Source organism: Prunus avium, chromosome 5 (genome assembly GCF_965620075.1).
Source record: "Prunus avium chromosome 5, drPruAviu1.hap1.1, whole genome shotgun sequence".
NCBI classification, from domain to species: Eukaryota; Viridiplantae; Streptophyta; class Magnoliopsida; order Rosales; family Rosaceae; genus Prunus; species Prunus avium.
The window spans coordinates 19,383,321-19,455,409 of NC_142288.1; the positions used below are offsets into that span (position 1 = coordinate 19,383,321).

Genomic DNA, 72,089 nt, shown 5'->3' on the forward strand with positions numbered 1-72,089 from the left:
AACGTGATTTGAAAAAGCCCATTTTAGGTACATTAGTTGTACAAGGAACATTCTTTCATGTGGAAAACGAGGATGATCTGATGAGTTTGCAGCTACCCGTTATTTCAGAAGCCGCAGCAGAACAAAAATTATTTGTGGTAGGGGCGTGCAACGACTTAGTTTTGTGCTGCCCAAGCAAAATTGATCACCGTGAATATTACATTTGCAATCCATACACCAAGAAATGGGTTGCGCTTCCTCCCCCTCCTCGAATCCATTATTTCGTATCCATAGGGTTCATTTGTGATCCCTACTGCAACTACAACTCATCCTCCTCCTTTGATGATGATGTTTGCATTAATGCTGAATATAGGTGGAGGGTTGTGCGATTACGTCCAGAGTTCTATGTGGACATCTTCTTTTCTGAGACCGGTGAATGGAGAGAGTCCGCTAATGTGGTATGCGGCTCACGAAAGTATTTTGATATCGTAACTTCAGGCGTTGCTTGCAATGGGAAGTTGTATTTTGCCGGTACCGATTGCGTTACATCCTCCTATGTTCTGGAGTTGGATCCCTTCCAAGGTATCAGTAATATCAGTACTGATGGCGATCATATTATTGTTGACAAATGTCGGTTCAGTCTGGCACCTCTTGATATGTCGTCTGAATTGCGGCCACATGGCATGTCGATGTATCTGGTTCTTGGTGCATGTCGAGGGCATTTGCAGGTGAGCGAGTTTGTGATTGGTCATCATTTGAGTGTCTGGGAGTTGGATACAGGCGATGATAATTTGAAATGGCGTTTGGTGGTCGACCAAGTTCCCTTCTCCCAGATGGATTCTTCCAATTCTGAAGATCCTTTCATGCCTCTAGATCAGTGGGGAAAAACTGCGATAGGTTTCCATCCGAATATTGAGGCCATCTACGTAGATGCTGGGAAAATTATCAAGTGCAACTTTGGTGCAAGAATGTTAGAGTTAGTTCCAGAGATTCGAAGTCGGGGCTTGGATTGGAATCGCTTTTACATCCACCCAATTGTGCTCCCATGGTGGCCCACACCCGTTCCTAGCCTCTAAACTACTCTACTATAGCGAAAAGTGTGTAGAGCTCTAGCTCTGACTCTAGCTTTGATGCATGACCACCTTCTTCCATTCTCTGGTTACTGGCTCCTTTGGCTTTTGCTTTGGCTTGTGTTTTCCCTTGATTGATGTGTTCGTATTGGTGCTTCGAGGGTTTCGATTTTGGTGTAGTGGGTGATTATCGTGTGACTATCTTTGTATTTGTGTGCTTGTGTTTTGTGATGGTTTTTTTGTTTTGTTTTATTTGCCGATTTGTATGTTTTGGTTTTTTTTTTTTTAAGTTTGTTTTTTGTGTTTTTTTTTGGTTGTATCTTGCATATATTTTTTTGTTGAGATACTGAAGGATTCCTTCATTGGTGTTTATGATATTTGGTAGTCAATGTCTCCATAGTCTGTATTGTTTATATGGGTGAGTGAATTTTGGGGAGAGCACATCTTCCTGCGAAAATAAGATGAAAATGTCTGATTTTTTTTACATACGCGTAACAAAAGTAGTTTAGAAAAAAATATCTATAAAAATAATGTAATGTGTTATATTTTAGGTTGTAAGATAATTCTAATGGGTAAGATTACAGGTAAATAACTTTTAAATGCTTGCGCTACACTATATATATAGTACTTATATTTGGAATGCCCCTTGCCCTCCCTCTCCCTGGCTTATTGATGGCATTATGGAGGATTGGTCCCAAGTTAGTTGATTGTTTTTCTTAGTTGTTTGACTCTTATGTTTTGTCAATAGCACGGGTGATACTATTTCCAACACAGGGGTTTTGTTCCAGGTGATTTTCAGATAGGCTTCACTACAAGAAAAACAGGTATTAGTGGCCACCCACTTGGTCACAGAAACTACCCTTTCAGAATTTCTCTATTTCATGTAGTCATAGCATAGACCACCATCATGTTATTTACACATTTCATAAATTATAACTTCAAAAAATTTCAATGTAAGAAGATTGTAAGGGTCAAATGAAGCTTACATTTTCATATCTAATACGACTAAAGGCCTTTGTCCTAGCACAATGTGTGATCTTCAATTTCTTTCTATTTTCCTTATTTTGTGCACTACTTTTTTGTAAAAATAAGTATTAAAAGTAATGAGGAGCAATAGATGTATAACTAAACTGAAGTATTAAAAGTAATGAATACCATTAGGAGTGTATAACTAAGCTGAGCTGAGATTAGCCGTTGGAGCTAAAAGTCAGAGTTTTGAATTTTATTTTATATGTTCTAATTTCTGGTTGTAATGAGAGCCGTTGGATCATAGTCCAAGTGGCCTAGGATATAATTGTCAGATTAAGACAAGTGTAATCATCTCATAGGGTGATAGGATCAAAGGCTAGGATTTAATCCTTGTAAAGCAGATTAGAGAAGCTTCTTACTTCTCTCTTCTCATACGAATATAGATGAATAGTGAAATACAATGAATAGTTATCTCTAGCTTTCTTTTCAGAGCAACGTTCTCTTCTACATTTGTTTGCTGTGATTTCTTCCTTCCTCCCTAATATCCAAAATATTCAAAACTAATTACTGAAACTATGAATTCTGACCAAGGAATGAAATGTCGATATTATCGCCGATATTTCGGCGATAATATCGTTATTTTTGGCTGCCGATATTTTCTTAACATCCCAGTTATATTTCATCAGAGTATCGAAATTATCGTTGATAATATCGCCGAAATTTCGAGTTCGATATTTTCGTGCAAATTCAACCTGAAATGGTCAAAATATTGTGATATTATCGAAATTATTGATAATATCAGTGTTTTCGCGAGTGGCACGTTTAGCACGGGGAAGGCGTGAGGAGGCGTTGCAAGGCGTTGAAAAAATGAAAACACGCTCTGTTCCCTTTTTTTTTTTTTTCCTTCTCTTTATTGTAATAAACCTAAGGCAATAATTAATATCTTCTTGCCTATTCTATCTCCAGCCGACTGTAGCTTTTCTACTTACCCTTTTTTTTTTCTTCCCTAAATTAATATATTAACACATGGAATTATATATATATTGTATAGTACGACCCTAATTTCTAACATTATTAGATAATCTCCATCAATTTCAAGAATTCTCTTAATCTTTTTTCATTAATGACTACATATTTTCTACACTCACAGTGTTTGCCAGCTTGCTGTATCATCAACTTAAATCAGTTAAATCCATCATGCAATGCATTTCCTTCCAATTTTTTATGATAAACTAATAGATAATTGACTAAATAAACATCTTGCAAAGTTTCAATAAAAATTTCCAAGTTTTTCTTATAATTTCTGTGGTTTTTATTCAATTTTTATCGATATCGATAATATCCCGATATTTCCATCGAAATTTCCGTGTTTTTGTCCTACCGATATTTCCGATATCACTGATATTTTAGACCTTGATTCTGACATATATAATGCCTCGGACGAAACTGTCTAACCAGGGAAGAGAGCACTGAGACAGAAAAATATCAGTGACCAAAACTTTTCTCAAAATGGAATCACTAAATGAATGAAGGCAAGTGATGGTACAAATTTTGCCAGATACATACAAATACAGCACATTTGGGATGAACGATGTTGATGAAATCCTACTTTCTGACCCAAAAAACAAAAAAAACGATGTTGAAATCTGCTTCCCCTCTAGCATTAACTCTTTTCAATATCAGTCAACACCAATATAAACATGAAATACGAATATGCTAGCATCACGCGTAACCCTTTCGCACATTTCAAAACTTGACAGTCCCAGCACATGTAAAAACAGAAGGAAAAGACACATTCTTACAACACACAATCATTCAATGCGAGCAAACACACGATACCTAAAATAAATACATAAAATATTTATTTGGAAAGAAGCTAATTTGATTAAGACCCAAGTAATGTGCTCACTGCTGCATCATGTATCTCCTGCCTTCTAGAAAAAAATCAGTAGGCGGCCAGCAGATAAGCTTGGACACATCCACAGCTGTTTCCTTTTATGTTACAAATAGACTGCTAGAAAAGTAATGAGGAGCAATATAGACTACTGGAAAAGTTCCAGAAAAGTAACACTGCTAGAAAAGTAATATATGTTTTCATCAAAATATCTTAATAAAACTTTATAGCTAACTGATTCCACATCCATGAGTATAACCATTCCATTTGCATATAAATGGTCCTCAACTTGATGTGGAGATCTATAAAGTAGAGGTTGTTGCATCTATTACATGGACATAACATTTCAGTGATTCCTGGTTTCATGTGCTCAATTGCGAAATTAATGAACTCTTTCACCCCATGATTATACTATGTTTTTCCCCTAGTGTGCATATGAATCCAACTCTTATCCATCTCTAATCAAACCCAAAATAGAAAGAAAAAAAGAAAGTAGTGGTGATTAGTCTAAATTTGGGTTTCATGGTCTTACATGTAGATGTATGAAACTAGCCTAAAGCAAACAAAATTGGTAAGACAATAATGTGCATTATCCCTTTTTTTAAAAACAATACAGGTCATGGTTTCCAAGTTTCCACACCAGGGCAAACCAAAGGCTAATAACTAAGAACAATGTTAGAGCCTGCCCCAAGAAGCGAACTAATTAAGTTTGAAATGGTTGTTAATCTGTCAATACTAATCAGTAACCACTAATAGAGTCCCCAATAGCATTTCATATTACAATCAAGTAGAACACAATGCAATAGGAATAGCTTGGGTATTGAAACAGAGCGTGTTTTGAATGCTCTGTATCTCTAGTTTTGTATTTTGGATCATTGATTGTTGTATTTTGTGTTATGAAAACAGTCCAGTTGTGGGATGGGCACCCATTAGTGCTGCAAGGTTGAATAGCTTGGTTAACCAAGCAAAGACTGCAAGGGTTGAAGATGACAAGGAAGATGGGAAAAAATCTAACGACACTTCTAAGAAGAAAATTAACATGGGTAATAAGACAACTGCTAAAGAGAAAGGGTGTCACGGATTTGTGAAGGTGAACATGGATGGAATTCCTATAGGGAGGAAAGTGCATATGAATGCTCACTCTTGCTATGAGACTTTAGCTCAAACACGGAGGACATGTTTTTCAGCCCCACTACAGCTATTGGTTAGTTCTCTTTCTTTGCCTTTGGTACCTTTGGCACAATCGAAATGAGGACTTTAACTCAAAAGAATGGAGGCTCTTTGTTTTGGTTCATGTTATGATCATCAATTGGTCAGTTTTGATGCACTGTGTATGTGATGTTACTACTATTGTATGACAACAGTTTTGTGCTCATGTCAGGTGGAGACAAGGAACAAACAACAAAACCCTCTAAGCTTCTGGATGGATCCTCTGAGTTTGTACTCACTTATGAAGATAAAGAAGGAGATTGGATGCTTGAGGAGATGTTCCTTGGGGGTATGCTTCTACCTCTAATAATGAGTTTTGTTTAAAAGAAAAAGGGATGGTGAACCTAAAAAATAAAGAGAGCAATGTGCTTAGTAACATCTAATTTGACAATCCCAGAGTTTCCTTTTTCTGTTACTTTCTAGTAAATAATGCTGACAGTATGTTTACTATTTCTATGGTATATAGGATGTTTCATGAGCTCAGTGAAAGGGCTTCGTATCATGAGGACCTCTGAGGCTAATGGACTTGGTATGCATTTAAAATCTTCAAGCCTATATATAGCTTTCGGATCTCAGTTTGTTAGTTTATCATATTCGTACGAGATTATGGGGACCAAGTAGAAAATCTACAAACCCCAATAGCATTTCAGATTACAATCGAGTAGAACACAACGCAATAGTTTGGTCTGGATATTTTGTTGTTATTGAAGCCCATGCCATAATTTGGCCCAATAGAGATTGGGCAGAAATCAGGCCCAAACATATACGGTCAAATTTTTCCTCACAAGAGTAGTGAAAATCGAATTCTTTCCTTGTTCGAAATCTATGATAAGGGCCCAAAAATCATGAAATATGATTCCGCAAATTCAAGTTAAAAACAAAAAAAAATTCAAATACTGCATAAGAACATATATTATATATGTAAATATTTGTAGATGGGCTTATTATTTATGGTCTGCAGGTGCAACAACAGAGTTTTGCTTGGTTAACTTGGCCACTAACATTGACCGCGCTGGGCTCTATTGATGCCACTAAGTGAGAACCTTATATGAGGAATTAATCTCAGCCACCAAGTTGATCTGAACGGCCAGAGACAAAGAAACAAGCTTACAATAGAAACGGGTACGCTACACTTCCCCTTTTGTCCACGTGTCTTGGCGCGCCTTTTCCAATCCCGCCTTTCTTCATTCCAATCGCGCCTTTCTTCTTCTTAATTCATTTTTTTCAGACTCTCTCTTTTTACTCCCAAACAGATTCTCCTCTTAATACCATCCCATATTTTCTTTAGTTAGAATCGATATCTTTCTCTTGAACTCTCGAACTCTCTATTATGCCCTATCTGTTTCCCTCCTCTCCAACTCCATCTCTGTCTTGGTATCTCTTTCATTTTTATACAGTCCTTATACAAATAAAACCTCATTTCTCTCTTACTTCCCTTTCTTCTTCTCTCTCTACCCAACAAATTTCTAGGTCTGAAACGGGTGGATGATGGGTTTATAGTTTAAGGTACAGATCTGTTGAAATTTATTTATTAATCCATTTTTGGGACTTTTTATGGGATCCTTACAAATCAATGGTGTTCATGGTGGATTTGGGTTAATTTGGGGCTCTAAGCGTCCAGATCTATACAGGGAAGTGGAAATAGTCTTTTCTACTTTAATCACTTTATATTATGTTAAAAAAAATTCCAGTTTTTTTTCTCCTTTGTTGCTTGATTTGTGCATTTTGACATTACTTTGCAGGCTTGGTGTTTGCTTCTAAATGACAAAGTTATATTTAGGATGCAATGGCCATAATATGCAGATCTTTAGGTCAATGGTATGGTAATTCTGATTATTTGACATCTATTCAATATGTTGGCTTTCTCGGTTCTAGTTTTGTTTGCTAAAATATAAATTGGCGTCGGTTGCTTTGTGTCTTGTGTTTTCAAGTTTCTTTTTTGTTATAATTTTCTAGTTGAATTTGTTGGTGGGTAGGCATTATGATTCTGCGTGGAGTTGAATTTTTTTTTAAATTTATGTTTCTCTGCTATGCATTAGTTGAACTTTCATGCATTTTTCAACTGGTTCAGCTCTGCTTTACTACACATTTGCTGTGCCATTAGGTCTGTGATATGGAGGTTGAGATTGACTTGTTGCTTTGCTTTTCATGCCTTTTGGGTCTGTTTTCTTTTATTTTGTTATGAGCTTCATTGGTAAATTTTTTTGTGGTTGTCTAGTTTCATCTACCTTCAACATGTTAAGCATAGTAACTCTATATATAAGGTTTGCTGTTGTTTAAATGTTTTTTTCCTTTTTCCAAAATTTGGCTTTTTTTTTTTGCTATTGTTTGTGGTAATTTGTTAATGTGTAGATTCACAGATGTTGCTTCTTCCTGGTTAATGTACACTGTAGATCCCTCCAGTTTTGTAGCTGATGCTTTGCTTATTCTACTTCTCGTCTTTCTCAAACTTCCAAGGACCTCTCTCTGTTTGCTTTAACCCTCATTGTCCTCATGCTTTCGCCATCTAGTGGTGTGAGTGTTAGGCATCTTTTTAGTTATTTAGTGGGGCTTGGAAAACAATTAATAAGTACCATTAGAAGTAGAACATATAATAGAAAAATGAAGATCTAAACTGTGAGTATGAGATGATTTGGGATGCATACGGATCAATGCATCTTGTCAAGAAAGCATTTGCATACCCTGTTTATGTGCTACATTTGCATACCTTGTTTCTATTTATATGCTGTCGTGTGAATGCGAGCATTGTAAGTTTTATGGGTAGCCTTTCTAGTGATTAGCATTTTTGGAGTATTGTGTCCATTTCACAAGTGAGTTCTTATGTTAGGATGGTGAAAATGACCTACCTACTGGTCCTCTCTCTCCCCTGTTTTCTTTCTCTACACACACACATACACACACACATATATATATATTGATATAATGAGTTTATCGTGTCTTGGCACCATTTCTTAAATACATCTTTGTTTCGTTGTTCAGACTTTAGTTTTAAATTTTGGCTAAATAAGATCATGAATCGTAGCTTGGTTCTGCATATTCTGCATTGCTGAATTTGTATGTCTTTATGTTGCTATTGTCTTTCATGTTGTTTTACTTGTTTGGAAGTTTGATTAATATAATGTACTTTTCTTTTCTTTTTCTTTTTTTTGCAGGCAAGTTATCCAATTTCAAACATGCCATTTAGTTTAGCTACCTTTGATGCATGTGCTCACAGAGATTTAAAAGTTCATTATGTGTTTTTGAGTTCACAAACTTCACCTTCTTTTCTTTCTTTTTTTTTTGCTTAAACGTGTTTCATAAACGCATCAAAGGAATTCACTAGAGCTTCAGCATTGATTGATTTACTATTCACTAAAGCTTCGTAAATATTATTTTTATTTTTTGACTAAGAAGTCTTCATTAGTATTTTTGTAAAAAATTTCAAATGAACTTAAAATATGTTTCGTGAACGCTTCAAAAGGATTCACTAGAGCTTCAACATCGCCTGATTTACTGTTCACTAAGGTTTTGTAAATATTATTTTTATTTTTTGACTCACAAGTCTTCGTTAGTATTTTTATGAATTTTTTCAGATAAACTTCAAATATGTTTCGTAAACGCTTCAAAAGGGTTCACTAGAGATTCAACATCGCTTGATTTACTGTTCACTAAAGCTTCGTAAATATTATTTTTATTTTTTGACTCATAAGTCTTCATTAGTATTTTTATGAAAATTTTCAAATAAACTCAAAATATGTTTCGTAACGCTTCAGAAGGATTCACTAGAGCTTCAACATCGTTTGATTTACTGTTCACTAAAGTTTCATAAATATTATTTTTATTTTTTTGACTCAGAAGTCTTCATCAATTTTTTGATGAATCTTTTCATATAAACTTAAAGATGAAGAAAATGTCACAAGGAGGTTCTGGTATTTTGTGTGTGTATTTCTCTTCATTTTTTTAATGTATTTATTATGATTTTTGAAACTTAAAGCATTGAAAAATAGTAATAAATGGAAGAAATAGACAAGTGGCACCACCTTAATGGTGCGTCATCAGTGCTTCTGATGGGCGGCATTCTTGTGTAGCACAACTCATTTGAGTTTCATTTTTGTGTGTTGACAAAATGGTTCAGAATTTTTTCATTAGAAGATTACAATCAATCAAGGATGTTGAGAACTGCGTTGACAATATATGCATGTTGTGGTCTGCAGAAAATCAATTTATGCATGATATTTAACATATGAACCCGCGACTAGCTAATTGCTTGGGGAACGTGTTGGTGGATCAGCTGTGAGATAAGCATGGTTCCGTCCAATGTGACCAACATACCCGATATGAGAAATGGACAAAATGCAGCAATAGAGAACATAGAAACTCCGGTTTTGTTGATTTCTGTTTGTGCAAAGCGAGTATTGACTTCTTTGCTCCTAAGAAGTAGGAAAGTAGACAAGAAGGAAGAAGAACACAACATCACTGGAAATAGCAATAAAAGCTTCAAAAGGATTCACTAGAGCTTCAACATTGCATGATTTACTATTCACTAAAGCTTCATAAATATATTTATGTATTTATTCTATTTAATGAGTTATTATGATTTTGGAAGTTAAACCATTAAAGTTTCATTTTGTTGTGTTAACCTTCAAAAATTCACTATGATGTGTGAAAATAAAATTTGACTTTGGGAAGTTTGAAGTAATAATTGGAGGAAGAGTTTGAAGTAAAATAAAATTCAACATAGTATTATTGTTAGTATAGAAGCAAACTTGGACTTTGACAAATTCTTTGAATTTTTTATATGTCAACATTATATTTTAAAGCTTAAAAGATGAAATAAATGTGACAAGGAGTTCATGGGATTTTTTTGGTGAATTTTACTGAATTTATTATGATTTTTTGAAGTTAAAAGCATTGAAAGATAGTAATAAATGGAAGAGAATGACACATGGCAACGCCTCATGGATGCGTCGTCAGAGTTTCTGATATTATTACATTATCTTTGACTATGATGTGTGAACATAAAATTTGACTTTGAAATTTGAAGGAATAATTGGAGTAAGAGTTGAAGTAATACAGTGGGCGCGCCCCACAACAGTTGTCATATTGTCCATCTCTCAATTTAATACATTTTTTCTATGATTTAAATTCTAAAATTCATAATAAATACATTACAAATTCCTAAAAATATGCCGAAAATTCATACGAACTCTTTGTGAAATTCTCTTCAACATAAAGCTTCAAACAATCTTATTTTGAGTTTTTTTTAATTTATGGAATCTTATTTTGAGTTATAAATATTCAAAGTGACAACAAAAACTCAAATTAATTGATGTACAAACAAAAACACAAGTTAATCAATATACCACAACTTGACATAAATAGCATTGCATTTTCATTATGGCATTTTCACACATTGCATAAATAAAAACTATGACATAAATAACATTATATTATCATTATGACATTTTCACACATTCATTAAAAAAAAAAACTTTCACATGTGTTGTAAAATATAAGGCTTTGACGTTGTCGGAAATTATAGAGTATTTCCGAGGGCAATAAGTGGTTGTCATAATTATTTGCTCTCATTAAAAGTTTAATGCTACACTTTTCACAATTTTTTTTTATTTACTAAATCTAAGGGGGTGTATCCAATTCTAACTTTTAAAGACTTTTTCTAAGTGAGTGACTTTCCTAGAGTTGACAAATTCTTAATGACTTTTACATACTTTATAAAGTTAAAGTGACAAACTTTCATATACTTTTGTCATAGAGTTTTATAGACTTATTTTTATATTTATTTTACGAATAGCATTTATCTTTTAATATGTTGAATTAACTAGTCGGCATACATGGAACAAAAAACTAGAAAAAAAAAACAATTGGATACAATGACGTAAAAGCAAAGAATAGTTCTCCTTAACATTAGAAAATGATATAAAAATGACAAAGTGTTATAAATCCATACATTATGGGTTTATAGGTTATGGATGCCCACAATAATATCCATCATTATATATGTGTAACCTACCAATGTATTTGTAACCTATCAATTATGGGTGGTAGGTGATTCAGGTCTCTCTACCCCTATAAATAGTGGCACCAAATATGAATGAATAACAAGTTGATTTGAGCAAATTATACTGTCTCTTTCTTCCTCTTATTTCTCCCTACAAATTCCCTAGTTTTACAACACAAAGTACAATTATAGTTTTAAAAGTCATTAACATTTTGGATACCTCAAAACTTTTAAATACTCTTTAAAACTCCCAATTGAATACAACTAAACTTTTAAAGACTATTTAAAAGTCACAATTGAATACCTTCAGACTTTTAAACACATTAAAAGTCATTAAAAGTGTTATATGTCTTTTTATTAACAAAGGGTTTCAAAGTTTGGCTCTGTTTTAACAGTGGAGATTCAACAACAAAGAGTTAGTTTGTGTTATATAAGGTCATATAATATGTCACAACATGAAAATATAACATTACTTTATATATAGATATCAATTTCACATAGTATAGTTTGTTTTTGTATAAAGATTTATATATATATATATATATATATATATCAGTTTTACGTAGTATAGTATAGTTTTGTTTGGAATATCAAATTGACAATCAAATTACACAATTTAATTATGTAGTAATCCCTTACCATTCAAGAAAATATAATAACCTCTAAAATTTGTTTAATTATTAAAAATTAAAATGTAATTTTATAAAAATACACGTCATAAATGTGCATCATAGATATTGATTTTGAGAAATTAAAAAAAGATATCATAGATAGTGATTTCTCCCAATGTTTTCCCCGCGCTTCTTTTTCACGGAAATTCTAATTTCGTGCTTTATTCCCTCTAGTAGAACCATATCGCGCTCTCGTCTTAACAAAAGTTTCGCGCTTCTCTCTCAGCCCCAAATCGAAACAACACTCCCTTTTCCTCCTTCAGAACCAAACCCTAAAACTCCCACACCCACTCTCCATCTGCCTCTCTCTCACTTTAGCTCTCTCTTGTTCTATCTCTTTTGGCCTCTCTTCATCCTTCACTAGAAGATTAGCCAGCAATCTCATCACTCCATCTCATCAGCTTTGTCTGTCTCTCTCTCTCTCTGATCTACCTCTCCATTTCCTCATCTATCTCTCTCTCTCTCTCTCGATATGGCTACATGGTCTCCAAGAAGAAGTATTATTGCTTTGTAAGTATCCATTTTAAGAACTCAATCTCTTATTTCGTATTTGGGTTTCGAGTTTTGGGTTCAAAAGTTTGGATCTTGGTGTGTTTTGGTTCTGAATTTGTGATTTTTTCTGGCTTATTAGATTTTTACTCAAGTGATGGTGATCATGGCAGAGAATAGAATGAGTACTTGCTCTTTATTAATTATTGAATTTTAAGTAGTTTATGGGTGTTTCTATTTTGTAAGTTCTGTAAATTCCCAAACTTTATTTTGGCCTTTTCGGGTTCACACTGATGGTAAGGAGTTCTCACCAATTATTGGGTGTTTTTTGTTGATGTTGGGACATCTGAGATTAGTAACCACTTTCAGAAATTAATATAATTTAATTGTTCAATTTTATTCCAACTCATTGTTTCATTTGCTTGTGATATGTTGCTAGCTAAAATTTGGCTTTGTTTTTTCATGTTTCTGTTGATTAACTCTCATCATATTTGCTTTCTTGGATACACTGAAGTAAAGGTACTGCCTCTCATCTTGTTTCCCAATCCTAGACTAATTTTCTAAGATAAATGTCATATACGACAAAGGGTAATTGTTAATTTGTTAGAACAAAGTAATGGTTATCATATACATGTCATTAATTTTCTGCTCTTCTTTCTGTTTGCAGATGAAGATGCTGGATGGTATGATGGTCAGGTACATAGGTTTTTAGCTTGCCTTTTGGTTTGGCAGAGATGACCAATGTTTATGTTACATCATCTGTTTCAATGCTCACAACTCTTTCAGCATATTTCCTTGCCTTAAAAGTTTGAAGTTTTTTCTTTTCAATGCAATTTCCTTCTCTTTGGTAGAATCAGAAAGCTTGCTTTCTAACTAATTCTTTTTGCTTGTAAATAAGTATACGACATGGTAGTAAAGGTTGGAAATTCCATTCGAAGTTGGCCTGGAGGATATATCATCATCTGTTCTCATTCGAAGTTGGCCTGGAGGATATGAAAGAACTTGATATTATAATGAATAGTTGTTATTGAACTTGTTGATTTACAATGATGCATCCGCATGGGATATATAGACACAACAAATATAGAAAGTTACATTGGATGCATTAGTTGACTATTATATGTTAACTAGTGGCATCTAGAGAATCATTATGTCTGGGAATCATTATGTCTTCTATCAGGATATTCCATTCGAAGTTGAAATTTATTGTAACTATCACCAAAATATGTTTTGTAAATGCTTCAAAAGGATTCACTAGAGCTTCAACATTGCATGATTTACTTTTCACTAAAGCTTCATAAATATTATAATATTTGTTGACTAAGAAGTCTTAGATGTAGAAAGTGTTACAAGAAGTCTGTAGAAACTTTTGTATGTATTTTCTGCTCTTTTTCTCAAAGTCAAGTTTGTTTCTATACTAACAACAATTCTATGTTGAATGATCGCTTGAAGTTTTTTTTTCAGGAAGAGGAAAGGTTTAGTGCTGCTTGGATTTGCTATGGGTTCATTTTGATATTCTTGTTTTGGGTCTTTGATTGAACTCTCATATTCATATTGTTGAAGTCTGTTGTCCAATAATTGGGTTTCATTTCAAATTCTTAGCTTGGGTGGTTAATTCTTGTTTTTATATTCAAGAGCCGCAACATCCTAGTGAACATTTACTCAATTGAAAAAAGAATTGAGAGATTATTGACAATTTATGCACCGGTTATTGACAAATTATTGACAGGTTCTTGATATATTATTGATAGCATTGATAAGCATCCTAAAAGGTATCCAAGCCCTTTTTTTTTATGGCTTGCATTTACAAGCACTGGTTGACACCTCAAGTCGTTGCAAGGAACTTGTAATTTTTTTGTATATTAGAGAAATGACTCAAGTCGGAATCCCAATGCTACAACATCATTTGTCTGTTGCCAAAATATGTTTCGTAAATGTTTCAAAAGCATTCACTAGAGCTTCAACGTAGCATGATTTACTGTTCATTAAAGCTTCATAAATATTATTATTATTTCACAAAGACTGGTTTTTGTTTTCACATTGATTCACTATGGCATCAACTTATGTTTATGTCGATTTTAGAGTAAGGAACCCTTCAATATTGTAGAGAACTAGAAACCAACACCAGCAAACTCACAGACAAACAAGCCAAACAACACAGCAAGCACGCAGATTCTCAATGCTCAAGCAGCAAAATATTCTCACATAGACACAGAGGAAAAATAGAAGGAAGAAGACTGAAGCTAAAAGCTTTGTTCAATAGTTAAAACAGCAACAGCCCCAAAATACAAGTAGAGGCCACGCCTCTTTTAGAGAGCAGAAACAATAAAACATCCTATAGACAAGAGAGCACTCTACGGAAAGCATGTCTCGTATAGTAATACAAAAGTATCTCCTTGAGCCAATGAACAAAGTATACCACCCAACAGCATGCTCTCATGCTTTTACAAAAATGGATAAAGTAGCTTTGGATTCCTTTGGCTTGGTTTAACTTTCAACAAATATCATACATGAACCAATTGCTTAGGTGTCACAAATGATTCCCAAAACATTCCGAAATGGTGCAAATAGGTAACAACAACTACTCAAACACTTGGTCCATGCATTAAATCAAACTCTTTCATAAATGACTCTATTATACTTGGTTGAGCACCTTCATCATTCTGTGTGCTCTTGAGTATGCTGCATATTCTCAGGAACTGGAGCAGAAACATCTACATCAGAAGATGAAGAGCTGCAAGAAAGCCAAAAAATCCATAAAACAATATCGAAAACTTGTTAAAGGCGTACATCTTCAACTATAATATACGATATATTTGCTTACGGGCTTGCAAGTCTTGGACATCTCCGTCTATCATGATCAATCTTCATACACACAGTGCACCGACGTTTACGTCGTTCTGCTTCCTTCTCATGCCGTCCTTTAACTCTTTTTGAACAACCTTTTGATTTTACTTGGTGTGGATCTTTGATTCTTACTTGGGGTGAACTAGTTCCCCCTTCTTCATTGGATTCTTCAACATGAGCTCCTGAAGATGCCAAGCTAATCAGCTTACCACGAATTCCATCAAATGTTTTTTGGAGCAGCTCAGAACCTTCAGCGGACAACAACGCAGAATCAATCAAATTGGCTGCAACTTTGCACATGGTCGATCTCTTAACCAAAATACAACGATCAACGCAATCTTTAACTTCTTTGCCATCCTTCTCAAAAACTACACCGGACTTCACACTTTTCATCCATCTTTTCAATATGTACTTCTCTGGCAAATACTGAACCTGCTTCATTCTTAAAAATGATATGATGTGTCGGCATGGAATACCACGAAATTCGAATCCTTGGCAACTGCAGTAAGCTTGATCAGCATCTTTATCATGCACAAGCTCCTTTATACGTGTAACCCCCGGCTCTACCCTCTCATTTACTTTGTACTTGCAGTGAGTATCATCTTCCTTTACAAGTTCTAAGAAGCATAAAAGGCTTTGGAAATCCTCGCGCTCAAACATTTCAAAAATTCCCTTTGTGTAAATGTCTGCCATTTGATGTTGCATTGGTGTGAGAAATGGAGTTGGAGGTTTTTCATGTTGATCAACATGATTAGCCAATAACTCCTTGTGCCTCTGTGATGCAAGAGCTCTTTCAAAACGTACTAAAAATTCCATCAATGTGTTTTTCCTGTTAATATATTTTTTGAAAAATGAATGATAGCTTTCAGCTCGTTGACTACTTGACATCCCAGCGGAAAACACATGTTTTACATATGATGGAACCCAATTCTCCCGCAAGGCATGAATTGAGCTAAGCCACAGATGGTCTTTCAGACCATTCTTTGTGATAACTTCGTCCCATTTCGCATCAAATTCTTCTTTGCTGTCCATATCCCATATGCAATTGCACAGTTCCGAAAAGCTTTTTCTAATCCCGGGTTTCTCGGTGAACTTATTCATTATATGCCATATGCAATATCTATGGAACGTTGTCGGGAGACTTGCCGCAATCGCCTTTGCCATGGCTGCATCTTGATCAGTAATGATCATTTTCGGTGCACCACATGGCATGGCTTTCTTAAATTGCTCAAACAATCAAACAAATGATTCTGTGGTTTCACTGGTTAGGAATGCACAAGCAAACAATATTGTCTGTCGATGGTTATTAACACCTAACAAAGGGGCAAAGACCATACCTAAGCGGTTGGTGTTGAATGTCGTATCAAATACCACCACGTCTCCAAAAAACCCATAAGCACGTCTTGACCTTCCATCTGCCCAGAAAACATTACCCATCCTTCCTTCCGAATCTACCTCCATCTTGAAATAAAATGATTCATTTTTTTCTTGCTCAAGCAAAAAAAGCTCCTTAAGCAGCTCTGCATCATGGCCAGTCACCTCCTCTCGCATGTCCCTTTGGTAATTATACATATCTTTCCTTAAAAACCCAATATTTTCCAATCCCCCTGCTAGCACCTCAAGAAGGCTTACTTGTTGATGTACAGGGATATTAACTTTGGAAAGATGTGCATTATACACCTTTGTAGACTCTGTAACTTTACGGTGAGATCTCAACAAATGGACTTTATCTTGTGTTGTCATTTCATGGTTGTGTTCCTCCCTGAAGGTTTGAACAATGTATTTATTCTTTTCATATGGCTTCAAAACCACAAGTTTAGCCATGCAACTAGTTCGAGCACATCCTCGCCTTCTTTTCTTACAACTAACCTTGATCTCCATATGCCCTTGTTTGCAACAGACAAATTCTTTCCTTACTACCTCCCCTGTCACTCTGGAAGTTTTGGTTGTATAACACCGAACTCCAAATCCTGCTTTTTGTGCATATAAATTATACATTTTGAACACATCCTCAAGAGAATCAAATTCAAGTCCCACTTGTGGTTTGAACTCCGCACTTACTTTCGGTGTCACCTCGGTTTCAGACTCCATTTCACAATTCTTGCAATTTAACCCTGAATATCACATCACTATCATAATAATATTGGAACATGCTTTTAATGAGCATTCAAATATATATATACATATATATATATATAGACTCTGAAACATTATTCTCCACATAGGAAGCCATTGTGAGCCTCTAGTGAAACATTACAAAACCTACATCCAAACTAGCGTAACTCATGCCCATATACTTGGTCAAACATTTTCCACCAATACTCAAATTCACTAATACAGAATATCACTTACCTCATAATTTCGAGCTTCCAAATTTGTACAAATATGAGAATGTCGCTGATTTAGAGCTCGACGCCAACGCCAAAAGTTTTCGACCTTCCTCTCCTCAAGGATTCGAACTCAATGCCAGTTTCAAATTTGATCAAAGATTTTAAAACCAAGAGTATAGAACCAGAGGCGAGTGCTCGCTTTGTAGTCTCAAATCCTCAAGTAATCGAACTCAAGGCCACTTTCGAGCGTGCTCAAGGATGTCAACACCACGAGTATAGAACAAGATGCGTTGCGCTCAACAGTTTTGCGGTCACCGGATGGGTCCTCAAGGCTTGACGAATGCTCACACCATAATTACCAAACCAGAAATATGAAAAGAGAAAAACGAATTATAGGATTAAATGTGCTCTTCAAGATAATAGCTTGTTTTGTATGGTCTGAATAACCAAACCAGAAAAATGAAATGAAAAAAAAAACGAATAACAGGGAGGGAGGACAAGGAAGAAGAGATATTGTGGTCTTCTTGAAAGAGAATATCCAGAAGAAAAAAAAACATATACTGTGGTCTTCAAGAAAGAGACAGATGTTTTGGAGGGAGGGAGGAGAGAACACGCGCAAGTTGAGGGCAAGTTCCAGTGCAATTGTTTTAATTACAATTGCTTTTTCAGGAAGCCGTTGGATTTTATCCAACGGTGTTCTCATATTAGGTCCTCACTTAAAGATACTTGCTAGAGAACGACCCAACATTTGTTGGAAAAAATGGCTCACCTAAAGGATACAAAGGTTTTGGCGCTCAAAGGATGATTTTGAATCTGTCTAAAAGCGACCGGTCGCAGGACATTTGCGACCGGTCGTTTTGAAGCAGATTTGAAGTCTGGAGCAAAACTGAAGAGCGACCGGTCGCTAGTTCTTTGCGACCGGTCGCAGGAAGCACGAGCGACCGGTCGCGTGGCATTTGCGACCGGTCGTTTAGAAGCAGATTCAAGGTCTGGAGGAAAAACCAAAAGCGACCAGTCGTGCTGTGACGATTTCTTACGTGTTTTCAACTGTTTTTTCGATGGCTATCGCTTTCCACAAGATTTCAAAGGCTTAGTGGGTTACTTCTGAGTTAAATGAACGTTGACTACCTGCTGGATAGTTGGGAAAGCACTCATGGCTAATTGGTTATCTTATTTCAAAGAGATCACTCTCCATTTTCTGGTGTAAGTGGGAGGTGGCTGAGTTGGATTCTATTTACCTACTTGATCTGACATTTAGTCTAAGTGGTGACTAAAGGGAAGAACGTGGAGGACAAGCTGATATCTTATCTCTTGTCTATTGGCTTGTGTAGGAAATGGGGTGAAGTAAGATAACACAAGAGGAGAAAACAAGTTGAATAATTGTAAGTGGAAGAAGCTGGAATTCAGAGTTGAGAGAGTTAGAGTTTTCAGTTTTGTCAAAAAAAACCAAGGGGAGAGCAAGAGAGTTCTCTAAGTGTATCAAGGTGTTGAGCAAGGGTGTGAGAGAAAAAGATTGTGAGGGTAGTGTTCTAAGGGGGTTTCCTTTTGTAAACCAAAGTTGTAACCTATCTTCATTAGTGAAATTTCTCAAGGTGATCACCAAAGAGGATGTAGGCAATTTGCTGAACCTCTATAAACACTTGTGTCATTGTGCTTGGTTAAATTTCTGTGTGTGTGTGTGTAAGACTCATCCATCATTGAGTTCTTTGTCTAAAGTCCATCAACAACAAGATCTTTAAGGGCAGTGAGTTAGTCATTAATTCACAACAAGTGGTATCAGAGCTGTGTTTGGCAGCTGGAGCTAGTTCTTCTCTTGGAGTGCTAGTGTGTTGAAGATGGCAAGTGACATGGAAGCTGAGAGTGGTAGCAGTTCACAGCATCTGAAGCAACCACAGGCAGCAAGCATGAAGGTGGAGTTAAAGCCTTTCACAGGGAAGGAGAACTTCACTCTTTGGCAACGAAGGATGAAGTCAGCTCTTACACAACAACAGCTCCATGTTGTGTTGGTTGGCAAGGAGAAGAAGCCAGCAAGCATGACGGATGATGAGTGGGGAGTTCTTGACGAGTTAGCCAGAGGAGCCATCGAAAATTATCTCTCCGATGAGGTGCTCATCAACGTGATAAAGGATACAGCGAAGCAAACATGGGAGAAGCTCGAAGAGATGTTTGCAGGGAAATCGTTGTCCAACAAACTCTTCCTCAAGGAAGAACTCCTGAATCTTAAGATGGAGGAGGGAGGAAATCTAATGGAACATCTAAGTAGTTTCAATAGATGTGTTGCTGACTTGCAGAGAATGGATGTGAATTATAGTCCGGACGATAAGGCTCTTATGTTGTTGACATCCTTACCTTCGTCCTATAAACACTTTCGAACCACTCTTATGTTCGGAAAGGTTACTCTTGATTTTGAGCCTGTGGTGCAAGACATCATGACACACCATAGGATGACTCAACGTTCGGGAGAAAATTCTCAAGGCGAAGGTCTAGTTGCAAAGACCGGAGAGAGAGGCCGTTCAAAGAAGCGTGAAGGCAAGAAAGGCAATAGAGGAAGGTCCAAATCCAAGGCAAAGGAAGGTTGTTTCGAGTGTGGGTGAAAGGAGCATTGGAAAAAGAATTGCCCTATATGGAAGGAGAAGAAGAACAAAGGGAAGAATGCAGCAAACACAGCTGAGGATGTCACAGAAAGTGATGGTGAGCTTTTGTGTGTTAATAGCAATGTTAAAACAAATGCATTGGCTAATTCTTCAAGATGTTCCTCTTCCGATTGGATTTTGGATTCCGGATGCTCATATCATATGTGCTCAAACAAGGAGTGGTTTGACACGTATGAGAAAGAAGATAGCAGTGAAGTGATGATGGGGGATGGCTCAATGTGTAGAGTCAAAGGCACCGGTACAATCAAGGTGAAGATGCATGATGGGGCTGTTAGGACACTTGGAATGGTGAGGCACATTCCAAAGTTGCGTAAGAATCTCATTTCCCTTGGAACTCTTGATAAGAATGGTTACTCATTCAAAACAAATGGAGGGAAACTCATAGTCTCAAAAGGTTCACTTGTGATTATGAAGGGAGAGATTCAACCTAACTGTCTATATAGGCTGTGTGGTACAACAATCATAGGTGGAGCAGCTGTATCTACAAGCAAGGACTCGGAAGATGAAACTCAGCTTTGGCATTTGAGGCTAGGGCATATGAGTGAGAGGGGCATGCAGGAACTACACAACAGAAAATTGTTGAAAAGTGTTCAAAGTTGCAAGCTGGAGTTCTACAGATTTTGTACCATGGGAAAGCAATCTAAGATAGCTTTCAAGCAGCGAAACAAAGAGGAAGAAAGCACAGTTGTGCTAGATTATATTCACACGGATGTATGGGGGCCATCACCGGTTAAATCGAAGGGTGGAGCTCGCTATTTCGTGACTTTCTTGGATGATTTTTCAAGGAAGGTTTGGGTCTACTTCATGAAGGAGAAATCTGAGGTCTTCATCAAATTCAAAGAGTGGAAGGCAGAAGTAGAGAACCTAACCGGAAGAAAGATCAAGATCCTAAAGAGTGACAATGGTGGTGAATATAAGGACAGCAAGTTCCTTGAGTTTTGCAAAAGTGAAGGCATTAAAAGGCACTTTACCGTGAAGAAGACACCCCAACAAAATGGAGCTGCGGAGAGGATGAACCGAACTCTCATGGAGCGTGAGAGATGTATGAGAATTCATGCAGGGTTGCCCGAATATTTTTGGGCAGAAACAGTTAACCACGCTGCCTATTTGGTTAACCGATCGCCTTCAAGAAATCTTGAGTTCAAATGTGCAGAGGAGGTATGGTCTAATAAGTCAATCGATTATTCGAATCTTAAGGTGTTTGGGTGCAGTGCATATGCACTTATTCCTAGTGATGAAAGATCCAAGTTGAAGCCAAAGTCTCTTGAATGTATTTTCATCGGATTTGAGAGTGGTGTGAAGGGCTACAAGCTGTGGGATCCAGTGAACCACAAGAAGATACTCAGCAGAAATGTTGTGTTTGATGAGAAGACCATACCTATGAACAAAGTCAAGAATTCAGAGGCAAAGGAGGATGTTGTTGAGAAAGAAACAACCATTGAAGTTCCACTCAAGAAGGTGTCAAGAATGACTTCACGGAAACAGCCAACTGAAGACGTTCAGGAGGAGGTGGAGTCTGACATTGAAGAGGAAGAAGCTGGGCAGCATCAACAACACACTCAAGAAGAAGAAGAAGAGGCTCAAGAACAGGTGGAGCCATCATCTATAGCTCGGTCCAGGCCCAAGAGAACCATCAAACCACCTCAAAGGTTTGGATGGGAGATGGATGCAGTTCACTATGCCCTAAATGCTAGTGAAGAAGAACCAACCACGTTCCAAGAAGCTGTTGAGAACAAGGAACGGGAAAGTTGGATGGAAGCTATGATGCAAGAGATGGAATCTCTACACCAAAACTCAGTTTGGGAGTTAGTTCCTAAACCCAAAGGTCGCAAGGTTATTGGCTGCAAATGGGTGTTTAGGAAGAAAGAAGAAATGCATGAGAAAGGTGCCACCTTATTCAAAGCTCGGTTGGTGGCAAAAGGATTCTTGCAAAAGGAGGGAGTTGATTATGATGAAATCTTCTCTCCGGTGGTGAAACATACTTCTATACGACTACTACTCTCCATAGTAGCACAAGAGGACATGGAGGTGGAGCAAATGGATGTGAAGACTGCTTTCCTTCATGGGGAATTGGAGGAAGACATCTACATGAGCCAACCTCAAGGGTTCATTGAATCAGGGAAGGAAAATTTGGTTTGCAGGTTGAAGAAGTCTTTATATGGGCTGAAGCAATCTCCAAGACAGTGGAACAAATGCTTTGATTCTTACATGATGAAGATTGGGTATAGAAGATGTGAATTTGATTGTTGTGTTTACTCTCATGCATTCAAGGATGGTAACTTCATCCTTCTGCTTCTTTATGTTGATGACATGCTAATTGCATGTAAAGACATGTCAAAAATCCAGAATTTGAAGACATTGCTTGGAAGGGAGTTTGACATGAAGGATCTTGGTGCTGCACAAAAGATCCTAGGAATGGAGATAAGGAGAGACAGAAATGAAGGCAAATTGTGGCTGTCACAAGGCAAGTACATTTCCAAGGTACTTGAAAGGTTCAATATGATGGATTGCAAACCGGTGTCTACTCCTTTGGCGGAGCATTTTAAGTTAAGTGCAAAAGAATGTCCTTCTACGAATGTGGAGAATGAGGAAATGAGTAAAGTTCCATATGCAAGCTTGGTAGGGTGTCTCATGTATGCAATGGTGTGTACACGCCCCGACTTAGCCCAAGCCGTTAGTGTGGTATCAAGGTATATGGCGAATCCTGGAAGGCAACATTGGAGAGCAGCAAAATGGATTCTCAGGTACTTGAAGGGCACCAAAAGGCTTGGGATATTGTTTGAAAGACAACAAGGAAAGGCATGTGTGTCGGGGTATGTAGATTCTGATTATGCAGGAGATTTAGACAAGAGGAGATCCACCACAGGATATGTCTTCACTTGTGGTGGAGGACCGATTAGTTGGAGAGCAGTGTTACAATCGGTTAGTGCCTTGTCTACTACGGAAGCGGAGTATATGGCTTTAACGGAAGCTTCAAAAGAAGCAGTATGGCTGAAGAGATTGGCAAAGGAATTCGGGATAGCTCAAGACTTGGTGGTGATTCAAAGTGACAGTCAATGTGCTATATGTTTAGTGAAGAATCAAGTGTTCCATGGAAGGTCCAAACACATTGATGTGAGATACCACCGGATAAGGGATTGGGTGAATGATGGAGACATCACTATAATGAAGGTTCATACAAAGGAGAACGCTTCAGATTGTCTAACAAAGCCAGTCACAACAGCAAAGTTCAAGCATTGTTTGAGCTTGCTCAATCTTGTTACATGCTAAAGATTGAGGTGGAGTTCTTGAGAGTTATCAGGACGATTCTCAAGACATTACAGATGTCCTGGAAGGCAATAATGTCCAAAATGAGTATTAGGCTCGCCATGGTGGAGATTGTTGGAAAAATGGCTCACCTAAAGATACAAGTGTGTTTTGGCGCTAAAAGGATGGTTTTGAATCTGTCTAAAAGCGACCGGTCGCAGGACATTTGCGACCGGTCGTTTTGAAGTAGATTCGAAGTCTGGAGCAAAGTCATAGAGCGACCGGTCGCTAGTTCTTTGCGACCGGTCGCAGGAAGCACAAGCGACCGGTCGCGTAGCATTTGCGACCGGTCGTTTAGAAGCATATTCAAAGTCTGGATGGAAAACCTCTGGCGATCGGTCGCCAGGAACTGGCGACCAGTCGTCCCAGTCGTGCTGTGACGTTTCCTTACGTGTTTTCAACTGTGTTTTCGATGGCTATCGCTTTCCACAAGATTTCAGAGGCTTAGTGGGTCACTTCTGAGTTAGGGAGAAGGTTGACTACCTGCTGGATAGTTGGGAGAGCACTCATGGCTAATTGGTTATCTTATTTTGAATAATCTTCTCTCCATTTTCTGGTTTAATGGAGGTGGCTGAGTGGGATTCTAATTACCTACTTGATCTGACATTTAGTCTATGTGGTGACTAAAGGAAGGAACGTGGAGGACAAGCTGATATCTTATCTCTTGTCCATTGGCTTGTGTAGGTAATGGGGTGAAGTAAGATAACACAAGAGGAGAAAACAAGTTGTGTAATTGTAAGTGGTAAAAGCTGGAATTCTATGTTGAGAGAGTTAGAGTTTTCAGTTTTGTCAAGATAGCCAAAGGGGAGAGCAAGAGAGTTCTCTAAGTGTATCAAGGTGTTGAGCAAGGGTGTGAGAGAAAAAGATTGTGAGGGTAGTGTTCTAAGGGGGTTTCCTTTGTAAACCAAAGTTGTAACATATCTTCATTAGTGAAATTTCTCAAGGTGATCACCAAAGAGGATGTAGGCAATTTGCTGAACCTCTATAAACACTTGTGTCATTTGTGCTTGGTTAATTTCTCTGTGTGTGTGTAAGACTCATCCATCATTGAGTTCTTTGTCCAAAGTCCATCAACAACAAGATCTTAAAAGGGCAGTGAGTTAGTCATTAATTCACAACAGACTTTTGTTTTATAAATGGATTTTATGTTATTAAAGTTTCAATATTTGATCTTGAAGGATTTATTTATGGCTATTACTTTCCGAGCAGGAATAATGAAATTATATATATGTTCTCGATTATATGTTATTATATTTAAATGCAAATGGCTTGGAAAGTAAGAAATGAGGTATTAATCATATTGAATGATTGGTTGAGGAATAAAATGGTAATTTCCAGGAAGGGCATGTATTTTGTTTTTAAACCACCATAGGTACCCAAAAATGTTGCCTTCGGATAAATTGTTGCCTTCGATTATAATGATGTCCAAGGACATCCCAGTTGCCTTCAGATGAGTCAGTGCGCGTTTGACAATTGCCCACAAGTTCGGGGACGCTCAAACTTTGTGGTGCTAGGAATGCGGCTCGGGTGGACCAAGTGTCCTCTGAGTCTTGCAAGGAATGCGGCTCGAGTAACTTTATGCTACCGAGACCTGCTAGGAGGAATTGACGGATTTATGATGTGTACACCTAGGTGGAAGGAAATTGTTTCCCTTTATTAATCTCATATATTTTGTTAATGTTTCACTGAATATATGCTCAGCTATATATATGAGGATTTGCATGCCTGAATTTTCATACGGATATTGAACATGGATCTGATTAAATTTTCTAAATGTTTTAACAGCCGGGTTAGTATGTTGATACCTTATGTTCTAAAACTTTATTTTGTCCACTCACGTTTTTCAATGTTTTGCGCCCCCAGGCAGTAGTCGTGTACGGGGACATCACCACAGGGCCGTCACTTTCCTCCATCCATCTCCTCCGCTACGTAGGAGTTTTTTTTGTATTTATACTGTTATCTTAAATTCTGAATTAGTTGCTCTGAAGATTTGCCCAAAGATTTTCTGTATGGCCTCAGGCCGGTTAGTTGGTTAAGTTGTTTGGATGTAAGTTGAAAGCATGCTGGCGGTTGTGATGTTTTCTTTTATATATGTATGCTTTCCAACATGTGAAAATTTGGGAAAAGATTCAGTTTACAGAGGAGACTCTGCCGAATTTTCGGCAGATGTCAAACCTAAAAAGAATTTGGATTTTAGTAAGAAGGGCAAATTAGTCATTTGTGCCTGACACCCGCCAGGTGTCGGATACACACAGGGTTCGACTCGGATTCCAAAATGGAATTTGGGTCGGGTCTTGTCAAGTACGATATGCCCATAAAGCATAAGTTAGTCTCAATGACCAATCCTTCCGAGTCGGATTCACCGTCTTTTACAAAATTTGCTTGATTTCCCTGTTTGCAAGTTTAGCTTGGCCATTTGTCTATGGGTGGTATGGAGTGGAAATCTTATGGGTTATCCCATATTTTTTCATCGAAGCTTCAAATAGTCGGTTGCAAAAATGTGATCCTCCATCACTGATGATCGCTCTAGGAGTACCAAACCTGGACAATACATTTTCTTTCAAAAATTTCAAAACAGTCTTATCACTACAACAAAAAAGTGGCAACAGTCACCATTATTTGGTGACATTTGGTGACTAATGCTGGGGTGACTAAAGCTTTAGTCAATTTGCATGCTTTTTTAAAAAATGGTCTATGAATGAAGAGTTGAAAAATAGACGGTTTGGATCGTTGAAAAAACATTTCACAGGGGACCTTAAAGGGTGTCCCTCAAATAAACCCCTCAATAAAAGGAACTATATATATATATATATATATCTATTGATCTTGATTACAAGCCACTCTTTTCCATCGGAAAATTACAAATTCATGGGGGCTATTCGGGTGCTAGGGGCTTTAAATTTTTTTAAAACAACTTTCTAATTATTAAAATGTTTTATAAACAGTTTTTTAAAATTTAATTTAAAATTTGAAAATTTTTAATAGCTAAAATATCTAAAATACTCATGCCACGTAAGCAAGTTAAAAGTTTTACTGATCAAACTAACGGAAGGGGGTAACGAGGGACACAAAAATAAAGCACAGGGGGCATATTGACTCAATTTGAAATGTAGAGGGCAAAGTGAGAATTTTGAGAGGATGTATGAAAAGTTGAACCTTTGGTGGTGACGATAGAAGCACGAGTCCGGGTAGCCGGGTCAGCAAGATTGACCGCATGCTTCTATGAGTCTGCAATAAGGGGGAAATCGTAGGGGTTTCTGACATCGCACCGGAAGTAAGATGTGATATAAGAATGTGAGGAATTTTGATTGGAGGAATTTCATTTGAGGAATTTGATGTAGGAATTGGAATTTGAGAGGTATGTGTATAAGATTTGAGGGTATGTGTTTAGAGATTTTGATAAGAGGATTTGAGGACTTTAGATTTGAGGGATTTGGATTTGGGGAAAATATGAGGAATTTGATTTAGGGTTTTGGATTTGATTATGAGAAATTTGATATAAGGGTTTAGAGACAACCTAGGATTGATTGCTCTAATACCATGCTAAAATATGAATATGGTTTGAATACTTTAGGTTAGGTTTTATTCTTCTCCATAAGAAGGTATATATAAGAGTTTACATGAGTGCTTTACAAGGAAATAGATACAGTAATCAATTAGGATAATATCTCCTAATTATACAATGATTTGTCAACTATATAGAATATGAAAGTAAATCCCTTAATTAATCAAGGAAATAAATCTCCTTGACTAATTAGGAGACTCACGTCAACATGATATGGGATTGAAAATGCCAAATCCAAGCGGAGCACTGCAGGCCCTCACCATTTTACATGCTCTTTTCTTGTTTATTTCAATATGTAAGACTTATGAAACAGAAGGACACCTACACCAAAATGCAATTGGACAAAGTTCGAGATGAATGACCAAGTCATATGTTAGAGTGGCTTTGAGTTTGAACTATTAGCATCCCCCTTCATTTTACATGTTTTTTTATATAGTATTTTGCTTATATATAGACAAGAATAGACAATATGTGGGGTTGGAAAGATTGTGATTCATGGAAATGTTGAATGGTGAGAAGTTTGCTTGGTGCCTTTCTTTTGGAAGCTTTGTGTTCAGGTGTTGCTATGTATGTTGGGATGTGGGTTTCAGTTCATGTGAACATTCTAGTCTCTAGTGTTGCAAGACGGTCTGCAAGGGAGGCATTGCAGGCAGCCACACCACCAAAGCCGGCCTTGGGGGTGGGCGAGAGGGGCCTTGGCCATGGGCCTCCAATTAAAGGGCCCAAATTTTTATATATATATATTATATATATACTATTATCCAATTTATTAAAATAAAATAGAAACAACACGCGATTAAGTTAGGTTTCTTCGTTTCCTTTTCATAGAAGGTTTCTTCCTTTCCCACGCAAAAATAAAAACAACACGTGCGAAAGGCAATTCCTCTCTTAGTTAGTTTATCCATGGAAGAACTCTATTTAATCCACCCATCTCTTAATAATCCACCACCATATTTTTCTCCGTTTTCTCCTTCTCTCTTCAATCCATCCATTATTTTCAGTTTCTCTCATCGTTTTTTTCTCATATCATATTGTGACTGTTTGTGCCTAATAAATCACGGCCATGAACTGGCCGAAGGAGCCCTTTTATCTCGGCCCTTGCACCTTCTCGAGAAACTGAAAATGCAGCGTTTCATCGAGATACTTGGCCTTCCAGAGAAACAAGAGAAAAATTGCTAAGGCACGATTATCTCGGCCTCTATTAAAGGCCGAGGCCGAGATCGAGCAAAGTCACGGCCAAAGGCATTAAAATCAGATCATCACGTGACAGCAGGGTCCCACGCTTCATTTAATGAAGCAAGGCCTCTGTTTATTGCAGCAAACCCTGTGGCCAAGAATGAGCATTTAATGCACGAGGGAAGGTGGGAAGTGATTGAAGTCAGGATTTGGTGACAGGGATCAGAGTGATTAGATGCCAACATTCTCACAAAGCTTCTTGCAGCTTGAGAGATTAGGTGACCAGCCACCAGTGCAATAAATGCGTCTCCACGGCCAGAAGCACAGAACCTACGATCAGGGCGGCGGCCGAGATTCACCAGGATTTCAGGGGGTCACAGCACCATACTTCACGATCCCAAATGTCGATTAGACTGCCCACTTGCGCTAATCAGGATCCACTATGCAGATTTTCAGCCTCGATTACCCCTCCAGGAACTCTACCTATAAATACAAGACTCAGGACCACTTTCAAAGGGTTCAAACACCAAACAAAAGCCTCCCACGGAGCAACTTATATTTTCCTGTAATGCACTTTCAATATTTTACTTGCTTTCCTAGGAGTAGTGATAGTTTGTAAGGAAGATTCATTCATCAATATATCATACGACCCTTGACTTTCAAGGCGCCGGAGCACCATCCTTGTTATTCGCTCACTCACCCCATATATCATACGACCGTCGCTCCTTGAGCAACGCGCCGGAGCACCGCCCGAAAACCCACCAACATCACCACTCAACGGCCTTGTAGTTCAGGCCGTGAACCTAAACACGCTAGACTAGTTCCTCTCTCGGCTACAATCGTTTGATTAGAAGACGGGTTCAAACAGGCCCACCACTTAACCATTCTATCCCCATCAACCCAACTCGACGCACGGTAGACCGTGCTGGCACGCCTGCGCACAACCGCACCGCACCCAAAAGCAGGAAACCGCGTGTTAACGCATATCCCCTCGGCCCGGAACTCCAGGCGGTGAGATTTGCGCGGCAGACAGTGACCCTAAGAATCAATCTCACACTAAAAGGCTCACAAATTGTCTTTGAGATTGATGGTGATCAAGAGGGGAGGAACATCCGAACATGAGAAACTGAAAAGGTAATCAAATTTATAATTTTTTATATATATATTGTGGGAGCAAATTTCCTCCCACGGGACTATTCGGTTGACAGATTGTCTGCCGCGCAAATCTCACAGCCTGGAGTTCCTGGCTGAGGGGATATGCGTTAACACGCGGTTTCCTGCTTTTGGGTGCGGTGCGGTTTGTGCGCGGGCGTGCCAGCACGGTTTACCGTGCGTTGATGAATTGATGAGTGTTGGATGGTTGAGTGGTGCGCCTGTTTGAACTCGTCTTCCTAATCAAATGATTGTAGCCGAGAGAGGAACTGGTCTCGGCTGTTAGGTTCACGGCCTGAACTACAAGGCTGTTGAGTGATGGTGTAGGTGGTGGGTTTTGGGCGGTGCTCCGGCGCGCTGCTCAGGGAGCGACGGTCATATGATATATGGGGTGAGTGAACAAACAACAAGGATGGTGCTCCGGCGCCTTGAAAATCAAGGGTCGTATGATATATTGATGAATGGGTTTTCCTTACAATCTACCATTACTCATAGGAAAGCAAGTAAAGATATTGAAAGTGCATTACAGGAAAAAATAAGTTGCTCCGTGGGAGGCTTTGTTTTGGTGTTGAACCCTTTGAATGTAGCTCGAGTCTTGTATTTATAGGAAGAGTCCCTGGAGGAGTAATCGAGGCTAAAAATCTGCATGGTGGAGCTGGATTGGAGCAAGTGGGCAGTCCAATCGACATTTGGGATCGTGAAGTATGGTGGTGTGACCCCAGAAATCCCGGTGAATCTTGGCCGCCGCTCTTGATCGGGTTCTGAGCTTCTGGCCGTGGAGACGCATTTATGGCCTGGATAGCTGGTGAACCAATATCTCAGGCTGTTAGAATTCTTGTGAGAATGTCCACGTCTAATCACTCTGATCCCCATCACCAAATTCTGTCAAATGAAACGACGATCTCTAGATTCTCGACGTGTCATCGCGCCCTTAATTCGCACGAGTTATCATTTTGCCTTGCCAATCGAAACGTCGGCCACCATGTCTCTGTCATAATTTCGCGTGCTCTGAGTGCGCTGTCAGGCCGTTTCATCTTTCGAGATCATACCTCATACCTCTGTTTTGAACTCCAACGCCAGTATAAAACCCAAACTCCTTCACTTTTTCCTTCACACTCCCAAGATCTCTGAGTTCATTTCTTCGAAGGTTCATACTGTCCTTCCCCAGTTTTCTTAATCCTCGTTCCTCAAACTTAAAATTATCATCCAGCAAACTTCCTTCTTGCTTTAATCGCTCTGGAACCCTTCTTTGATTCCTGGGCTTCGCCCTCCCTTATTTCCAAACTGCCCTAATGGTCTTTATTGCAGCTTCCTCAAAACCAGGGAGCCAAACCTGCTGAGTCGCATGACTTGGCGATTTGGCCTGGTCCAGATGACTTGGCAGTTTGATGAGGGCGAGAAGATCTGGAATGATGACCTCGACGTGGCCGAATTCATGTGGCTGAAAACTCGGGTCACATCTATGGCCGGAGTGACGGCCTTTATCAAGGCTGGAGTGATGGCTTCCACCATAACCGGAATGACGACCGCTTACCATGTCCAGAGTGATGGCCGTGACCACGGCCTGAACGACGGCCGCTGCCACTGCCGGAATGGCGACTGCTTACCACGGCTGGAGTGGCAACGGCCTTCCGTGTCCGGAGTGAAGCCCCTTGTGCTTTCCACGGCCAGAAGTGAAGCCCTGGCTTTAGGCTGGCCGTGGCTGATGGCGATATATAGATGGCGACTGCCCTGCCTCGGGGGAAGGCATCGGATTGTCTCGTAAGAAGACCAAGGAGTCGAAGCGCGTAAATTTAGGATGCGATTTTTTCTTATGTGTGTTTGTACTCGGCCAGGACCTGGCCGTCTTCTTGTAAACGCACCCCCCTTTTCAACCCAAATGAATAAAATGAAGTATGATTTCCTTTAGTTTGCCTTCGTTATGTTGCATACTCCACTTTGGTATTTGCAAATTTCATAACCTTTCCGCGGCCGTCTCCCATAATGACGGGATATATCTCTTCAAATATTGGCCGTTGATCGGCAAGTTATGCCGTTCCCCATCTCTATCTTTTAACTGAAATGCACCTCGGCCAAGAATTCGTTCGATAATGAACGGTCCTTCCCAGTTGGGCGAAAGCTTTTTGCTTAACCCTTTTGTTGTAAGCCCTCACCGCGATTTGCTTTTGTGCCTGCATCAGGTTATGGGCGTCGAGTCTAGATTGCTCCAAATCTTCCAACTCCTGAGCCATGGCTTGTGCATAACCCCCCCTTCACACTCAGGCTGCTCGGCCACACGAAGAGACCGAACTTTTAACTCCATCGGGACGATGGCATCGTGACCGTAGGTTAAAGCGTAAGGAGATGTGCCCATGGCCGACCGTTTTGAGGTTCGGTAAGCCCAAAGAGCTTCGGGGAGCAAGTCATGCCACGCCCTAGGTTTTTCCTCGATCATCTTCTCAAGGATGCCCTTGATTACTTTGTTACTTGCCTCGGCCTGTCCGTTAGATTGAGGGTAGTAAGGCGTCGAGTGGATCAATTTGATTCCCATTTTCTCGGTGTACTCCCGTGTCTCGGCCGATGCGAATACCGGCCCGTTGTCGGCCGTGATAGTTTCTGGAATACCGAACCGATGAACGATATGATTGTCAAAGAATTTGACCACCTGTGCGCTGGATATTGACCGATAGGACTCGGCCTCGACCCATTTGGTGAAATAGTTGGTCGCCACCAAAATCCAAGCGTGTTGGTTGGATGCGGCCGGATGGACTTTGCCGATGATATCCACGGCCCACTCTCTGAATGGCCATGGTTTGGTAACCGGGTGAAAGGCCTCGGCCGGTACCCTTTGTATGAGGCTGTAGATTTGACACTTGATACATCCCTTTGCATACTCTATGCAATCTTTCAAAATGGTCGGCCAGTAATAGCCGTGCCTTCGAACCAACCACCTCATCTTGACCCCAGACTGGTGAGCACCACAAATCCCCTCGTGAGATTCACTCATGATAACCTTGATGTCTTCGGTGCTGGGACACAGGAGCAATAAACCGTCTGATCCCTTTCGGTACAGCTCATTCCGATAAATTAAATAACACCGAGCTTGGAACCGTGTAGTCCTTTCATGGCTGCCAGAAGGGTTATGCAGATACCTCACTATGGGGTAGCGCCAGTCGGCTTTGGCCGTGTCGATCTCGTCGGTGATATCGGCCGAAAACACTTCCGCTGTCATTCCTCGTTCGGCCAAGGCTGGCAAGGTACGCCTCTCGATTCTTATCACGCGATCACGGTCGGTGCTTGGGATGTTTACGCCAGACGCTACTTGGGCCATCTCATTGGCCTCGCCGTTTTCGGTGCGCGGTATATGAATAAAGGAAATTCTAGAAAAACCATCGGCCGTGTTGAGGGCCGTCACATAATACACGGCCAGATTCTCGCTCGTACATTGGTATTCCCCAGTTAACTAGTTAATCACCAGCTGAGAGTCGCCGTAGACCAAAACACGGGTTGCCTTCATTTCTTTCAAAATCTCGAGACCAATGATGAGCGCTTCGTACTCAGCCTGATTATTAGTGCATTTGAAATCGAGTTGGAAAGCGAACTGCCACTTCTGCCCTTGAGGAGATTCAATTACAACTCCGGCTCCTGACTTGGCCTCGGTGCTGGAGCCGTCAAAGTACATGGTCCAAAAATTCTTTTCCATGCGGGCCATACCGATCTCGACCTCCAACTCCTCCTCTTGTCCCTGGGCCGGGTGATGAGCCAGAAAATCGGCCAAAGCCTGACCCTTGACCGATTTCTGAGCCACGTATTGAAAGGTAAATTCGGACAATGCCATCGTCCACTTTCCAATTCGGCCGCGTATGATCGGCCGGGTAAGCATATATTTGATGAGATCGGTCTTAGAGATGATTTGAACAACCGAAGGAAGCATATAATGCCGCAACTTGGTGGCCGCGAAATAAAGCGCTAGCCATAATTTTTCGATCGGCGAATAATTCAATTCGGCCGTGTTGAGGGTGCGGCTTAGATAGTGTACTGCTTGTTCCCGCCCAGACTCATTGTTCTGAGCCAGCAGACAGCCGATAGAGCCCTCTGAAGCCGAAATGTAAAGCCTCAATGGTTTTCCCCTTTTCGGCGGCATAAGGACCGGCGGCTGGGACAAGTATGTCTTGATGTCATCGAGGGCCGCCTGATGTTCGGCCCCCCATACGAACCGTTCCGTGTCTTTGAGTTTGAGCAAGGGAGACAACGGCCGAATTTTTCCCGCCAGATTGGATATGAAACACCGTAAAAAGTTCACCTTACCGAGGAAGGACTGGAGCTCCTTCTTAGTCCTCGGCGGAGGGGCCGCCATAATGGCCGTAGCCTTATTTTTATCCACCTCGATTCCTTGTTGGTGAACCAAGAAACCGAGGAAATTCCCGGCGGTGACGCCAAAAGCACATTTCTTCGGGTTCATTTTTAGGCCGTGTGCTCGCATCCGGTCAAAAGCTTGTCGAAGATGGCCTACGTGGTCGGCCCTGGACGGGGACTTTACAACCACATCGTCGATGTAGACTTCAACGGTTCGGCCTATAAGGTCGTGAAAAATAAGGTTCATGGCTCTTTGGTATGTCGCGCCGTCATTTTTTAGGCCGAACGGCATGACCACCCACTCATAGGTTCCGATTGCTCTTGGACATCTGAACGCCGTTTTGTGAATATATTCCTCGGCCACAAAAATCTGGTTGTAACCCGCATGGCCGTCCATGAAAGACAGGAGTTCGTGCTTTGCGGCTCCGTCCACCAGGAGATCTGACATAGGCATGGGATATTCGTCTTTGGGGGTCGCGAGGTTCAGATTTCGGTAATCGGTGCAAACCCTCAAAGCCCCAGACCTCTTCAATACCGGATGAGTGATGTTTGCTTTACAGAATTAGTGATGAGTGATGTTTGCTTTACAGAATTATTGATACTTCAAGGAGAATAGCTTCCAGAAGAAAATACACTACCTTCCTCTATGTATGAGGCAAAAAAGACTTTGTCTGCTTTAGGGATGAGTTATGAGAAAATCCACACATGTCCCAATGACTGCATTTTGTATCGGAAGGAGTATGAGGATGCAACTAATTGTCCTACTTGTGGAATCTCAAGGTGGAAGGAAACCAAAGATGGGTTCTTGAAAGAGGGTGTGGCAGCGAAGGTGGTGTGGTATTTTCCTCCAATTCCAAGGTTTAAAAGGATGTTTCAATCACATAAGACAGCTAAGAGTTTGACTTGGCATGCTGCAAGAAAATCAGTTGACGGTCATATGTCTCATCCAGCAGATTCCCCGTCTTGGAAACTTGTTGATGATAAATGGTCCGACTTTGGTAATGAGCTAAGAACTTGAGATTGGCTCTCTCATATGATGGATTCAATCCCCACAGTTCTTTAAGTAGCAGATACAGTTGTTGGCCAGTTATGTTAGTTACATATAATCTCCCACCATGGCTATGCATGAAGCGGAAGTTCATGATGTTGACCTTATTGATTTCCGGTCCTAAACAGCCTGGAAATGATATAGACCTCTACTTAGAGCCTTTGATTGATGATTTAAAATCTCTGTGGGATGGGATTAGAGGAGTGTATGATGCCCACATAGGAGAATACTTTACACTCAGAGGTGTATTACTGTGGACAATTAATGATTTTCTTGCCTATAGAAACTTATCTGGTTGTGTTGTTAAAGGATATAAAGCTTGTCCAATATGCGGTGATGATACACCTAGTCACACGTTGAAAAATGGCCACAAAATTTGTTACATTGGGCATAGAAAATGGTTACCAATCAATCATCCATATAGGAGGCAACGTGCAGCTTTTAATGGGAAACCTGAATATGGCATGCCTCTCGAGCCATTAACCAGAGAAGAAGTGCTGCATATGGTTGAAGATATTAATTACATGTGGGGCTCGAAAAACCCTAGATGTTATGCACATTGAGAAGAATGTTATCCACATCAAGACCACTTATCCAAAATTTAGAAAGAGAACAAAATGGCTACAAGATAAGCACAATAGCACTTTCATTCAATGGCTACGCTTTAAGGTATATATGTTATTGAATGACATATTGAACTTTTAATTTTCTTTCTTTCTATATATATGTTAGATTGAATTAAGATATATGTTTAATTTGCAGGTTCAAAGTGAACTTAATGGGGAAGACAATAATGCCGTATCAGAAAATTTGAGGTGGTTAGCAACTGGTCCAAGCATGGCAGTGCCATCATATAGGAGCTATCTTATTAATGGTGTAAAATTTAACACCAAGGCACAAGATGATGTGCGAACTGTCCAAAATAGTGGAGTTTATTTACTTGCACATACTATGCAAGTTGCTAGTGCCAAGGATAAAAACCCTATTGTCTCCAATATGGGTTTTTATGGGGTTATTCAAGAAATTTGGGACCTTGACCACCAAAAGTTTAGAATCCCAGCTTGAGGTGTGATTGGATAGATAACACTTCGGGCCTTGTAGTCGACGAACTTGGATTTACCCTTGTAGATCTGAGTAAAATTGGACATAGGAATGACCAATTTGTTATGGCTTCTCAAGTCAAACAAGTATTTTCTGTTGACGACCCAATGCATCGTGGTTGGTCGGTAGTGTTATCAATGCTTAATAGAGAATATAATGATGTTATTGGTGATGATGTGCTAGGTGATATTAGAATTGAGTGTGAGCCATTTACTAGAGGGATACCAAATGTTGACACATTTGATGACCTAGTGGGTGAGTTTGGGAGTGAGGATATTAGAGATGGGTGTGAAGATATATGGATTGATTGATTGTTATAATGTATGACATTAGTTATGCAGTTAATTGCATGACATTAATTAATAGCTCTGTATATCATTTTAATTCCGATCACATTTTCATTCTGCAGGCTTTGGGCACGACAAATCGAAAATTAAAAATAATGGGTTAAAGCTGAAAATACAACGGTCAAGTTACAAAAATCGCAAAAAGAGACGTCTACAAAACAACCAACGTCGGGTTTTCACAAACGACGTGGAATGACAATGCAAAAATGAAATAAAAACAGTCATTTGAAAAAGAAAACACGTCGGTTAATTAAAATTAATTTCAAAACGGTTAATAAATATTAACAACAACGATGGTAAATAAAATAATCAACGACGAACAATAAAGAATAACACGACGGCAGAGCTCAAACCGACGAATTTACGGATATAATCAATTGATGATTACCGTCGTAAAAACATTGTTGCACGTCAGTTCTAATTAAACAATTGACGTCTCAGAGAATACACACGTCAAAAAAGGTTATAAAAGAGACTTAACAAAGACTAGCCACGTGATGGAATAAATAAATCACCGACGTAGTAAGTACATAACAACGTCGAATAATTGGATTCTTGGGACATAGTAAATTTCTAACCACGACCTTCATTTTACAATAACCGACGTCAAATCCATAATTCAAGGCGTTTCCTTACTTCTTAACGACGGTTAGGCTAAAAGCAATGACGTCTCAGAGATTACACACATCCAAGTGGCTCACAAAAGAGACTTTTAAAATGCCAACCACGTCAAAGTCTATAAAAACCGACGTTGTAAATTACTAACCACGTCCCAAAATGTGACTCCTAGGCCATAGTAAATGGATTAAACATGACAGGTATTTTAATTAACCGACGTGTAATGTTAAATCCACGTCGTTTATTTCTCTATTCAAGCCGTCAAAATCATTTTCAATGTCTGTGGTGACCTAAAGGGTCGTAGTTATTTGTTTTTTTACGTCAGTCCAAGTAAATATGTGCCATGTTTAATCTTTCAAACGTCACTTTTTTTGACAAAAGTGACGTCTAATTTACCATGTTATATGTTTTAGACGTCAGTTTTTTAATTTAGTGAACGTAGTATATATTAACCACGACAGTTTCTACGTTTTACACGTCGGTTTTATTTTAATTAGAGCCGTTGATAATCATATTTACGTCGGGTTTGTAGTTGTTTTTGACATTTAACATTATTTAAACGTCTGTGTTTTACTAAAACCGTCGTCTAATATAGTCGAATGTTGTCTTTTTATGCTTTTATGTATGAAGTAGATGTCGATTTTAGTATTTTTTATGACGTGTAATATATTAACGACGTCGGTTATTTTCCGTCGTTATTTTATGTGTTAAAAGATGGCGGTCGATTTCACGTCGGTTTTAAAACATGCCATACGACGGTGGATTCCCGTCGTCTATTTCGTTTTTTGTAGTAGTGTTTTTTTTCGTTGTATCTTGCATGTATTCATCCTGAGATGCTGATGGATTCCTTAGGCATCCGACAATTTCCTTTAAATTGAATTCAATTTTGGACATCAATAATATGGTTGAAAAAATTTCATTGGTGTTTATGATATATATTTGGTAGTCAAAGTCTCCATAGTCTATTGTTTATATGGGTGAGTGAATTTTGGGGAGAGCACACATCTTCCTGCAAAAATGAGATGAATGTCAGATTTTTTTTACATAAGCGTAACAAAAGTAGTTTAAAAAAAAATATCTATAAAAATAATGTAATGTGTTATATTTTAGGTTGTAAGATAATTCTAATGGGTAAGATTATAGGTAAATAACTTTTAAATGCTTGCGCTACACTATATATATAGTACTTATATAAGTACTATATATATAGTGTAGGTTGGCATCATGAACCCTAATCTAATATATATAATATATATTTGGTATGCCCCTTGCCCTCCCTCTCCATGGTATTGGGATCATGAACCCTAATCTAATCCCGTATAGGTTGTAACTAGTTTATAATTACTTAAGAATTCAATTAATAGATTATAGATTGTCATGCCCCAAAATCTGGACACGTGACAGCACACACCTTGAAAATCCCGTCGACTAAACCAGAGCCTTGATGAATAAGGCCATATGTCAATAGATTGAATGTTATCTATGCCTGCCGGCCGCTGCAAGAAGAGGAGTGTGTACAGTTGAACAACCCTTAAACATTGTCAAGTGAGACAAAAGTAAACCACAAATGGAATGTGAATAGAGAAAACCAGTTTCTATAGTACTGCACCAATTCACATATGTACAAACAGAAGCCATTCCATCCATTTGGTTAGGCTCTGAAGGTTCCTCCATCCAATTATCTTCTTCAGTCCCGATGAAGCATAACAATAGAATTCTGTATACCAATTAACACATGGACCTTTTATATATATAAATTGTTATGGTTCAATAAGAATTAGTTATACAATTTAATTATATTGTATTATTTATAAATTTTAAAAAATTAATTAATTAATGTTCAAAAGGCATACGCCTCACTACTTCAAGACTTACGCCTCGCATAGCATGATTAAAACGCCTCACATCAACGCCTCGCCTTTCAAAACATTGATTATGATAGCTCTTGTATTCCTTGATGGGCTAGGAATCTTGAGCTAATGCATATAAATATCAAGTCCCTGCTCAGACGATCAGACCAGCAAAAAGGCATTCAAAACCCCATCTAGAATAATAGCTTAAAGGATCATTCTGAGTAGAAGAACTTGGTTACTCTCTGTTCAACTATCACGGCAGCTCCAATGGCTCACGATCAAGATTAGTGTTTTAATATATGCAGCTTATATAGTTTACATCAATATCCCAAAGTAAGTACTGTTTTGAGTCAGCATCCGTGGCTAATTGTTTTTCAGCCACAAATATACTGTGCCATGCGTTTGGTGCCACAGATTAACAGTAAGTGTGTGGCTATTACATCAGCAGTCGCCACCATTCAGATGCAGTGGCTAGGAAAACAGGGGCTACAACTCAATTTTCTATTTAAATGGGATGACTGCGGGCCGGTCCGACCAATTGGACACCTCTAAATGGATGGATGAATTACATTGGAACTTGGAGAACCAAGGCTAATTTTGGTTAATTATTTATCTGTGGCTGCCAACCAAAATCATAGATTGAAGAGTGAGTGAAAATTTCTACAGTTTTAAAAATAAAATACAATAAAATGGATGAAAATAAAAAAAATTCGGGATCTATATGACCACAAAAGTAGGGTACGTTCCCTATTTTCTAGTTAGTGTTTGTTTGATGACTTGTGGGGCTCAGAGTTAGTTATTTAATCATCTTGATATCAAATTTGTTGTTAATGGTGCTGGGTTTCACTCAGAAATAAAATGATGATGAATGATAGTATTGATGATCTCCCAGAGCTTTTATTGGTTGAAATCATTTGTCGACTTTCTTGTATTAAGTTTGTTTTTCAATGCAAGTGCGTGTCCAAGCGTTGGTGTGAACTCATCTCCAGTTCTCATTTTGTTGGGCAATATGTACGTCGCCAACGTGATTTGAAAAAGCCCATTTTAGGTACATTAGTTGTAGACAATGGAACATTCTTTCATGTGGAAAACGAGGATGGCCTGATGAGTTTGCAGCTACCCGTTATTTCAGAAGCCGCAGCAGAACAAAAATTATTTGTGGTAGGGGCGTGCAACGACTTAGTTTTGTGCTGCCCAAGCAAACTTGATCACCGTGAATATTACATTTGCAATCCATACACCAAGAAATGGGTTGCTCTTCCTCCCCCTCCTCAAATCCATAATTTCGTATCCATAGGGTTCATTTGTGATCCCTACTGCAACTACAACTCATCCTCCTCCTTTGATGATGATGTTTGCATTAATGCTGAATATAGGTGGAGGGTTGTGCGATTACGTCCAGAGTTCTATGTGGACATCTTCTTTTCTGAGACCGGTGAATGGAGAGAGTCCGCTAATGTGGTATGCGGCTCACGAAAGTATTTTGATATCGTAACTGCAGGCGTTGCTTGCAATGGGAAGTTGTATTTTGCAGGTACCGATTGCGTTACATCCTCCTATGTTCTGGAGTTGGATCCCTTCCAAGGTATCAGTAATATCAGTACTGATGGCGATCATATTATTGTTGACAAATGTCGGTTCAGTCTGGTACCTCTTGATATGTCGTCTGACTGGCGGATAAATCCCCTTACAATGCATCTGGTTCTTGGTGCATGTCGAGGGCATTTGCGGGTGAGCGAGTTTGTGATTGGTAATCATTTGAGTGTCTGGGAGTTGGATGCAGGCGATGATAATTTGAAATGGCGTTTGGTGGTCGATCAAGTTCCCTTCTGCCAGATGGATTCTTCCAATTCTGAAGATCCTTTCATTCCTGTAGATGAGGGGGGGAAAAATGCGATAGGTTTCCATCCGAATATTGAGGCCATCTACGTAGATGCTGGGAAAGTTATCAGGTGCAACTTTGGTGCAAGAATGTTAGAGTTAGTTCCAGAGATTCCAGGTCGGGGCTTGGATTGGTATCTCTTTTACATCCACCCATTTGTGCTCCCATGGTGGCCCACACCCGTTCCTAGCCTCTAAACTACTCTACTATAGCGAAGAGTGTGTAGAGCTCAAGCTCTGACTCTAGCTTTGATGCATGACCACCTTCTTCCATTCTCTGGTTACTGGCTCCTTTGGCTTTGGCTTGTGTTTTCCCTTGATTGATGTGTTCGTATTGGTGCTTCGAGGGTTTCGATTTTGGTGTAGTGGGTGATTATTGTGTGACTATCTTTGTATTTGTGTGCTTATGTTTTGTGATGGTTTTTTTTATTTTTTTTTATTTTCCGATTTTTGTGTTTTGGGTTTTTTTTTTGTAGTTTATTTTTTGTGTTTTTTTTTCGTTGTATCTTGCATATATTCATCCTGAGATGCTGAAGGATTCCTTAGGCATCCGACAATTTCCTTTAAATTGAATTCAATTTTGGACATCAATAATATGGTTGACAAAATTTCATTGGTGTTTATGATATTTGGTAGTCAAAGTCTCCATAGTCTGTATTGTTTATATGGGAGAGTGAATTTTGGGAGAGCACACATCTTCCTGCGAAAATGAGATGAATGTCAGATTTTTTTTACATAAGCATAATAAAAGTAGTTTAAAAAAAAATATCAATAAAAATAATGTAATGTGTTATATTTTAGGTTGTAAGATAATTCTAATGGGTAAGATTACAGGCAAATAACTTTTAAATGCTTGCGCTACACTATATATATAGTACTTATATTTGGTATGCCCCTTAAAGCCACCTCCAATGTTGGAAAAATGGCTCACCTAAAAGGATACAAAGTTTTTTGGCGCTCAAAGGATGATTTTGAATCTGCCTAAAAGCGACCGGTCGCTGGACATTTGCGACCGGTCGTTTTGAAGCAGATTCGAAGTCTGGAAGCAAAACTGAAGAGCGACCGGTCGCTAGTTCTTTGCGACCGGTCGCAGGCACACGAGCGACCGGTCGCTGGACATTTGCGACCGGTCGCTTAGAAGCAGATTCAAAGTCTGGAGGGAAAAATTCTGGCGACCGGTCGCCCATTCCTGACGACCGGTCGCTCCAGTCGTGCTGTGATGCTTTGCTTACGTATTTTCAACTGTCTTTTCAATGGCTATCGCTTTCCACGAGTTTGCAGGTGCTTAATGGATCACTTCTGGTAAAAGAGGGTTGACTACCTGCTGGATAGTTGGGAGAGCACTCATGGCTAATTGGTTATCCTATTTTGATTAATCTCCTCTCCATTTTCTGGTTTAATGGAGGTGGCTGAGTGGGATTGTATTACCTACCTAATCTGACCCTTAGTCTAAGTGGTGACTAAAAGGAAAGAACGTGGAGGACAATCAGATATCCTATCTCTTGTCCATTGGCTTGTGTAGGTAATGGGATGAAGTAAGATAACACAAGGGAGAAAGAATGTTGAACAAATGTAGTGGCAAAAGCTGGAAACTAGTCAGAGTTTCTTGTGAGAGTGTTCAGAAAAAAAAACTAAAGGGAGAGAAAGAGAGTTCTCTAAGTGTATCAAGGTGTTGAGCAAGGGTGTGAGAGAAACAGATTGTGAGGGTAGTGTTCTAAGGGGGTTTCCTTTTGTAAACCAAAGTTGTAACCTATCTTTATTAGTGAATTTTCTCAAGGTGATCACCAAAGAGGATGTAGGCAATTTGCTGAACCTCTATAAACACTTGTGTCATTTGTGCTTGGTTAATTTCTGTGTGTGTGTGTAAGACTCATCCATCATTGAGTTCTTTGTCTAAAGTCCATCAACAACAAGATCTTTAAGGGCAGTGAGTTAGTCATTAATTCACAACAAGTGGTATCAGAGCTGTGTTTGGCAGCTGGAGCTAGTTCTTCTCTTGGAGTGCTAGTGTGTTGAAGATGGCAAGTGACATGGAAGCTAAGAGTGGTAGCAGTTCACAGCATCTGAAGCCACCACAGGCAGCAAGCATGAAGGTGGAGTTAAAGCCTTTCACAGGGAAGGAGAACTTCACTCTTTGGCAACGAAGGATGAAGTCAGCTCTTACACAACAACAACTCCATGTTGTGTTGGTTGGCAAGGAGAAGAAGCCAGCAAGCATGACGGATGATGAGTGGGGAGTTCTTGACGAGTTAGCCAGAGGAGCTATCGAAAACTATCTCTCCGATGAGGTGCTCATCAACGTGATAAAGGATACAGCGAAGCAAACATGGGAGAAGCTCGAAGAGATGTTTGCAGGGAAGTCGTTGTCCAACAAACTCTTCCTCAAGGAAGAACTCCTAAATCTTAAGATGGAGGAGGGAGGAAATCTAATGGAACATCTAAGTAGTTTCAATAGATGTGTTGCTGACTTGCAGAGAATGGATGTGATTTATAGTCCGGAGGATAAGGCTCTTATGTTGTTGACATCCTTACCTTCGTCCTATAAACATTTTCGAACCACTCTTATGTTCGGAAAGGTTACTCTTGATTTTGAGCCTGTGGTGCAAGACATCATGACACACCATAGGATGACTCAACGTTCGGGAGAAAACTCTCAAGGCGAAGGTCTAGTTGCAAAGACCGGAGAGAGAGGCCGTTCAAAGAGGCGTGAAGGCAAGAAAGGCAATAGAGGAAGGTCCAAATCCAAGGCAAAGGAAGGTTGTTTCGAGTGTGGGTCAAAGGAGCATTGGAAAAAGAATTGCCCCATATGGAAGGAGAAGAAGAACAAAGGGAAGAATGCAGCAAACACAGCTGAGGATGTCACAGAAAGTGATGGTGAGCTTTTGTGTATTAATAGCAATGTAAAAACAAATGCATTGGCTAATTCTTCAAGGTGTTCCTCTTCCGATTGGATTTTGGATTCCGGATGCTCATATCATATGTGCTCAAACAAGGAGTGGTTTGACACGTATGAGAAAGAAGATAGCAGTGAAGTGATGATGGGGGATGGCTCAATGTGTAGAGTCAAAGGCACTGGTACAATCAAGGTGAAGATGCATGATGGGGCTGTTAGGACGCTTGGAATGGTAAGGCACATTCCAAAGTTGCGTAAGAATCTCATTTCCCTTGGAACTCTTGATAAGAATGGTTATTCATTCAAAGCAAATGGAGGGAAACTCATAGTCTCAAAAGGTTCACTTGTGATTATGAAGGGGGAGATTCAACCTAATTGTCTATATAGGTTGTGTGGTACAACAATCATAGGTGGAGCAGCTGTATCTACAAGCAAGGACTCGGAAGATGAAACTCAGCTTTGGCATTTGAGGCTAGGGCACATGAGTGAGAGGGGCATGCAGGAACTACACAACAGAAAATTGTTGAAAGGTGTTCAAAGTTGCAAGCTTGAGTTCTGCAGATTTTGTACCATGGGAAAGCAATCAAAAATAGCTTTCAAGCAGCGAAACAAAGAGGAAGAAAGCACGGGTGTGCTAGATTATATTCACACGGATGTATGGGGGCCATCACCAGTTAAATCGAAGGGTGGAGCTCGCTATTTCGTGACTTTCTTGGATGATTTTTCCAGGAAGGTTTGGGTCTACTTCATGAAGGAGAAATCTGAGGTCTTCACCAAATTCAAAGAGTGGAAGGCGGAAGTAGAGAACCTAACCGGAAGAAAGATCAAGATCCTAAAGAGTGACAATGGTGGTGAATATAAGGACAGCAAGTTCCTTGAGTTTTGCAAAAATGAAGGCATTAAGAGGCACTTTACCGTGAAGAAGACACCCCAACAAAATGGAGCTGCGGAGAGGATGAACCGAACTCTCATGGAGCGTGAGAGATGTATGAGAATTCATGCAGGGTTGCCCGAATCTTTTTGGGCAGAAACGGTTAACCACGCTGCCTATTTGGTTAACCGATCGCCTTCAAGAAATCTTGAGTTCAAGTGTGCAGAGGAGGTATGGTCTAATAAGTCAATCGATTATTCGAATCTTAAGGTGTTTGGGTGCAGTGCATATGCACTTATTCCTAGTGATGAAAGATCCAAGTTGAAGCCAAAGTCTCTTGAATGCATTTTCATTGGATTTGAGAGTGGTGTGAAGGGCTACAAGCTATGGGATCCTGTGAACCACAAGAAGATACTCAGCAGAAATGTTGTGTTTGATGAGAAGACCATACCTATGAACAAAGTCAAGAATTCAGAGGCAAAGGAGGATGTTGTTGAGAAAGAAACAACCTTTGAAGTTCCACTCAAGAAGGTGTCAAGAAAGACTACTCAGAAACAGCCAACTGAAGACGTTCAGGAGGAGGTGGAGTCCGACATTGAAGAGGAAGAAGCTGGGCAGCATCAACAACACACTCAAGAAGAAGAAGAGGCTCAAGAACAGGTGGAGCCATCATCTATAGCTCGGTCCAGGCCCAAGAGAACCATCAAACCACCTCAAAGGTTTGGATGGGAGATGGATGCAGTTCACTATGCTCTAAATGCTAGTGAAGAAGAACCAACCACGTTCCAAGAAGCTGTTGAGAACAAGGAACGGGAAAGTTGGATGGAAGCTATGATGCAAGAGATGGAATCTCTACACCAAAACTCAGTTTGGGAGTTAGTTCCTAAACCCAAAGGTCGCAAGGTTATTGGCTGCAAATGGGTGTTTAGGAAGAAAGAAGAAATGCATGAGAAAGGTGCCACCTTATTCAAAGCTCGGTTGGTGGCAAAAGGATTCTTGCAAAAGAAGGGAGTTGATTATGATGAAATCTTCTCTCCGGTGGTGAAACATACTTCTATACGACTACTACTCTCCATAGTAGCACAAGAGGACATGGAGGTGGAGCAAATGGATGTGAAGACTGCTTTCCTTCATGGTGAATTGGAGGAAGACATCTACATGAGCCAACCTCAAGGGTTCATTGAAGCAGGGAAGGAAAATCTGGTTTGTAGGTTGAAGAAGTCTTTGTATGGGCTGAAGCAATCTCCAAGACAGTGGAATAAATGCTTTGATTCTTACATGATGAAGATTGGGTATAGAAGATGTGAATCTGATTGTTGTGTTTACTCTCATGCATTCAAGGATGGTAACTTCATCCTTTTGCTTCTTTATGTTGATGACATGCTAATTGCATGTAAGGACATGTCAAAAATCCAGAATTTGAAGACATTGCTTGGAAGGGAGTTTGACATGAAGGATCTTGGTGCTGCACAAAAGATCCTAGGAATGGAGATAAGGAGAGACAGAAATGAAGGCAAGTTGTGGCTGTCACAAAGCAAGTATATTTCCAAGGTACTTGAAAGGTTCAATATGATGGATTGCAAGCCGGTGTCTACTCCTTTGGCGGAGCATTTTAAGTTAAGTGCAAAAGAATGTCCTTCTACGAATGTGGAGAAGGAGGAAATGAGTAAAGTTCCATATGCAAGCTTGGTAGGGTGTCTCATGTATGCAATGGTGTGCACACGCCCCGACTTAGCCCAAGCCGTTAGTGTGGTGTCAAGGTATATGGCGAATCCTGGAAGGCAACATTGGATAGCAGCAAAATGGATTCTCAGGTACTTGAAGGGTACCAAAAGGCTTGGGATATTGTTTGAAAGACAACAAGGAAAGGCATGTGTGTCGGGGTATGTAGATTCTGATTATGCAGGAGATTTAGACAAGAGGAGATCCACCACAGGATATGTCTTCACTTGTGGTGGAGGACCGATTAGTTGGAGAGCGGTGTTACAATCGGTTAGTGCCTTGTCTACTACGGAAGCGGAGTATATGGCTTTAACGGAAGCTTCAAAAGAAGCGGTATGGCTGAAGAGATTGGCAAAGGAATTCGGGATAGCTCAAGACTTGGTGGTGATTCTAAGTGACAGTCAAAGTGCTATTTGCTTAGTAAAGAATCAAGTGTTCCATGGGAGGTCCAAACACATTGATGTGAGATACCACCGGATAAGAGATTGGGTGAATGATGGAGACATCACAATAATGAAGGTTCATACAAATGAGAACGCTTCAGATTGCCTAACAAAGCCAGTCACAGCAGCAAAGTTCAAGCATTGTTTGAGCTTGCTCAATCTTGTTACATGCTAAAGATTGAGGTGGAGTTCTTGAGAGTTATCAGGGCGATTCTCAAGACATTACAGATGTCCTGGAAGGCAATGATGTCCACAAGGAGTATTAGGCTCGCCATGGTGGAGATTGTTGGAAAAATGGCTCACCTAAAAGGATACAAAGTTTTTTGGCGCTCAAAGGATGATTTTGAATCTGCCTAAAAGCGACCGGTCGCTGGACATTTGCGACCGGTCGTTTTGAAGCAGATTCGAAGTCTGGAAGCAAAACTGAAGAGCGACCGGTCGCTAGTTCTTTGCGACCGGTCGCAGGCACACGAGCGACCGGTCGCTGGACATTTGCGACCGGTCGCTTAGAAGCAGATTCAAAGTCTGGAGGGAAAAATTCTGGCGACCGGTCGCCCATTCCTGACGACCGGTCGCTCCAGTCGTGCTGTGATGCTTTGCTTACGTATTTTCAACTGTCTTTTCAATGGCTATCGCTTTCCACGAGTTTGCAGGTGCTTAATGGATCACTTCTGAGGTAAAAGAGGGTTGACTACCTGCTGGATAGTTGGGAGAGCACTCATGGCTAATTGGTTATCCTATTTTGATTAATCTCCTCTCCATTTTCTGGTTTAATGGAGGTGGCTGAGTGGGATTGTATTACCTACCTAATCTGACCCTTAGTCTAAGTGGTGACTAAAAGGAAAGAACGTGGAGGACAATCAGATATCCTATCTCTTGTCCATTGGCTTGTGTAGGTAATGGGATGAAGTAAGATAACACAAGGGAGAAAGAATGTTGAACAAATGTAGTGGCAAAAGCTGGAAACTAGTCAGAGTTTCTTGTGAGAGTGTTCAGAAAAAAAACTAAAGGGAGAGAAAGAGAGTTCTCTAAGTGTATCAAGGTGTTGAGCAAGGGTGTGAGAGAAACAGATTGTGAGGGTAGTGTTCTAAGGGGGTTTCCTTTTGTAAACCAAAGTTGTAACCTATCTTTATTAGTGAATTTTCTCAAGGTGATCACCAAAGAGGATGTAGGCAATTTGCTGAACCTCTATAAACACTTGTGTCATTTGTGCTTGGTTAATTTCTGTGTGTGTGTGTAAGACTCATCCATCATTGAGTTCTTTGTCTAAAGTCCATCAACAACAAGATCTTTAAGGGCAGTGAGTTAGTCATTAATTCACAACATCCAATTGTCCACAGTTTCACCAAATACAATCGCAAAGGCAAAAGGAAATGCCTCTACAAGAAAAAGAAAAAAAAAGTACACTGTTAATACTATGTCATATAACTATCTTCCTAGTAAAAATCATATTTTGCATATCATAAACTTCAAGTGCACAACTATATATAGAGCAAAATCTAGAGCATGCTTTGTTACTGAAAATCTGTTAATCTTATGTCATAGAAGTACACTGTCAATACTATGTCATATAAATCAACTCAGTTGCAAGGTATGAACAGTATAACAGCTGTTCATAACACTTACTAGAAGTTAACAACTATTCATACCACTTATAGATAACAAATTGTATACAACAAATCAACTTACCAGCTTGTTGCAATTTACAAGAGTCATATATTAGACGCACAACCACCCAAAAAGCCAAAATTGGCTTGTTGCAAATGCCACATTGAAGCACAGAGAAATGAATAAATTTAGTTACACAGCACACTTAGAATGAGTTCAAAATGATAATTTCTCTCTTCACCAAAATAACAGAAGACCAAAATGAAATCAAAGCCTGATCATTAAATTCAGTTGCAATTCCATTACAAACTTGCAAGGCAAAGAGAGCAGCTCTCTTTTAGCTACAACTCAGAAGCAAAAACAATTGCACAAAACCAGTACAATAAATAAACCAACTTTCTCATTTTCTAACTCTAAAAATGAGGAATTTGTGAATATTGACACATTTTATCAGCAACCCAATTTCCCAAAACAGATGTTTACCAAAACAGATATAACTCACCCAATTTTTTGGTTAAACTTTTATTAAGACTCTTAGCTAGCAGCTTGAAATGATGTATCAAGTTTGGTCTCTTGGTTGGGCCGTAGTTTGTTGGCTAAGCATTGCAAGAGTTAGGGGGTCAGATAGTGGTCTATTTGTGCATGACTTAACCAATGTGTCCTAAGCAAGACATGCTTCAAGGCAATGAATACAAAACATGATTAATCATTTATTACATTTTAAATGTTGCTCGCGTCGTTGTGTTACCTCTCTGTGTAAAACCTAATCTTGCCCAACAAGTCTGAACAATCTGAAATCATGGTAAAATTTGTAAATACAAAGATGAAAGTCGAACTCTTGTTGTAAGTGCGAGGTTATGAGTATCCGAAGACTTAGATCATTGGACTATTATGAAATTAAAAAATTATGTATCTATCTATGTTCTTTGGATCATTCGACAACACCAAAACTAAATGAATTAAAACATATGATGTACCAAATAGATAGGCTTTGGTCAATCATAGAGCCAATAGTAGGGAAACTGAATTTGGTTAATATTACAGGGAACAGTCCTAGGAATGTAGGAAAGACATACATCCTCTCTGTAATGTATTGGCTAATTTGTATTTTTGGTGCCCCTAAAGAAAGAAAGGACTAAACATCAACCAAAGCAAATATGCCCATCATGACTAAAGAACAAATAAATTAGTTTCCTTCCATATTGAAACGATCATAAACCACAACATAAAAGTTAACATGTTCAAATCTCTAACCTAAGCCATACAAACTAAGTCGTTGAATTTAAAATGTTCATAAGCCAAACACAAACAGAAAACACAACGATTCATACAATAAACACTAGAAAATACTGAAATGAGAAATCATCATAAGAATAAACTGTGAAATACATACATCAGATGCGTTACTAATGAGCTCACGGAGAAAGATAACCTTGTTGTTGTAATAGTTGTTGATGATCAAACTCAGAAGCTGGTTGATCTCATGGATCAGGACTCGAGTTCACCTCCTGAGTTGTAAAACGACGTTGCCGAGGTCGGCGTATCTAGCTCTTCAAAGAAGAGCTTCTTCAATAGCGGCCGCAAAGAGGAAGATGAAGTAGCAGCCCCTCTAGCACTGGAAGTATCGTCGTCATTAGCATCAGCGAATAGGAGATCTTGGTTGAAAATCGGGAACACTTGACATCTTCTTTTCTGAGACCGGTGAATGGAGAGAGTCCGCTAATGTGGTATGCGGCTCACGAAAGTATTTTGATATCGTAACTACAGGCGTTGCTTGCAATGGGAAGTTGTATTTTGCAGGTTACGATTGCCTTACATCCTCCTATGTTCTGGAGTTGAATCCCTTCCAAGGTATTAGTAATATCAGTACTGATGGCAATCGTATTATTGTTGACAAATGTCGGTTCAGTCTGGCTCCTCTTGATATGTCGTCTGACTTGCGGGGACATGGCATGTCGATGTATCTGGTTCTTGGTGCATGTCGAGGGCATTTGTGGCTGAGCAAGTTTGTGCTTGGTAAACATTTAAGTGTCTGGGAGTTGGATACAGGCGATGATAATTTGAAATGGCGTTTGGTGGTCGACCAATCCCTTCTCCCAGATGGATTCTTCCAATTCTGAAGATCCTTTCATGCCTCTAGATGAGTGGGCAAAAACTGCGATAGGTTTCCACCCGAATATTGAGGCCATCTACGTAGATGCTAGGAAAATGATCAGGTGCAACTTTGGTGCAAGAATGTTAGAGTTAGTTCCGGAGATTCCAAGTCGGGGCTTGGATTGGCATCTCTTTTACATCAACCCATTTGTGCTCCCATGGTGGCCCACACCCGTTCCTAGCCTCTAAACTACTCTACTATAGCGAAAAGTGTGTAGAGCTCTGTTGGAAGTTTGAAAGCAAATGTCCTACATTGGAGAAACCAAAAGGTTCCACATGCTTTATAAGCATGAAACCTTAACACCAAGTAAATAAAGATTGGTGGGCTGATGGGCTTGGATGGTTGGCTTATAATGGGAACTAACAAAGTTATTATTAGTTCTACAAAGAGAATGTTGTGTTCCAGTTTTGATATGAAAGACTTGGGACTTGTAGATGTCATACTTGGAATTAGAGTTCAAAGAACCAAACAAGGTTATTTTTTGACTCAGTCCCATTATGCAGAAAAAATACTCAGAAAGTTTGGTCACTTTGATGATCCATCCGTTGTGACCCCTTTTGATCCATCAGTTCATCTAGCTAAAAATAGTGGAGATGCAGTATCTCAGCTAGAATATTCACAAGTGATTGGAAGCTTAATGTATATGACGAATAGTACAAGGCCTGATTTAGCATACGCAGTTAGTAGGCTTAGTCGATATACTAGTAACCCATCTGATGATCATTGGAAGGCTTTGATTAGAGTGCTACAATTTATAAAAGGCACAATAAATTATGGATTGCATTACACAAGTTATCCACCAGTTTTAGAAGGATATAGTGATGCAAACTGGATTTCTGGTGAAAGTGAAACGAAATCCACTAGTGGCTATGTCTTTGTGTGTGGAGGGGCAGCAGTAGCTTGGAAACCAAGCAAATGTGTATAGGAGAGGAAGCACACCACCGTTCGCCAGAATCCAAGGATCCGGTGTTGGACCCTTGGGTTATAGATAGTTGAATCCTGGGAGATAGACGCCCGTTGAACTTCAAGCACTGAGAAGAGGCGAAATTTTGTCTTTAGGACATTGCGAATACGCAAGCCTCTATCTTCAATAAAAGTCAGTATTCTGTACTTACTTTGTGTTTACATATTTATACAGTTTTCATATTTGCTGCTGTCTACAATTTAGAATTCGTGTATTAACACAGTGATCCTAAATTATAAGTTATTTATTGATTTTCCTAACAATCTAAAGATAAAAATTCTTCAATGGGAGAATCTGTAAGTGGCATGAAGGTGACTGATATAGTCAGTGTCAATGGCGTCAAAACTCATGTTAAGGAACCAGAGAAGTTCAAAGGGGTGGATTTCAAACACTGGCAACAGAAAATGCTGTTTTACTTGACAACACTGAACTTGGCTCATGTAGTCAAAGAGGAAGTTCCTGTGGCAACAGAGAATCCGATACCTGCAAATAAATTAAATGTTATTGATGCTTGGAAACATTCTGAGTTTCTCTGCAGGAATTATATTCTTAGTTCATTGGATGATACCTTGTATGATGTTTATTCTTCATACAAGACTGCCAAGGAATTGTGGGAGTCTCTCGAAAAGAAGTACAGAATAGAAGTTGCTGGTACAAAGAAATTTGTCATTGGGAAATTTCTGAATTACAAAATGGTGGACTCCAAGTCAGTGGTTAATCAAGTGGAAGAACTCCAGATTATTATGCATGAATTGCGTAATGAAAACTGTTGGAAATTTGGCTCACATTAAGGTTGCAAGTGAAGGAGGCAGCGACCGGTCGCAAGGTTTGGGTGACCGGTCGTTTTTACACAGAGTCGAAGAAGTTTGAGAAAAGCTGGAGCGACCGGTCGCAAGGTATCTGCGACCGGTCGTAAGGTATCCAAAAGGTCTCTGCGACCGGTCGCAAGGTATCCGCGACCGGTCGCCCTTCGTGCTATGCTGATGGTTTCCTACGTGTTTTCAACTGTGTTTTCGGTGGCTATCACTTTCCACAAGATTTCAGAGGCTTTGTGGGTCACTTCTGAGGTAAAAGAAGGTGGACTACCTGCTGGATAGTTGGGAGAGCACTCATTGCCAATTGGTTGTCTTGCTTTGAAGGATCCATTCTCCATTTTCAGGTTTAGTGGAAGGTGGCTGAAGTGGGATTATATTACTTACTTGTTCTAACCTCTAGTCTAAGTGGGTGACTAAAGGAAGGAACGTGGAGGACAAGCTGATACCTTATCTCTTGTCCATTGGTTTGTGTAGGTAATGGAGATAAAGCAAGACATTATAAGATGAGAAAGCAAGTTGAAGACAAGGTGTGGCTATGGCTGTGGCTTAGTTCACCAAGGGGTGACTTAGTTCACCAAGGGAGTGCTCTTTATTCCTCAAGGGGTGTGGTTAATCTCAAGTGGTCAAGTAGCTGGGAGCTATTGTGTTCCAATGGAGGTTATCTCACCAAGGTGTGGTTAAGTTCATCAAGGGATGGTCTTTATTCTCCAAGGGGTGATTAAGTTCACAAAGGGTGAGGGTAATTGTAATACCATCAAAGGTGTTTTAATCATCAAGGGAGGAAGTGTTGTAGTCATGAGAGTCTAGACACCAAAGGGGGGAAACACCAAGGTTTGTGAGAGTGTTCACAAGTGCATCAAAAGTGTTGAGCAAGGGGTGTGAGAGAAAAGAGAGCTTGGGGAGAGAATAGAGTTCTAAGGGGGTTTTCTGTGTAAAACCAAAGTTGTAACTTATTCTTTCATGAAGTGAATTTCTCAAAGGGATCACCAAGAGGATGTAGGCAATTGCTGAACCTCTATAAATTCTTGTGTCACTTTGTGCTTGGTTGTTGTCTCAAGTGTGTGTGTGTGTGTGGTTCATCCATCATTGTGTGTGTCACAAAGTCCATCAACAACAAGATCATTAGGGGAGTGAGTGAAAGTGTTTGTCCATTTTCACAACAAAAACATGATCATGAACGAGAACTTTCAAGTGGGTTCTATCATAGAGAAGTTGCCTCCTTCCTGGAATGATTTCAAGATCTATCTGAAACACAAGAAATCTGACATGACCCTGGATGATTTGGTTTTGAAACTAAGGGTTGAACAGGATCACAGAATTATTGCGAAAGTGGATGGTGTTTCCTCTGAAGCCAAAGCCAACATTGTTGAAGGCAAAGCCTCTGTTGGAAAGCCAAAATTCAATTCCCAGAAATATAAAGGCTGTTGTGAAAATGGACAAACACTTTCACTCACTCTCCTAATGATCTTGTTGTTGATGGACTTTGTGACACACACAAGGATGGATGAATCACACACACACACACTTGAGAAACCAACCAAGCACAAAGTGACACAAGTATTTTAGAGGTTCAGCAATTGCCTACATCCTCTTGGTGATCCCCTTGAGAAATTCACTAATGAAAGAATAAGTTACAACTTTGGTTTACAAAGAAACCCCCTTAGAACTCTATTCTCTCCCAAGCTCACTTTTCTCTCTCACCCCTTGCTCAACACTTGATACACTTGTGAACACTCTCACAACTCTTGGTGTTTCCCCCCTTTGGTGTCTAGACTACTCAAGACTCAACTCAGCTCTCTCTTGAACTGATTGCCCTCTCTCTCTTCCTCCCTTGGTAAGTTAAACCACTCTTGGACACACTAGCTCCCAGCTACTTGTCCACTCCTTGAGAAGTAAAACCACACTTGCTGTCTTGCTTCCTCTTCCCTTTAATACACAAGCCTTTGGACTTAGGAGAAGGCTCCATCTTTTCCTCCCACGTTCTCCCCTTGGTTTCCAGACTTGGACCACAACTTGGGCAGAACAAAGGCTAGGCATAGATAGCTGCAACTTCAGCCACCCTATCTAGAGCTATAGGGTAGGTACTCTTTGAAACAAGTCAACTATCCTCATTCAATGGTGCTCCAGCTTTTCCAGCACCTTGCTAGACATCCTAGAACCCATAAAACTCCTTGGAAGCTCGAGGGATTAGGTAGGAAACCGACACATGTGAAGACACCTTGAAAAACGCATGGAAAAAACAGCACAGCAACACTGGTGACTGGTCGCAGATACATTGCGACCGGTCGCGGATACCTTGCGACCGGTCGCTTCCTGCGATTTCTCCAATCTTCGAATCTGTGTAAAAACGACCGGTCGCCCAAACCTTGCGACCGGTCGCTCACTCCTTCACTTGCATACTAAATGTGAGCCATTTTTCCAACAATCTCCACCTTGGCGAACCATTTAATCACCCCATGAACCATTGTTGACCTCTAGAACCTCTTCAACCTCTTAGAAATCGTTCTAGTAATTTCCAAGAGCTCCGCCATGGCAATACACCTCTTGCCTCAATGCACCTTTGGTGGAAGGTGCTCCTCTCAAGCCTAGACTTGAGTAACCAGGACCTCTTGTGCAGAAAAGAGTTCCCCCCCATGCCAAATTCGTTGCTCCTTGCCTCCTTGGAACCTTGAATCATGGACTTCCTTTGATATGCAAACCACATACCAAACCTTTGTTCACTAAATCCCCATTTAGCACTCCTTGCTCTTGGATTTAAGAACACCTTTCTTTTCATCTATGCACCTCTCCAACTTTCCCGTTTCATGCTCCCTCTAGCACTCCGAAACGTGGCTGGAACTTCTTGGTCCATCCATCCAAAACCAAAGGACGGTTTGATGGATTCCTTGGGCCCGGACCTTGCACTTGATGATGGCTCCACCTCAAGTAGAACCCCTTTGTGAGTTTGTTGTTGTTGCCCTCCTTCTTCAGCCCTTGTGTCAAGCTCCACCTCAAATGGAGACTCCTCCATGACCACCTTGGCAAGAAGTTTCCCTTCAACAACATTCTCTTCCTCATCCCTTGTCTTGACTTCACTTTCTGCACCTTTGAAATCAAGCACCCTTGATGATGAACTTGCATGCAAGAAGAACTTGCTATGACTTCCTTTCCTCATATGTGTCAAACATCAACTTATTTGCACACACATGATATGAGCACCCGGAATCACAAAATCCAACTTGAAGTAGAACTTGAACCCTTACCCGAAGAGCTAGCCATGACTTCCCCGTTACTCTCCTCCGTAACCGTCAAGAGTTCATCACAAATGTCATCATCACATACATTTGCTGAACTTCCAGCTTTCTTCATCTTCTCCTTCCATACCGGACAATTCCGCTTCCAATGATCCTTAGACCCACACTCGAAGCACCCTTCATTGTCCTTGGACTTAGAATTCCTCCCGTTGCTTCTCTTGCCTTCACGCTTGCTTGAACGATTCCCTGCGAATAGACCCGTGTCTTGAGAGTTTTCCTCCGAACGTTGGGACATCCGGTGATGCGTCATCACATCTTGCACCACCTCCTCAAACTTCAAAGTACTCTTCCCAAACATAAGCGTTGTTCAGAAATGTTTATAAGACGGAGGCAAGGATGTTAGAAACATGAGTGCCTTATCCTCCGTATCATACAACACTTCCATCCTTTGCAAATCAGCAACACATCTATTGAAGCTGCTCAAATGCTCCATTAGATTACCTTCCTCCTCCATCCGAAGATTTAGGAGTTCTTCCTTGAGGAAGAGCTTGTTGGACAGCGACTTCCCTGCAAATATCTCTTCGAGCTTCTCCCATGTTTGCTTCGCTGTGTCTTGCATCACATTGATGAGCACCTCATCGGTGATGTAGTTCTCGATGGCTCCTCTAGCCAACTCATCTAGCACACCCCACTCCACATCTGTCATGGTTGTTGGCTTCTTCTCCTTGCCTCCCAAGACAATGCTGAGATTTTGTTGTGTAAGGGTTGACTTCATCCTCCTTTCCCATAGAGTGAAGTTCTCCTTCCCTGTGAAAGGCTTCAACTCCACCTTCATAGTGACAGATTGTGGTTGCCTCTGCTGCAAAGAGCTACCTCCTTCTTCACCTTCCTTGTCACTTGCCATCTTCAACACACTAGAACTTGCTGCTCAAACTCAGCTCTGATACCACTTGTTGTGAAAATGGACAAACACTTTCACTCACTCCCCTAATGATCTTGTTGTTGATGGACTTTGTGACACACACAAGGATGGATGAATCACACACACACACACTTGAGAAACCAACCAAGCACAAAGTGACACAAGTATTTTAGAGGTTCAGCAATTGCCTACATCCTCTTGGTGATCCCCTTGAGAAATTCACTAATGAAAGAATAAGTTACAACTTTGGTTTACAAAGAAACCCCCTTAGAACTCTATTCTCTCCCAAGCTCACTTTTCTCTCTCACCCCTTGCTCAACACTTGATACACTTGTGAACACTCTCACAACTCTTGGTGTTTCCCCCCTTTAGTGTCTAGACTACTCAAGACTCAACTCAGCTCTCTCTTGAACTGATTGCCCTCTCTCTCTTCCTCCCTTGGTAAGTTAAACCACTCTTGGACACACTAGCTCCCAGCTACTTGTCCACTCCTTGAGAAGTAAAACCACACTTGCTGTCTTGCTTCCTCTTCCCTTTAATACACAAGCCTTTGGACTTAGGAGAAGGCTCCATCTTTTCCTCCCACGTTCTTCCCTTGGTTTCCAGACTTGGACCACAACTTGGGCAGAACAAAGGCTAGGCATAGATAGCTGCAACTTCAGCCACCCTATCTAGAGCTATAGGGTAGGTACTCTTTGAAACAAGTCAACTATCCTCATTCAATGGTGCTCTAGCTTTTCCAGCACCTTGCTAGACATCCTAGAACCCATAAAACTCCTTGGAAGCTCGAGGGATTAGGTAGGAAACCGACACATGTGAAGACACCTTGAAAAACGCATGGAAAAAACAGCACAGCAACACTGGCGACCGGTCGCAGATACATTGCGACCGGTCGCGGATACCTTATGGATACATTGCGACCGGTCGTGGATACCTTGCGACCGGTCGCTTCCTGCGATTTCTCCAATCTTCGAATCTGTGTAAAAACGACCGGTCGCCCAAACCTTGCGACCGGTCGCTCACTCCTTCACTTGCATACTAAATGTGAGCCATTTTTCCAACAAAGGCAAGTCCTATTACAACAAACTGGCACCAAACAACAAGAACTTTAAGAAAATAAAAGGGAGTTGCTGGGTGTGTGGAAAGGCTGGACACAAGGCACAAGATTGTCGCCACAAGAAAGATAGAGCTCCTGCCAATTCTGCCAATAATCAAGCAAATGTAATTGAAGATGTTTTGGTTGCTGTAGTGTCTGAAACCAATATGGTTTTAGATACAAATGTTATAAAAAAATATAGTTTTCTTTTCCGTAAAGCCAAATACAAAAACATTATATTATAAAAAACATATAAATAAATGGGAAAGCTTTTAAGGTATAATGAAATTAAAGGAAACAAAATAATAGGTAAGTAAAAGGAAAATAAATAATAATTAAGAAGGTGAGTTTGGTACGGTGAAGCACGTCAAAGACGTTGTCCTAAAGTCTTTGTAGCCTCCCTACGTGCAGGTACTGACGGTCTACAAGACTCCAAGATCCGACCCCTTGAATACTAAAACTGATGCAATATTAGATTTTATATTCAAACAATTAATACCAAAACTGACGCAATTGAATACTAAAGAATTAATATAACAATTAATACCAAAATTGAAATTTATATATATATACTTGTTCTCAACAAAAAAAAAAATACTTGCTTTGAAATTTCAATTAAAACAAATTAGACCAACCATTTTGAAACACTTCAACGTTTCGGTTTTAAAACACTTCGGGCTCGTTTGGTACGTCGGACTGTACTCACTAATTTCCGTCGGATAGTATTAATCTGTTCCGGAGAGTACTGACTATTTATCCATGATATTATAAGGCGTTTGGTGCTATTCCAAATAAATAGTCTGACTAAGTTATACTGTATTTGGTGATGTTCCGGATAACATCATATCAGACTATTTTTTTAATACAACAATAAGTAGAATTATACACATGACAGAAGACTACAAAATACCATCCTGCTTGCATATACAGAAATATATGTGGTTTAACTATTAGAATTGTATTATGAATATTGATCTGCATATGTCTGTACTGGACATCAAAGTTTCCATGTACAACAAAAAGAAGGAAAAAGTAGCAGCAGAACAGAAGCATTGCAATCAAAAGAGCCAAGGCCACAAGCTTGGGAATCATAAAAAGAAAAGGAAAAGATAAAATTTATCAATCAAGAAAATGGTTCAAGAGGAAAACATCAGAAAGGGCCCATGGTCGCCCAGAAAAAAAAATGGTTCCTAGAATTCAGGTTCATACAATATTAATTTTATAATTTTGCTCTCCTATCGTCAGGTATGTATGTATTCAACTAAACTACCAACACTAGCACAATTGTTTGTTTTTGGACGAAAACTAGGACTACTCTGTTTAATACCAACAATCTAAATATTCCCACAACGTCGAATCAATATATCACATACAAAGAAAACATTTGATTAAAAAAATGTCAAAAAAGAAAAATTAATAACCTAATTTCCACAAAAATTTAATAAAAAATTGAAATATATAAAGAATAGAGAAGAAGTAAGAAGAAGCATATTGGAGAGAGTATGAAAAAGAGAGCGAGTGAGAGATGGATACTTGGAGAAAAGTGAAGAAAATAACATGTGGAGAAGATAGCAGAGAAGAACCCTAGGGAGAAAAATATGAAAAGAGCGTTTGACTTTTTTCGTAGAACGTGTGTTCTTTTTCCCTAGCCGTATAATTAAGCGTGTATTATCTAATCCGGGGTGTGTGGGTTGTATTAGTTAGTCAGGGAAGGAGAGTATTAAAAGCCCAACCCGTATAAAATAGTCGGGTAATTAAATAATACAAGTTGACACCAAACACCTGACATAGAATATTTACTCCTATCCAAAGTCTAATACGGTGCACCAAACGAGCCCGAAGAACTGTTTATCATTGGAAGTTTCCACGTAAATTGATTAATGAGTAATACTTAAGTAATTGGTAATGAAACAATACAAGCTATTTAAACAAACAATAACTTAGGAAAACGTAGCTCACTTCAATTTGTTTTTATTTCAAAGGTAATTAATTAGCTTTTGAATACTATTAAAATTATTAAGATTCTGAAATTAATTTTTTTTAAAATTTTGCAGACCAACTTGACAAATAGTTTAATATTATTGTTTTAACAATTTTGTTAAGTTGGACTTTAAAATTCGGATTTTGAATACGTGCAGTGAAAGTATATTACCAACAAAGGAAAACAATAAACAGACACAATACAAACTCTAATTTGTAAAGAACAAAAAGACCATGTAGATAAGATCATGAAATAGATTTCCATTTCAAGTCATTTATTTATTTAAAATTTGACAAAACTAAACAAGTGGAAAATGATAAGTTTCTGTATTGTCTTATTTCACAAAATTCAAATTAAGTTAATTTCTTTGAATCACATAAATTTATTGCAATGCTCACACTTGCATAAGATAAAGTATTAATTAGTAGCACTTATCTCGCAGTATATGATATTGGACCCCAGATAAATCGATTCCATCATAACTCCCAATTGAAAATAACGCAAATCTCTATTCCCATAAATAAGATAAACCTTGAGCACAATCGTTAGTGCAATATATATGTATATTTATATAAAATACTCGAAAGACACCACACATAACTGATATCCAAAATCAAAGATAATTGATATCCAAAATCAGCAATAATATGATTAGAACATTAATATATTAACGCTATTGAAATAAAGTCATTAATTAAATATATTAATAAAATTAGTCGCAGTCTGAACTTTGCAAAATATCAATTAGGCCCCGTTTGGGATTGCTTTTTTTCGCCAAAAACCTACTTCACTTTAAAGTTAAGCAGTTTAAGGTGTTTGGTAAAAAGAAAATATCCCGATTATTTTAAAAGCAATGGCCTTTTGACAACAGCTTTTAAAAGCAGGCTCTGGGTTACTTTTCAAAGCTGCTTTCAAAAGAAGCAGAGATGAACATTTAATGAATTTTTTTAATTCCCAAAATACCATCATTCTTTTTAAAAAAATGACACCACCTCCACTTCCACATCCACATCCAACTCCACCACTTGCACCACCACATTCACTACCTCCACAACCACCGCCACCACCACCACCACCACATCCTCCTCCTCCTCATCCTCCACCACCACCACCACAACCACCACCTCCTCCACAACCTCCTCCTTCACCCCGACCTCCACCTCCACCTCCACAACAACCACCACCACCACCACCACCACCACCACCACCACCACCACCTCCTCCTCCAAAACCTCCAAATCCACCACCACCTCCACAACCAACACCACAACCACCACCACCTCCACAACCGCCATCCCCACCACCACCAACTTCACCTTCATCACCACCACCACCTCCACTCCATCACTACAACTACCACCACATGATTAGTACATAACACTTAACATCATGTCTATTTTAGTCATTATTAACAGTTACAACAATTTTATATTAAAATTTACCAAACGTTTTTTACACTGCTTTTTGTACTAACAGCACTTTAAAAATATTATTTACCAAACATGGAGCTGCTTTACTTTACAGCTAATTATTTTCAAAGCACAGCAGAAGCAACTTCTTTTAAAAGTGACAGCAATCCCAAACTGGGCATTAGTCATTCCAAATGAATGGCCAGTGTAAAGGTTCAACGTAAATTTTTAATTAAAGAAAATATATTAATCGGCTCTTAAATTTCATCAAAGCAAACTTTCAATTTCAAAATATTAGTGTTCATTGAATAACGTACACAAGCAAATCACAAATTAAATATGTAACTAAAATTTATATAGAGGAATAATGTCAGAATTTTAACAAAAATTTAGAGGAATAATATCATAATTATAAGAGTCACAATTTCAATGCATTAATTCAAGGTATACAGCATCTATATGATATAAATAGGCCATATGCGTTTTTACTTTTTTTTTTTTTTTTTTTTTGAAATAGGGCTGAAACCCAAACGACAAAACGAACTGTGCAAAGTTTCAAAGATACAAAATAAAATGTGCAACATATATACCATGACAAAGATGCAACAAAACAAACAATTTTTCCTCAAAATTATACAAACCAATAATTTTGTTTAACCAACAAACTAATAAAAAAAAAAAATTTGGATAGAACTCTGAAACTCATGGATAAACGGTTCTTTTTTGTCTGGGAACTTGTTTGGTTGTCTAAATAGAAAATTCAAATAATTACGCTAGCAATTTCAACCAACACGCCTTTTACATAACGCCTTTAATAAATAAAATTAAATAGATTTTAACAGGAACAAACATACTGCCGTGCAGAGCTTACATAAGTATAGATATGCAATTGTAACAAATGTAAACTGCAAAGAACTACAGCAGTATGGAAAGAAAATAATTTTAACATACAAGGCTTTAGATTGTTATAAAAAATATAGTTTTCTTTTCCGTAAAGCCAAATACAAAAACATTATATTATAAATAACATATAAATAAATTGGAAAGCTTTTAAGTTATAATGAAATTATGGCATGTTTACTAATCGGGAATTGGAATTCTCATCAGGAATTGAATTCCGCCTATGGAGAATTCCTACGTTTACTTCACATCAAGGAATTGAAAAGTAAGCGGGGCCCACACAAAATTAGGAATTGAATTCTTGATTTTGGAGGAATTCAATTCCTGAATATGAGGTGGTATTCTAATTCCTGGAGAATTCACCCATTAGGAATTCATCTTTTCTACCCATTATATCCTCACACAATTTTCAAAATTCCAAATATGCCATCTACTTTAACCAAAAAATGAGGATATTTTAGTAATTAGTACCACTTTTACCCCAATTCCATATGGTTTAGTAAACAACTTCAATAGGAATTCGGAATCTAACTCCCCTCAATCCATATGGTTTAGTAAACAACTTCATTAGGAATCCGGAATCTAATTCTCCTCAATCCAACTCCTCCTCAATTCAATTCCCCGTAATTCAATTCCGGATTAGTAAACATGCCAGTAAAGGAAACAAAATAATAGGTAAGTAAAAGGAAAATAAATAATAAATAAGAAGGTGAGTTTGGTATGGTGTAGCACGTCAAAGATGTTGTCCTAAAGTCTTTGTGGCCTCCCTACGCGCAGGTACTGACGGTCTACAAGACTCCAAGATACGACCCCTTGTACAAAAACTCAAGATCCGCTATGAGCGTGTTCATAGACGAATATAGGTATCCAAGTCACAGAACCATTGCCAAAAAAATAATATAAAGTAGAGAATATATATATAAAGTAGAAAAGGAGAAAATTAGTTTGTGGTGGTGATTGTCGTATGTGATATTCTGATGGTGTATTGTAGTATTTCAAATGGGAAGGAGGAGTGGTCTTTTATAGGCATCCAAAAACATGTAACCTTCACCAACCATAAAAGTTTACCAACCAAAAAATTAAGGCATTCACCAACCATAAATAAAACCTGAATATTAAATATTTATAACCCCCACAATAAATAAAATAAACAGCCAAAATAATTAAATAAATAAAACGGTTAAATTTTTAAAACCTTTTAAAATTCCAACAACAAAGGATTGGTGGATCGATACTGGTGCAACTAAGCACATATGTGGCGACAAGAGCATGTTCTCTACATACCAAGAAATTTCTGGTGGAGAACAACTCTACATGGGAAATTCCTCAACTGCTACCATTGCTGGAAAAGGAAAAGTGTTGCTGAAATTTACCTCTGGGAAGGATCTGACCCTTCTAGATGTACTTCATGTCCCTGATATTAGAAAGAACTTAGTGTTTGGTCCATTGCTTAGCAATAAGGGCTTTAAACTAGTGTTTGAATCAGACAAGTTTGTTCTTACTAAAGGGGGAATGTTTGTGGGAAAGGGTTATTTGGCTGAGGGTTTGTTCAAACTGAACTTATTGGCTACAAATGCTATTAATAAAATAAATAAGGCTTCCATTTATATTGTTGAGTCTTGTGATATTTGGCATGCTAGATTAGGACATGTTAATTTTCGTTGTTTAGATAGAATGATTAATTTAGGGTTGCTGCCAAACTTTAAAATTGATCACAATAATAAATGTGAAATATGAACATAATCAAAATTTGCAAGGCAAAGTTTCAAATATGTTTTTGGAAGGTCTAATGAGTTGCTGGGTTTGATTTTAAATCAACACCAACTCGTGGAGGAAAGAATATTATATTACTTTCATTGATGATTGCAGTAAATTTTGCTATGTCTATTTGATAAATAGCAAGGATGAGGCTTTGAATATGTTCAAGACATATAAAGCTGAAGTTGAAAATCAATTAGAGAGAAAAATTAAAGCTCTAAGATCTGACAGAGGAGGAGAGTATGAGTCTATAGCCTTCTTTGAATCCTGGGAGATAGACACCTGTTGAACTTCAAGCACTGAGAAGAGGCGAAATTCTGTCTTTAGGACATTGCGAATACGCAAGCCTCTATCTTCAATAAAAGTCAGTATTCTGTACTTACTTTGTGTTTACATATTTATACAGTTTTCATATTTGCTGCTGTCTACAATTTAGAATTCGTGTATTAACACAGTGATCCTATATTATAAGTTATTTACTGATTTTCCTAACAAGCTCTAGCTCTGACTCTAGCTTTGATGCATGACCACCTTCTTCCATTCTCTGATTGATGTGTTCGTATTGGTGCTCCAAGGGTTTCGATTTTGGTGTTGTGGGTGATTATTGTGTGACTATCTTTGTATTTGTGTGCTTATGTTTTGTGATGGTTTTTTTTTTGTTTTATTTGCCTATTTGTGTGTTTTTGTTTTTTGTTTTTGTTTGTTTTTTGTTTTTTGTTTTGTTGTATCTTGCATATATTTTTTTGTTAGGATTATTCGCAGCAATGGTCCCTCAACTATACCCCAAGTTACACTTTGGTCACTCAACTCAAATATTAGTTGTAGAGGTCACTCAATTAGGTGTTTTGTTGCACCGTTAGTCCTACCGTCAAGTCTCTCTAACGGTAGGGACTAATGGTGCAACACAACATCTAATTGAGTGACCAAAATGTAACTCCGAGTATAGTTGAGGGATCTTTGCTACAAATAATCTTAACTGAAAAGTCACAATTGCCCATCAATAATCTAAGAGATGCTTGCCACGTCATCATTTTAAACAGAAAAAGTAACAAACTTGACGGTAGGACTAACGGTAACACCTAATTGAGTGACTTCTGCAACTAATATTTGAGTTGAGTGACCAAAGTGTAACTTGGGGTATAGTTGAGGGACCATTGCTGCGAATAACCCTTTTTTGTTGAGATGCTGAAGGATTCCTTCATTGGTGTTTATGATATTTGGTAGTCAATGTCTCCATAGTCTGTATTGTTTATATGGGTGAGTGAATTTTGGGGAGAGCACATCTTCCAGCGAAAATAAGATGAATGTCAGATTTTTTTTACATATGCGTAACAAAAGTAGTTTAAAAAACTATCTATAAAAATAATGTAATGTGTTATATTTTAGGTTCTAAGATAATTCTAATGGGTAAGATTACAGGTAAATAACTTTATGCTTGCACTACACTATATAGTACTTATATTTGGTATGCCCCTTGCCCTCCCTCTCCACTGGTATTGGGATCATGAACCCTAACCTAATCCAGTATAGGTTGTAACTAGTTTATAATTACTTAAGAATTCAATTAATAGATTATAGATTGTCATGCCCCAAAATATGGACACGTGACAGCAACACGTACCTTGAAAATCCCAAAAACACCTAAGTCCCAAATGCTATATTTCCAAAATTCTCAAAATACGTTAAGCCCTTTTATCTAATTAAAACAGATTGGATCATAGTTTTCAATGACACCAGAAAAGTAAATAAAACATTATATAACATTTTATTTGAAAGATAAACCAACCCCAGAGGTCATGGAATAGTACCAATAACCTAAGAAGCTATTTTAAAGAACAGATTATGAAATAAAACATCAACCCATCCATAATTCATTTTTATACAAAGGAATTAGAAACATATAATCAACAACGAAGAATAGAATTCACTTCTTGAGATGATGTGGAATAGGATCAATGTTGACAAGTCGGGAAGTTGCACCAAGATGTCACCCAAGGGTATAATCTACATCAAAAGTAGGGGAGTATCACATACGTTCATCTGCCCAGCAGTCATGACCATGTTTAAAAATAAATAGCAAACAAGAACCATTTTCATATATTGGATCCAAAACCATTGGGATGCTCAAGAAACTTTCTGCAAACATTTTTCGGTGCACCTGTGTCAGCTTGTCTGATGACCAATTCTTATAGGCCAACTACCTCTACCAGAATCACAATTATATCCACCTCACCTCGTATGCTAGTGAGAGTGTCCATTTACCAGTTACACCCCGTTGACTAAACATTGCACGCAGGATATTGCTAAAGTCAGGCGCGTAGCACCTTCGGAGGTTTAGGGGATCGAAACGCAGGATGGATGCTACGCCTCCATCACCCACGTCATCTAGGATATTGCTCACAAGCAAGCACCCTCCAATCTCAACTATCCATAATGACAAATAAATAAGTAAATAAATAAATCTCAAGCATCCATAAAACCAAGCACATATGGCAACCAAAATAATGCAACTTTTGCACACAACATTATTTATCATGTCATACATACACAAAATACAAGTCCAGGAGTGAATCCCTCTTCCTGGAATCCAAAGCTTAAGACTGACTTGTGGTATGTGCCTTTGAGCTCTAAGTTTCCTTGCTTGGGCAACTAATTCCTAGTCCAACATTCAAACATGTTACTAAAAATTCTTATTTTCAATTTAGTCCTTGTACTTATACTTATCTTTAATTGCACTTTGATTGTCATACTTATCAATACTTTCCATTATTTGCACTTTGGCCCTTATACTTTTTCCAAATTACATTTTAGTCGTCATACTTTTTAATAATTGTAAATAGATCCTTGAAGTCTCAAGTAATTGCAATATAGTCCATGTACTACTACCGAAAACGAAATAGACGACAGTAATCCATCGTCGTTGTGATGCTTTGAAAACCATCGTTAAATCGACCGCCATGTTTTGGAGTATCAAACTATGACGGATTTTCACCGTCGTTGTTTATCTGTAAAGGCGATGGTTTTTACAAAAAAAAAACGCCGTTGTTCTAATGTAAAGACGACGGTCTTTTCTTAAAAACATTGTTGTTTATTGGTAAAGCCAACGGTTTATAAAAAAACTGTCGTTATTTATGGGTAAACACAACGGTATTTTGTTAAAACCGTCATCATTTATGGGATAAGACGTTGGTATTTGGTTAAAAAGCGTCATTGATTGTATATAAAGATGACGGTATTGTGTTATAAGCGGCCATTATTATATGCACAAACGACGGTTTTCCAATAAAACCATGGACATTTACGACGGAAGAGGACCGGCTCTTCGATTTCATGAAGGAACTCCAACTTACACCAAAATGTCCAAGACTTTGGGGAGGAATAGGCAGCTAGTACTTAGCCCCGGGGGGGTGTGTCGAGACCAAGCCAAGGGCAGGGGCCTAAAGTATCGAAAAGGCAAGGACTCCAAGAAGAAGCCAAGCCTGAGGCCAAGAAAAGCGAGTTCAAGATTAGGAGCCAAAGCGGACCGATTGTCAATATCCTAATGTGAATCATTCCTTTTATATGATTATCTTGGTAAGATTTGAAGACTTCTTATTTCAAGTCTTATCCACTACTCTGCTCAGAGATTTGACCAATCATATCTTGGAGTATTCTCTCTCCTTTACTGAGAGTAGAGATTCCTTGTTGTACATTCATTTGCTTCCATGACTCTATTGAGAATCCTGATGAGCACCTTTAAGCTATGCCTAATTCAACACGACCTTATAGTGCCTTCAAAGATTAATAACATAGCCACAAAACATCTATGATGCCTCAGGTCTAAGGATTAGTTTGCACCATTGCAATTTATGAGTTCTAGCTTGATATGTGAGTAAAGACTTTCATGTTGTAACTCATGTGTTGGATCGCATTCAGTGTACTTATTCTTCTACAAGCACCTACACACATATCGATGTGTCTCCACACTTAATGACTCGAGACCTTGCCATTTCCTACATATAGAGACGACACAATATTTACTATTCTTTGTGGAATATTGATGCCCAATTAATATTCCTATGACCAGGAACATATTCAGGATTTAGGGATGATGAGAAGTCTCCATGTATGCAATCTCGTTACATAGCTCTCATATCCACTTGTGTATTCCTTGGGATATAGTTGTTCTACATATTGAAAGATAATAGATTATGATTTAATGTATAAAACAACATTTCTTGCCCATTGATAATATAATATGTCTTTTATAAAAAATGTCCTTATAACTCTAACTATCACATAATTAGTTGGTTTTAAGGGCATATTTCTAACAACGTGGAGGACGAAATATTCCCTAGGTCATGTGATTGTGCTAATTAAATCCTCATTTAATTGGCCAATTATTAAGATTTAAAATAGGAATATTTCCATAAATCAAGGATCCAATTTTCATTAAATCTCATTGATTTACCCAAACTCCTTATTTATGGAAACGAATAATTCCCTTAAAAAAGGAATTATTGTTGCATTCCTAAAAGGACACAAATTAATGTGCAAACAACCAATTAAAAATACCCGCAAGTGCACGAATCTATCGAAGTATAGATTATGTAAGTACGGGGTCGATCCCACGAAGAACTTGTCGGTTTCCTATAAGTTCTAATTCGAGTACAAAGAGAACACTTAATTAACACACCACAATGCACAAATGCAAATTTGAAACTAAAAAGAAAGTAAAGAAATGTAAAAGAAACAAACAAAACAAAAAAGGAAATGTGCTGTGAACAGTAACCAGCGACCGGTCGTGAGGTAAGAGCGACCGGTCGTTTTTGGTCAGATTCGAAACTTCAGAATTGTGTGCTGAGCGACCGGTCGTGAGACACTAGCGACCGGTCGTTCTTGGGCAGAGTCGTTTTCTCTGTTTTTTTTCAGTTTCGACCTTTGTCTAGTGTTTTGCCTATAACTTTCCAACCGTACGTCCAAAATTCACGTTCTTTATACGGTTGGATTCAGCACAGAAAATGGAAGAACACAGCGCGGACCAAAAGTCCAAAACAATTACGGAAACAGATAAAATTTAGTAACAAAGACACGTAACGTGTCAAACACGCAACTCACACACACATTGGGGGGGGGGGGGGGTTTGATTTGTTTGAAGTGACCTATTTCTATTGCATGAAAGTAAATGGACTTTGAAATTAAATGAGAATGGCAGAGATGAATTGTCAAAGAGTGGAATCAAGATGTAACAAACACTAGGGTTTCGGAATCCACCCTAAACAATTCTACCAATGTTCATGGATACTCAAGTGATGAACTCTAAACGTGTTGTTGAAGATGTTCGCAATCAAGACCAGTACGAGTGGCTCAAGACACATTGATTCTCTCTAATGTACGTAAAGTGCAGTACGAGTTCTACAATACTTGTGCCTTCCCTATAATCGAATCTAGGTGTGCTTAGTACTTTGATTCAATTACAAGAAAAACCCATTAAGTTCAAAGAGAATATGAACATCACAAGAACCCTAATAGCATGGTGTTTACATTAGGTATTCAAGAAACCAATTCACATGGATGATTCTTACTTCATCCATTTATTGCTTAGGATAACATGAAGATACACATAATCCCAACAATCTCAAGAAGCATGCTTTCAAAGGTGATCAATCAAAGAAGAACATACATCAAGGATAGATTAATTTGGTGAATTGGAATTCATCAACAATATCTAGAAATTCATACACTCAAGCATCAAAACAATAAGGTAATCATGTTTAGGGCTTCAACCTAAGCCCTAGCTATGGAGTTTAGTTGCTCATACTTATTCCAAATACAAACTCAAAATAAAATTAGAAAGAGTTTACAGATTTTGAGAAAATGATGAAAGCTTCAAGGTCATCAATGGTGGAAGCTTTCTTCTCCACTTTGCTTGGCTGCACCTTGGCTTTCTCCTAGCTCCAAACTCTCCAAAATCTGCTCTCAATGTGTAGAATGGTGGAATGACTTTTTTTTCCACGTTCAAGAGCCTCTCCAATATCAGATTGCACTTCCTTTTGCTTCCCTCTCTCCTCCTTTCCAGCTTTTACTTTTAGTATTCTAATGCAAAGTCTTCACCCATTGTCTTCTTGTCCCCTTGCAAATGATGAACCCTTGACCTCACAAAGATGCCAAATGCTTCAGAAAATATCTCATCTACTAAGGTAAATTCTTGTTACCAAGTGTTATGGTAACAAGAATAATCAAGATGACACAATGGAGGTAAAAGCTGGCCAATTCCGGATTTCCAGAGCTGTGGTAACATGCTGGATTGGTTGGATAGGCAATACTTGTCCAATGGAGCTCAAATTTGGATATGTTGTAGTTAACATCCATTGGAACAAGTCTCATGAAGATCATGACCTCATCCGAGCACCAGAGCATGTTGATCCCAGGCCAAGAAGTTGACCTACGAAAATGAACAAAAACAAAATTTATAACTAATAATGCACTTTTAGCTCATTTTCATTCCAACCAAGGTAAAATCTAAGAAAACACAAAAAGGAAGTAAAAAGCTATAAAATGTCAAGAACTAACTCAAAATAGTGGGTGAATAACATGAAAAATCATGTGTAAAAATGAACCGAACAATTATTCTCCCATAAATCATACCAAACAAGGCACAAGATCAAGAGGCTATGTAAAGATAACATCATACCACATTGACGTAAATCTTCCAAACCCCAGCAAGCCCTAAGGCTACACGCCACTCTCTCTCTATCTCTCTGGCCCTCATGCCACCCCTTCTCTCCCAGAGAAACAATCCTTTCCTTTCAGAAATATATGTATCTCCTTGAGACCATATTCTGACTTAGGCATCGAGGGCCCTTGGCCAACATCACACCAGTGTTCTTCGATTGACAGTATTTGTTTTGCAGGGAATCTTGGAAGAGTGAATTAAAGAGGTGTGAAGATCTTCTCTGAATCTATCCGAGATGAAATTTGCATACACAAAGCAAGTCTTTGAATGAAAGAGCTAAGGTTTTTGTGTGGAGTTTGTTGTTGAAAAGTTGTGTCTTTTGCCATAAAGCCTTCCTCTCCTTTTATATGCATGGAACCCTAGCACTAATAGAAGTAATTTCCTATTAGGTCACAGTAAGAATTGTATTACAATCACTTAGAATCAATTATGTAATTAATTGACTTTAACGCCAAGTAATTGCTGAGAATATCCAATTAGAATAGGTAATTATCAATTAAATAATAATTTCTTTATTTAACCATTTAATTGGTCTGGATATTTTGTTTTTCTTAAAGCCCATGCCATAATTTGCCCACTACAGATTGTGCAGAAATTAGTCTCAAACATATATGGTCAAATTTTTCCTCACGAGAGAGTTGTGAAAATCGAATTCTTTCTTTGTTTGAAATCTATGATAAGGGCCGAAAAATCATGAAATATGATTCTGCAACTTCAAGTTAAAAACAATAAAAATTTCAAGTACTGCATAAAAGCATATATTATATATGTAAATATTTGTAGATAGGCTTCACTACAAGAAAAACAGGTATTAGTGGCCACCCACTTGGTCACAGAAACTACCCTTTCAGAATTTCTCTATTTCATGTAGTCATAGCATAGACCACCATCATGTTATTTACACATTTCATAAATTATAACTTCAAAAAATTTCAATGTAAGAAGATTGTAAGGGTCAAATGAAGCTTACATTTTCATATCTAATACGACTAAAGGCCTTTGTCCCAGCACAATGTGTGATCTTCAATTTCTTTCTATTTTCCTTATTTTGTGCACTACTTTTTTGTAAAACTAAGTATTAAAAGTAATGAGGAGCATTAGATGTATAACTAAACTGAAGTATTAAAAGTAATGAATACCATTAGGAGTGTATAACTAAGCTGAGCTGAGATTAGCCGTTGGAGCTAAAAGTCAGAGTTTTGAATTTTATTTTATATGTTCTAATTTCTGGTCGTAATGAGAGCCGTTGGATCATAGTCCAAGTGGCCTAGGATATAATTGTCAGATTAAGACAAGTGTAATCATCTCATAGGGTGATAGGATCAAAGGCTAGGATTTAATCCTTGTAAAGCACATTAGAGAAGCTTCTTACTTCTCTCTTCTCATACGAATATAGATGAATAGTGAAATACAATGAATAGTTATCTCCAGCTTTCTTTTCAGAGCAACGTTCTCTTCTACATTTGTTTGCTGTGATTTCTTCCTTCCTCCTTAATATCCAAAATATTCAAAACTAATTACTGAAACTATGAATTCTGACCAAGGAATGAAATGTCGATATTATCGCCGATATTTCGGCGATAATATCGTTATTTTTGGCTGCCGATATTTTCGTAACATCCCAGTTATATTTCTTCAGAGTATCGAAATTATCGTCAATAATATCGCCGAAATTTCGGGTTCGATATTTTCGTGCAAATTCAAGCTGAAATGGTCAAAATATCGCGATATTATCGAAATTATCGATAATATCAGTGTTTTCGCGAGTGGCACATTTAGCACGGGGAGGGCGTGAGGAGGCGTTGAAAGGCGGAGCGAGGCGGAGCAAGGCGTGCCTGATCTGGACACTCTGAACCGGAAAAAATTTTGCGACTTTGCGAGGAAGACGACTTTGTGAGGAAGACAACTCAACCTTTTTTTTTATTTAGGTTTATTGTAATGAAACGACGTCGTTTCGATTGAAGTGTTTTAAATAAAAACTTAAAGTGAAACGACGTCGTTCCTTCTTTTTTTTTTTCCCTTCCCTTTATTGTAATAAACCTAAGGCAATAATTAATATCTTCTTGCCTATTCTATCTCCAGCCGACTGTAGCTTTTCTACTTATCCTTTTT

At 38.8% G+C, this 72,089-nt stretch overlaps 3 protein-coding genes across 3 annotated transcripts; 1 reads left to right on the top strand and 2 right to left on the bottom strand.

Annotated features, from left to right (window-relative positions):
• Positions 1-14,937: 14,937 nt before the first annotated feature.
• Positions 14,938-16,317, bottom strand: LOC148294474 (protein FAR-RED IMPAIRED RESPONSE 1-like). Its single transcript, XM_088253763.1, has 2 exons — positions 15,104-16,317; positions 14,938-15,013 (listed from the first exon to the last, which is right to left on the bottom strand). The coding sequence occupies exons 1-2, from the start codon at positions 16,315-16,317 to the stop codon at positions 14,938-14,940; spliced, it is 1,290 nt and encodes a 429-aa protein (XP_088109889.1).
• Positions 16,318-16,362: 45 nt separating this feature from the next.
• LOC148294475 (protein FAR1-RELATED SEQUENCE 5-like) lies at positions 16,363-17,217 on the bottom strand. The gene has a single exon (XM_088253764.1). It carries the CDS (start codon positions 17,215-17,217, stop codon positions 16,363-16,365), a length of 855 nt encoding a protein of 284 aa, XP_088109890.1.
• Positions 17,218-51,432: 34,215 nt separating this feature from the next.
• On the top strand, positions 51,433-63,551 carry LOC110773165 (uncharacterized). Its single transcript, XM_088253765.1, has 4 exons — positions 51,433-51,916; positions 53,105-53,346; positions 62,723-63,018; positions 63,404-63,551. The coding sequence occupies exons 1-4, from the start codon at positions 51,433-51,435 to the stop codon at positions 63,549-63,551; spliced, it is 1,170 nt and encodes a 389-aa protein (XP_088109891.1).
• Positions 63,552-72,089: the final 8,538 nt, after the last annotated feature.

Excerpts from the sequence above, each read along its gene's own strand:
- LOC110773165 (XM_088253765.1), top strand. The coding sequence starts at position 51,433 with ATGGGAGAATCTGTAAGTGGCATGAAGGTGACTGATATAGTCAGTGTC. Across the intron at positions 53,347-62,722 it reads TTGTTGAAGGCAAAGCCTCT|GATTGGTGGATCGATACTGG; the intron begins GTTGGAAAGCCA and ends CCAACAACAAAG. Across the intron at positions 63,019-63,403 it reads GTTCTTACTAAAGGGGGAAT|CAAGGATGAGGCTTTGAATA; the intron begins GTTTGTGGGAAA and ends TTTGATAAATAG.
- LOC148294475 (XM_088253764.1), bottom strand. The coding sequence starts at position 17,217 with ATGGAGTCTGAAACCGAGGTGACACCGAAAGTAAGTGCGGAGTTCAAA.
- LOC148294474 (XM_088253763.1), bottom strand. The coding sequence starts at position 16,317 with ATGATCATTACTGATCAAGATGCAGCCATGGCAAAGGCGATTGCGGCA. Across the intron at positions 15,014-15,103 it reads TGTCCAAGACTTGCAAGCCC|CTCTTCATCTTCTGATGTAG; the intron begins GTAAGCAAATAT and ends GCTTTCTTGCAG.